General features: G+C 43.2%; 1 protein-coding gene across 2 annotated transcripts; it reads right to left on the bottom strand.

Annotated features, from left to right (window-relative positions):
* Positions 1 to 45,757: 45,757 nt before the first annotated feature.
* On the bottom strand, positions 45,758 to 61,536 carry Smim23 (small integral membrane protein 23). 2 transcript variants are annotated; one of them, XR_004516356.1, is made up of 5 exons: positions 61,383 to 61,536; positions 56,272 to 56,323; positions 56,017 to 56,084; positions 46,645 to 46,859; positions 45,758 to 45,983 (listed from the first exon to the last, which is right to left on the bottom strand). XR_004516356.1 is itself a non-coding variant. In XM_010622175.3 (4 exons), exons 1-4 carry the CDS (start codon positions 61,470 to 61,472, stop codon positions 55,566 to 55,568), a joined length of 423 nt encoding a protein of 140 aa, XP_010620477.3. In that variant the 5' UTR covers positions 61,473 to 61,536; the 3' UTR covers positions 55,459 to 55,565. The 2 variants fall into 2 exon arrangements, 1 of the variants encoding a protein (XP_010620477.3); XM_010622175.3 differs by lacking the exons at positions 45,758 to 45,983; positions 46,645 to 46,859 and adding an exon at positions 55,459 to 55,778.
* Between the last annotated feature and the right edge of the window lie 10,553 nt (positions 61,537 to 72,089).

The raw sequence follows: 72,089 nt of genomic DNA, 5'->3' as shown, positions 1-72,089 counted from the left end.
GGAAAGGCAAAGTGGGCGGGGGGAGGGATTGTCAAACCGACAGCCCAGTGTTGGTCGAGACTGTCTCCATTAAACCTGTCAAGAGGGAAGCCCAGATGGCCAGTGCACATGGAGAGAAGGGGGAAGGTCTGAGTTATCCAGTTGGCACACTAGGTAATAGCCACAGAATCTTCTGAATAGATGGAAAGGAAAGGAATTTAGTGCCCCCCGAGCACTGGGGATGAAACGCAAGGCCTTTGCACTGACCTACATCCCAGCTGTTTTTTTTTTTTTTTTGAGATAGGGTTTTGCTAAGTTGTTAATTTGCCCCATCTGGGGTTGAATATGTGATTCTTCTGCCTCAGCTTCCTGGAGTACTGGGATTACAGGTGTGAGAATTTAGGTTTTTACTGAACAGAACTTGAGTATCAATCTTGCCTATAGAAGGTAGGAAGTGTAGTGAAAAAGAGAGTTGATCAAGCAGACATAAAGTGGTCCAGCACTCTTACATCTTCTTCCTTGTCCTCTTTACACAAGTCTGTGATAAGATAGGCTTGAAAGGTAAAAAGAAGGTAAACATCAATTCCCAAGAACATGTAGCAAATACAAGTTAGTGCTCATGATGAAAGCCAAACTTATTTACAGTACTCCAAAGCATGCTGTTCTTTCCCTTGTGACCTCTCCAGTACTGAATTGTCTTCTTTTGTATGTGATTGCTGTATTTGTTAGGATTTATTTAGTTGCAAGTAATAGGATAGCCAACTAATTGTAACATAAGCAATCAAGAGGTCTTACATTAGATAGCCACAGGCAGATCATCTTAGGTTGACCTAGTAATTCAGAGTTAACGTCATGGACTCTCTATTTTGCCCTTCTTGGTTTATTTCCTTTAAAAGTCCAGACTTATCACCTCATAATCCTCAGGTGGCTGCCATAGCTCAGAGCTCCATGTCTTCACTCACCATGGTCGAGGTAGAAAGTAGAGGCCTTCCTTTTTAAGGAGTGAAATTTCCCAGGAGCCTTTGTAGAGACTTACTTGACCGCAACTGGGTTATTTGACCAGTTCTAGCTAACTAGGATGTAAGAATGGGAAAGGGAATATCCAAGAAAGGGAAATGGCCATGCCCTGTCTTTCTTAGATCAGTGATGAGTCCCCTAGGGCTGGGCACTTGTGCCAACATTTGGGGTTCTGTTAACAAGTGGGAGGCTGGCTAATGGAGGGTGTCCTATCTCCTCTCCAAATTGCTGAACTTCAGCAGAGGAGCGTAGGTTTGAGCCAGACTGAGGTCACTCTGCTGTCCGTACAGATGGGCAGATGGATGGGGTGGGCCGAGGTGTGGGAATAGCCAACTTGGAGGAAGAGGGAGCCTTGGAAACCTGTGGTAGCAGGGGCTGTGGCATGAGCCCTGGCCAGCCTGGGTCCAGCATGTGGATGCTGGGTGAACGAATGAAGCAAAGTGGAGCAATAGAAGCTGCAGCTGCAGGAAGCATCACCTGTCACTCGTGTGCTTTATTCCTGCAGTGCCCCATACATTCCTCCTACAGCCAGGTTCCAGTACAAATGTTGTCTCTGCCGAGGTTTGCACATGCTTTCTGCTGTTGGAAAATGAAAACTATGCAAGCCACGTGTTTCTCTTTCTGCCTCAGCTGCCAGGACACAGAGCCAAACGCGTCACCCAAGTGCTGGGGATTGCTGCTCCCCAATTTCTGAGGTGCTTCCTCAGCTCCTTTTGGGGGTGCTGTTCGAACCTCCAGGCACCTGCACCCCTGGCAGGAGACAAGTCAGAGAGAAACCCAAGGGCTTGACAAGCTCTTGTGGGGGAGCTAAGGTCATCCAGCCTGTCCAGGTGCTTTATAAGTCTCCACCCTCTCTGATCTTACACAAGACGAAACAGGAGAGGAGCGGGCTGGTTAAGGATGAAACCAAACACTTTGGCTATTTCGGCGACCACTGAGTCACCGAGTGCATGGTGTTTTTCCACTGTCAAGTTCTGGGCTGCCCGGAGACCCACCCTTCCTAGGTTTAATGGCCTTGCTGGCTGTGGGGCGGGCAGTAGGGAAGAGGTGTGTTGATTTTTCACAGGGAAAATAGTGGTTAGATGGTGGGGAGGGATGGACCTGATTAGTGATCGGGTGATTTATCTGATGAACATTCTTTGGGGTTTCCTGGTGGTTTGCATTTGAACTTCAGCTGTGAGGTAGGAGGAGGGAGTAGGATCAGAATGGTCTCAAGGAGAAAAGGGTGGAGTTGGTTGATGGTGCAGGGCTGCATCCAGGACAGAGGGATGTGTGTGTAGTTCGAGGAGAAATGGGTTCCAGGCTCTGTGTCTACTCCTTTGCTTCCTGGCTTGCGCCCTTGTTCATGCACTCCTGGCCGCACTGTGGCTGTGAAATTCCCACCGCCCAGCTGCAGGGAACAGAGCAAGCCTGCTGAGCACCAGAGGTCCCATGTGGTCATGTGCTGAAAGGGCCATCCCCGCTGTCGGGGACTGAGCGTCTGTGTCCCCATTCACATGCTGAAATTGTATCCCCATAGCGGTGGTCCCCTGGGAAATAACTGAGCTGTGAGAGTTGAGCCCTCATGAAGAGATTCGTGCTCTTCCGGAAGGAACTCCAGAGTGCTCTCTGCTGTCTTTCTGTCATGTGCGGGTACAAGGAGACATCAGCGGTAACCCAGGAGAGGGCCCTAGCCAGAACGCACCACGCTGGCACCCCGACCTCAGACTTTCAGCCTCCAGAACTGAGACAACCACATTTCTGTCACCTATAAACTACTCAGTTCATGGTACTTTAGCATACCAGCCCGTGCTGATGGAGAAATCCTGCTTCAGAGATCCCAGACTACCCAAAGAAACAGATGAGCCAACAGACAACTCCCAGTGGAGATTCATACAGTAGGGGGTGACAGTAGGTGACACTTATTAGGTGTTGTCCGTGTCTCAGACACTGTTCTAGGGGCTTTCCATGTGGAGCATGCTCACTTCTGCCAACAGCTTTGGGAGCTAGAGACAGAAATAGGAGGCACAGAGATGTAAAAAATATACCTGAGGTCACAAACATATTTGCATCTAGGCAGCATGTCTAATTTCTCAACACTTTGGAAATGAGATGGGGCTACCTCAAAAGGGCAGGGTTCCCTGAGAGAGGGGTGTTGAACCTGGCCTTAAGGAGGCAGTAGAGAGGTTTATTAAGCAGAGAAGCAGCAACAGGAGGCCCCAGTAATTGGGGGTGTCTATTCACGTCACTATAGTAAGTGTCCTCGCCGAAACTCACACGGAAATTTAATTGCCATTGTAGCAGCTTTAAAAGGTGGGACCTGTAAGGGGTGATTGGTCAGGGGGGGTCTGCCCTCATGAATGGATTAATGCTGTTATTGTGGGAGTGGTTATCTTGGGATTGGGTTCTTATTTTTAAAAAAAGAGTTTGGCTTGATGTCTTCTCTCTGTCTTGCTTGTGCGTGCTTGTCCTTCCACCATGTTATGACACAGCATGAAGGCCCTTGCCAGGCACCATGCCGTTGGCCTTCTCAGCATCCAGAAATATGAGCTAAATAAATAAACCTCTGTTGCTTATAATTTAGTCTGTGGGTGTCTGTTACAGCAGCAGAAACAGACTAAGATGCATGCTAAGAGCTATAAGGGGTCAGGGTGTATTGAGAGGGGAGTGGAGGAGAGGTGGCAGGGCCAGATCAGAGGACTTTACTGAGTGGGCAGAGGTGGTCTGATTGATATGGAAAGGCTCTGAGGCAGCTTAGCAGGGATGGCTTGTGAGGTGAAGTAGAGGAGAGGCAGGGAGAGGACACATTTGCTGCCTCAGCCATCTGACACTTGTTGGGCTTTTTGCCTGATCTTCCCTAGTGAGCCGTGTGGGCTGACTGGTGCTGATTTCACCCAGACTGAAGGGGTGGCACATGATCAGGTCTGGCCAATCAGGCTCTTCTATCCTCCTGGCCATAGGGATTGGTTCAGAAAGGTACCTGTGACTCAAAGTGGGCCAATGAGATTCAGTTCTGAGATTTTAGGTTGCTGAACTGGGGACATCCACCTGAATGTGCAGGAGGCCACAGTGTTACTATGGGGAACAGGCTGTCTCAGAATGAAGCTGTTTTTGCTTTCTTGATTTAAACAACAGAATTTTATTTTCCTATAGTTTTGGAGGCTGGAGTCTAAGATCAAGGTGTCAGTAAAGTTAGTTTCTTGTGAGACCTTTTTCTTTAGCTTGCAATGTCTTTATGTGGTTTTTCCCTCTGTCTGTTCTAATTTCTTCTTCCTATGGTAATACCAACCATATTGGATTTAGGTCTACTCTAATGACCTAATCTAATATTAATTATCACTTTAAAGGGCTTATCATAAAATAGAGTCACATCTGAAGTACTGGGGGGCGGGTAAGACTCCCACATTTGAATGGTCATGGAGGAGGATAAAATTCAGCTTATGATAGAAGCCAAACCAAAAATATAGAGAAATAGAGTGAGAGACAGAGTCCTGACCCTGTATGAGCTTCTGTTCCAGCTTTGCCTGAAACTGAAGTTGTGCCAGAAGCTAACTGTACTCCTATCCTGGACTCCTAAGTTTCACGAGTCAATAAATACCTAGTTCCTTCTCCAACCTCCTTTTTATCCTTAACTAATACACAGGGGAGCTAGCAGATTATTGAGATAGCCTAGCCCTAATTAAATAATGGCCACTTTCAAGGATAGTGCTTGTATTTGCATCCAGGTCTGTCCAATTCCAACAGCCAGATGTAGCAGAGTCAGGGGCAAATGAGCCCAGTTGGCTAAACCCCTTCGTATGAGAGAAGGATTCTCTCAGCTTCTAAAGCCACTCAGGTTAGGGCTGGAGAAAGCCCTTCACCATCACTATGCCTTTTGTGCGGAGTAGGCTGGGTATGAATAAGTATGTGTGGAAAAGTGTTCATTCCGGAGGGGATGGAATCACCATGAGAAGCTGCACATGGGGCTCTGACATCAGCTGAGCTCAGCGGATTGCTTCATGGGCTGGCAGGTAGCTGAGACTTCAGCCTGGGGTTTAGGCAAGGAGGGGCCTGGCTCAGCGGAGCCAATTGGCCATCTCTAAATGGAGAGAAAGAATCAGGAGTGGGGTAAGGATGAGCTTCATGTACAGTTCTCTTGGCCTTGGGCAGACGTGTGGACTTCTTCCCCCAGCCTCTCCTCCCTGGCCGCCCTCCTCAGCCGGTGACATGTGCCAGGGTAGATGATTTCCGATAGAGCAGCCAGCTTCAGCTTGGGGTCTCTTTCAATCAAGCTGGGTTTTGGAGGTTTTGCCAGGCCCTCCCCTGGTGCTCTGTTGGCTTCCTCCAGGCCTGCTCAGGAATGGCCCTTCCGGCGGAAAGGTGGGGCGCTGTGGCTTTGTGGAGTCAGAGCCATAGTGGTCACTTAGAGCTTTGGGCCTGACCAACTGGTGACCTGGGGCAAATGACTTCACCTGACAGAACCCCTTTTTTCCCCTTCACTGACAAAAGGCTACAAGGCTCATAGCCCTCAGGGGATTGGCTCTGGAGTTTTTGGGTTTGAGTCCCAGTTTACTTACTTACTAAAGGTGGTACTTTTAGGCATGGTGTTTACCTTCTCTGTCTCAGTTTCCTACCTATAAAGTGGAAGCATCAATGATAACTTGTTCCACAGGGCAAGTCTGAGGCTTGCCTGAGATAAAGCATGTAAACTTCATAGGGCAGGGTTTTATTTTTAATTTTTATTCCCACTGTAGTTCCTGGGATACAAGGTCACAAAAGACATGGGAGCAACTACTGTAGGCTGATATGGTTCTGTGTGTTATTCCCGGGTGGGGGGTGCACCTGTGAGCATGTGGATGCTTCAGACTTTGCAGGCACTGCCCTGAGCTGGGAGAAGGCTCTTGCTGTGCAGGAGAGGGCATGTGGTCGAGGAAGTGGTTGGAGGAGAGGTGGAGGGTCTGAGTCAGTGGTTGGAGGGCAGGTCCTGGGCTGGCTTTCATGGGGCCTCCAGGGTTGGGGTGCGCATTTGGCTGGTGCTGCCCTCTCCTGCTTGGGTCCCTGATGAATTCTTTAGCAAGGGGCTTGCTTGACCTACTCAGTTGAGCTGAAAGAGGAGCTGGGGCCTTTATGGCCAGGAATGGAGTGCAGACACCGCCCCGCCAGCATCAGCCTTCTGGAGCAAATAAAATGCAATTGGCATCAGGATGGCAGCACTCAGTAGGAGGCCTTTTTCCTTATGAACCTGCAAAAGGCAGAGAAGAAGGGACCTGGGGCCATCCTTAAGTCTTTTTGCCATGAGGCTGGTTCTCCAAGGTCAAGGGCAAGCAGAGTAGCCTCTTGTCCACCCAAGATGTGACTTCTCAGCATTTGTGGGCCCTTCCTGAGGGATTGGGCTCAGGTGGGTTCTGACTCCTGCTGTGATGTTGGGACTGCCTCAGGGACTAGGAAAGCAGATACCTTTGGAAAACTGCACTGACCAGTGCCTTGCAGGGTACGACTTTGTTGGAGGATGATCAGGGGGCTTTCAGAAGCAAGAGGAGGGCAGAGGATTAGATTTAATCAGGAAGGAAAAAAGCTGAGGCCCAGCAAAGCCTCTGTCCAGTGACAGTTCCTTTCACATATTCCCTTCTACCACTGTCACTCAGGGTTCATGCTCCTGTCTTGGGTACTACAGCTCTGGGTCTTACTCTGTCCTCTGGGCTCCTGACCCTACAGAAGCCATGGGGAGCCACTTCTCACTCTGTGTCTTCTGCTTTCTTTTCTTATTTTACTCTACTTTATTTTATTTTTTCCAATACTGAGAATTGAATTCAGGACCTGGCACTTGCCAGGCAGGTATGGTGCCACTGAGCTAAACCCTGGACCTCCTTCTGGTTCTTGTGGGCAGGGTTACTGGATAAAATACAAGCTACTTAGATGAGTTTGAATTTTAAATCATAGAAAAAAAATTTTAATGGGGGGAAAATTGGCTTACCTGAAATTTAAATTTAACTGAGCATCTTATATTTTCATTTGCTAACTTGGGCAACTCTATGCAGAGGACTGGGCTCTGCTTTAGTCACTGGTGGGAAGAAACCTCTGACCCTTCCAGTTCTGTGGCAATACCAACCTTGAGGGATTAGATGGATCCCATTTGTGGAGGTTGAATTGTCAAAACAGCAAATTTGGCCGTTCCTGGACTTAAGGCAGAGTAGTGTTCTAATAAAACAAACATCCTGGGTTAGCAGCACAGTATGCTGTGGAGTACCTATTGCTTCTTCTGTGATCACATGGCTGACTGGGAGTTGTGGCTCGCTGTGGCTGTCCAGTACTGGGAAAGAAACTAGAGCCTCATGTGCTAGTCAGCTTTCTGTTACTGTAACAAAATACCTGAGACAATCAATTTAAAAAGGGGGAAAAGTTTAGTTTGGTTTACAGTTTTGGAGCTTTTCAGCCCATGATCAGTTGGCCCATTGCTTTTTGGGTCCATGAAGATGGAAACAGATCATGGTGGGGAGTGCATGGCAGAGAAATCAGCTCATGTCATGACAGCCAAGAGGAAAAGTGAGGGAGGAAGGGGTACTCAGGTTTCAATGTCCCCTTTGAGAGCATGCCCTCAATGACTGAAGACCTCCTAGGTCCCACTTCTTAAAGGTTCCACCACCTCCCCATAGTAGCAAACTCAGGACTAAGCCTTTAACCTATGAGCCTTTGGAAGATATTTAAGATTCAAGCCAAGTGCCACATACTGCTACTAAGGAAACAATCTAAACTTTGTCATTTCTGCTGAATGTATGCTGTTTTTGCACCATAGTTAAGTTGAAAAATCACAAGTGAACATTCCAAATCAATTTCTTAAACCCCTCCCATCTCCTTTTAAAAAACTGACCTGGCTGTTGTTCTGTTGTTTCTCTCTCTCTCTCTCTCTCTCTCTCTCTCTCGGATAGAACCTAGGAGTGGTCTACCACTGAGACCTTTTTACTTTTAAGACAGGGTCTTACTAAATTACCCTGGCTGACTTTGGACATTCAATTCTCCTGCCTCAGCATCTGAGTTTCTGGGAGTATAGAACTGTGCCTATTCTGATTGAGTTTTTGAAGCTGCTCTCTCTGAAAGAGGGTCGGGGGGATAGGACACTGCTCTTTGTTTCCCACTTTTCATAACACAAAAATGCCTCTCCTCACCCCCTCTGCTGGCCACCTTGCGGGCAGGAAACCAGAATCTTCTTAGCAGTGAGTGATCACCCCTCACCAGCAGGTGAAGGAAGGAGTAGAGATGAAATGGAAATAAGCTATGGGGTTGACTGTCTAGACAGGGCTCTACCCACGGGATGGGGAGGAAGGCAGACAGGAGTGAGTTTTGGCCAAGGCTGAAACTCAAGACATCCCTGAGCCATCCTCAGACGAGCCTTGGCTGTTTGGGCCACAGCCAGAATCGACCTGGGGCCCTTTCCCCCTCTACTTTCCAAGGATTTGTGCTTCTATAAAGGAAAAGTTTGGATCTGCACAGTGAAAAATTTAGAAGAAGAAGCACAAGATGCTTCCTTTTCTTTCTTACCCTTTTGTCTTGGAAAGAACAGTGAGAAAAAGTTAATATTTTAGCTATAAAACTTGGTTTTGAGATCAGTTTTAGATAGACACATGCTAATTGAAAACAGCATTTTGGGACCTTTAAATCAAAGGAAACAGGTGCAGGTCTGTGGTTTTAGAGAGAGTATTTCTTTTGGATAAAAGTAGGAAAAGTGCCCCAGATAAGGTCCCTCCAAAGTCAGCAAAACTTTACTTTCTAGTCCTTAATTTCTTAGGAGGTGACTGAAAAGATTAACTGAGAAACAAAAGAAAAACCAACCCTAATACTCCAAATCAATGTCTCCAATTTCTCTCCCTTTCTCCCTCCCTTCCTCTTTCTCTCTCTCTTTCTCTCCCTAAATTGAAGGGGGAGAAAATGCTTACTGTAATTTTTATAATGTCCCCCCACAATGCCATCCATTTCTAAATAGATTCCCATGCCACATCTGCTTTTACTCTGAATCCTGGGAGGAAAAACTGGGGCCCTTGTCCTTGTTCAAAAGAGCTAGCATTTCCCCTTAGCATTTCAGTGTGTGGTTTCCCATGTTTTATCTGGTTATGAGGGGATAGATATTTATTTTTATTTTATTTTTAACGGATACATAATAATTGTGTAAATTTATGGGGTATGATGTGATATGGCAAATGGAATCTAATAGTACATCTAAAAAGATTGTTGGCCACTATCAATGGGATTCATTCCAGATGCAAAGGAGGTTCAATGTATACTATATACCAATATCAGTAGAATGGACAAAATCCACATAATCTCATGAATAGATGGAGAGAAAGCATTTGATAATATTCCATATCCAAGCCAGGCCTGGTAGAATACACCAGTAATCTCAGTTCTCTGGGGGCTAAGGCAGAAAGATGGCAAATTCAAGCCTAGCCTGGGCACTGTAGTGACTTAGTGAGACCCTGTCTCAAATAAAAAAATGAAAAAAGGGTTGGGGCTGTAGTTCAGTGCAAAGACCTTAGGTTTGATCCCCAGTACTGGAAAAAAAAAGTAATATTCCTTTATGACCAAAATTCTCAACAAAGTAGGTATAGAAGGAACATAACCCTAATATAATAAAGGTCATATGTGGTAAACCCACAGATAACATTTTACTGGACAACATTTTACCGAAAATCTGAAACTTTCTCTGAAATCTGGAACAAAACAAAGATTCTCACTTTTGCCATTGTTTTCCCCAGTGTACTTCAGGAAGTCCTAATCAGAGTAATTAGGCAAGAGAAAGAAATTAAGGACATTTAGAATGGAAAGGAGATCCCTGTTTGCAGAGGATATGATCTTATACATAGAAAGCCACAAAGGGGAGAAATTTCAAGGCCAAAATATTCTTGGAGTAATGTTTTTGTATGTGTTGTGAGCCAGGTGGTTGGATATGTCATGTATCTGTGGATCCCCACAATGAAACCATTTAGGGTCATTTGTTTTTAAACCTCTGTGAATCATTGAGAAAAAAGAGGCTCAGAGAGGAGAAGTAACAGGCCATTGGGAAACAACTAGGGAGCAACAGAAATGAGTTTGAAAGCCAAGCCCTTCTGAATACCAAGCCCTCACTCCTGTGGTCACATGACCCTGCCTCTCACTTTGTGAACATGGGGTGACAAGTCAAGCTAAGGGCCATGAGAATATCTAGAAGAATTTGCTCCCAAGAACTTACTACATCATCCTACCTTTGTAAACTACTTAATGGGTTTATTTTCAGTAACATATACCTCATTGGCATGTCTTAGGAGGAGATTTTGAGTTTCATGTTCTTGATCAAGAAATTGATCAATGGAGTTTGTTTCTGGAGAAATTGAAATCATATATTAGTCAGCTGCTGCTATATAACAAGTCATCCCAAAACTTAGTGTCTTCAGAAAATGCCATCTCACAATTTCTATGGGCATGGAATTTTCCTATGGTTTGTTAGGTCTTTCATTTCAGAGTCTCAAAGGCTGTACTTAAAGTGTCTTCCTGAGTTGTCATCATCAGAAGTCTGGATCAGGGAGGGATCTGCTTTCATGCTCATTCACATGGTTGTTAGCAGGATTCAATTCTTTATTAGCTCATGGCCAGATGTTGCCCTCAGTTGTTTGTCATGTGGACTACTTCAACATGGCTGCTTGTTTCTTCAAAGTCTACAAGGGGAAAATGCAATAGGCTTATATCAGTAAGATAGAAGCCACATCCTTATAAGCTAACTACGGGGGTGACATGCTATTATTTTCAATGTGTTGTAGCCATTGAAAGAAGCCACTAGATTCAGATTACATTCCAGGAAGGGATGACACAAAACCTTGGATAGCAGGAGTTTGGGATCATGTCAGAGGCTGCCTATCATACATCAGAAGAGTAGAGATGATGGTAGTAATAGTAACAGGAGACTGGTGAGGATAGCTGGCATTTATTGGGTGCTTCTGATGTGTCAGGCACTGGATTAAATTTCTCATTCCCTTGTGGATGATACAGAAACCTTCCCTTGTAGATAAGCCAGGGTCTTCACACTGAGCTCCATCCCTAGCCCTTTAACAACTTTAAAATTTGCCAGGCTGTAATCCCAGCACTCAGGAGGTTAAGGCAGGTGGATTTTGCAAGTTTGAGGCCAGTCTGGACTACATAATGAGTTCAAGGTCAGCCTGAACTACATAGCCAGATCTAGTCTCAAAAAACAAAACAAAAAAAAAGCAAACGAAAACTTTTAAAATTTGAGACGCTAAATTGCCCAGGCTGGGCTTGAACCTGTGAGCCTCCTGTGTTATCCTCTCAGAGTACTGAGATTACAGGCATGTTCCACCCACTTGGCTCTAGATGAGGCTTTTATGGGTTGTCTCATTTAATCCCCACATCACTTTCTTAATTTCCATGAATTACAGCAGCAAAAAGAATAAGACCCACCTCTGCTGATTCGCTCTCCAGAGGCCCTCCCTCTCCATAATGCTAATATGCTGACACTTTGCCTGAACTTACTGAGCTACTGAAGACAAAGGATGATGAGAAGGATGAGGAGAAAAAGGAGGACAAGGACTAGGCAGGGAGGAGGAAGGTGATGAGGACAAGGAGGATAAGGAGGTTGAGGAAGAAAAACTCTACTGAAAGAGGAGTTAAATAAAGTCAAATTCGTAACCATCAGAAAATTACAAGTGAACACAACCAAAAGGCATTTCTTACCTATCAGACTGGAAAAAGACTGTTGAGAGTGTGGGGAATTTTCATGCACCATGGAGAGACTATAAATTTGTACTGCCACTTTAGAAGGAAATTTGGCAGGATCTATTAAAAATTTTAAAAGGATATAAAAATAAAAATGTGTATAGCCTATGACCCAGAAATTACCCTGTTGAATATCTATCCAAGAGAAATACTTACATGTGTGCATGAAAAGCTGTATACAAGAATTTTCACTGCAGCACTGTTTCTAAAAGTAAAGAGAAAAATTGGACAAAGTCTAAATGCTCACCAATTTAAACAATAGCCATACATACTGTGGGTGATCTATAATATGGGAAACTACACAACAGGTAAAGAAAATGAGGTAGATCTATAAGTATAACATGGAAATATCTCCAAAACACATTGTTGAATTATAAGTAAGCTGCAGAATGATACCTTCTATATAATACAGTTTACATAGCCCTCCAAATATTTTGTGTGTGTGTGTGTGTGTGTGTATTTAAAATGGGGAAGGTCTGTAAGGGTGTACACCAGACTTGACTCTATTGGTCAGCTTTCTTACTACTAGGACAAAGTACCAAATGCCCACAACTTAAAGGAGGAGAGGTTTATTTCCTCATGGTTTCAGAGGGTTCAGTCCATGAACAAAAGTTTGGTTCCAAAACAGAAACATCATGGTGAAGGGCATGGTGAAATGAATCTTCTCATTTCATAGCAACTGTGAAACACAGAAGGAGATTAAAGCCAGAGAGAAAGGAACCATATATAGTACCCAAGGTCATGCCTCCATGCCCTGCCCAGACACACCTAGAAGTTTGGATTACTAATCCCCTAGGTATGTTCCAAGCCAATCGAGTTGACAAACCAGCTCAACTGTCACATTACACCCTGTCAACTGTCAAATTGACACTTAAACAGATCTCCTTAAACCATGCTTAATCCCCAAATAAAAACAAAGCCATATTTTCACCTAATATAATTATCCCACATACATTTAAAAAATGCACTAATGCCCTCTCCAAAAGTCTCAACAGTTCCAACATTGCTCAAAAGTCCAGGTTCATCTGAGTGTGGTACACATACCTGTAATCCCAGTACTCTGGGAAGCTAGGCTGGTAAATTCAAGCCCATCCCGAGTGATTTAGCAAGATCCTGTCTCAGAGTAAAAATGTAAAAGTTCTGGGGATATAGTTCAGTATAAAGGCCCATGTTAATTCCCAAGCACTGAAGAAAAAGAAATAAAGAGAGGAAGGAAGGAAGGAAGGTAGGAAGGAAGGAGGGGGAGCGTTCAAAACTAAAGTCTTCTCTGAAACTCAAGGCAAACTCTTATCTGTAAACTGCTGATAATTTTTCTTAAAAATTCCACAATCCCAATATACCATAGTATATTGTATACCATTCCAAAAGGGAGGAAGAGGTGAATAAAAAAAGAATGTAACTAAAATAAGACGGAAATCTGCAAACATAAAGTCCTGTAGTTTCATGTCTGGCATCTGGGGCATGTGGTGGTGAGATGTGCTTGGTCAGCCCTACCCCTATTACTTTGCTGGTTGTAGCCCATATGGCCTCTCTCTTGGCTTGGCTCTGCTTGCTGTCTGCAGCTTTCTTAAGCAAATGTTTGATGTTTCTAGCATCTATGACTTCCTGGGGCCTCCATTGCACCTTCAGCTTCATTCCCACAGTTTCACACACACACCCCTCTCAGGGGTACATTGCTTAGCCTTCCAGGCTTCCTTTTGAAACATGGGTTGACCAAAAAACTCTGCCAAAAGACTTTTAGACTTAATAGACAGACTCAGTAGAGTAGCTGGATACAAAATCAACACTCAAAAATCAGTAGCCTTCTTGTACACAAATAACAGACTCACTGAGAGAGAAATTAGGGAAACAATTCCTTTCACCATAACATCCCCCAAAATGAAATATCTAGGAATCAGCCTAATGAAGGAGACAAAAGACCTCTATACTGAAAATTACAGCACTCTGAAAAAAGAGATAGAAGGGGATATAAGAAGCTGGAAAGACATCCTTGGCTCCTGGGTAGGAAGAATTGACATAATGAAAATGGCCATACTTCCAAAAATACTGTACAGATTTAATACAATCCCAATTGAAATCCCAACAGTATATTTCACAGAACTTGAGAAAACAATTCAAAAATTCATTTGGAACCAGAAGAGACCTAGAATAGCAAAAACCATTCTAAGCAACAGAGACATGGCCAGGGGTATCACAATTCCCAACTTGAAATTATACTACAAAGCCACTGTGATAAAAACAGCATGGTTCTGGCAAAGAAACAGACTGAAGGATCAATAGAATAGATTAAAAGATGCAGAAACAACACCTGACATACTCAACTACCTCATCTTTGACAAAGGACCTAATCATCCTCACTGGAGGAAAGATAGCCTCTTTAATAAATAGTGTTGGAAAAACTGGCTTTCAACTTGCCAAAGATTGAAACTAGATCCCTATCTTTTACCATGCATTAAACTAAAATCCAGGTGGATTAAATATCTAAATATCAAAACAGAAACATTAAACTCTCTGCAAAGTAAATTAGGTAGAACTCTCAAAGACACTGGCATGAGAAAAGACTTTATGACAAATCCTCAGCAGCATGAGAACTTGAACAAAGAATCAACAACTGGTATCTTATAGTATTAAAAAGTTTTTTCAGTGCAAGAGAAATGACCAACAGAGCTAAGAGACAACCAACGATGTTGGAAAAATTTTTTTACCACCTGTTCCTCAGACAAAGGACTACTATCTAGAATATATATAAAGAACTCAAAAAAATCAGACCCCCCAAATAGAAAGACCCAATTCAAGAATGGGCATCTGAAATGAACAGACATTTCTCAGACAAAGAAGTAAAAGCAGCAAATAAATATATGAAAAAATGTTCAACATCACTGGTCATTCAAGAGATGCAGACGAAAACAGCAGAGATTCCATCTCACCCCAGAAAGAATAGCTGCTATCAAGAAATCAACGAATAACAAATGCTGGTGGGGCTGTAGGGAGAAAGGAACCCTTCTCCATTGCTGGTGGAAGTGCAGACTGGTGCAACCACTGTGGAAATCAATATGGAGATACCTCAAACAACTAGGATTAGAGGTTCCATTTGACCCAGCTATCCCTCTGCTGGGTATCTTTCCAAAAAAATTAAAAGAATCATACCACAGTGATATATGTGCACCCATGTTTATCATGGCACAGTTTGTAATAGCTAAAACTTGGAAACAACCCAAATGCCTGTCAACTGGAGACTGGACAGAGAAGATGTGGTTTTTATATAAAATGGAGAACTACTCAGCCATAAAGAATGAGAAACTAGAGACATTTATAGCTAAATGGATGTACATTGAGGCTATATTCTTAAGTGAAATGAATAGGACACATGAGTAAATACCGAATAGTTTCTCTGGTGTGAAAAACTAAAAGTGTAAATAAGGTTCAAATGGTATAAATGATAGTGTGAAAAAGGAAGAAAATGGCTAAAGGGGAAATGGGAAGGGGAGGGGAAAGGAAATAATGGAAAAGAAAAAAATGTGAAAAAGAGAAAAAATGGAAACAAAGTCTTTGTAAATAGGGAAGGGTGAAGGGAGGTCAGGGAAATGGGGAAAAATAAGAACCAAAACATATTATGTAAAGGCACAAGATCCCAATGATAAATGTAACTGTATTGTTTGCTTCAAATGTACCAATAAACTTAATGGGGAAAAAAAGAAATATGGGTTGAAGCTTCATGACTTCACAACTCCTGAAAACCTTTGATCCATGGCTGTAGCAGCCTGTGAGTGCCTATACTGCTGTGTGTGGCAAAATGAATGCCAGGGAGACAATTTGCTAGGTAGCCCTTCTTAATCATGGGATCCTGGGGCTCTCTTAAATGAAAGGTTTATACTTTTGCATACTTGTGCCTGCAATGGGTGGGGTCTTGCTGATTCCTGGAACATTTTTCTTCTTGTAGTTCAAAGTACTTGCTGTCTTTTTAATGTGTGAATCTCATTGGCAACCATATCTCCTTTGGCCCCAACTTTACATGTACTTATATTCTAGTCAAAATCAAGTGTTTAAAATCTTTCTTCTTTGCCTTTTGGTCCCATTTCTCATTGTAGTTCTGACTAAAATCAACCACCAGTACTCATACCACAGTCTGAATATTGGGCTGCCTTGACATTTCTTTTGCTACATCAGTCTGTCACCTTTAAATTCAGTCTCACACAAAGTCTAAGGACACAGACAAAATGTAGACTTTTTTTTTTTTTTTTGTCACAGTGGAGCACACATGGTCTCTAGTTCAATTCCAAATAGAATTCTCATTTCCAACTGAAACCTCATAAGCCTTCACTTTTCACATTCCTGTCAGCATTCTGATCCTTTTCCCTTCTTCCTCCCTAGAGAATCCAGTCTAAAAGTCATTGGATATGGCAGCTACAGAAGGTGGGGATGGGATTCCAGAGCGTTGACAGTGGTGCTGAGCATGTCTACACTGGGCAGAGTCAGTGGGGTGGGGTGGGGGGGTGGTCTTCTGACCAGAATCACTTATGAAGCTGTGCTTATAGTATTCTAGGGCTTCTCTAGCCCATATCTCCAAACCTTTCCAATCTCCTCTCATAAACCAGTTCCAAAAACTTCTGAACTATGTGTCAGGTAGAGTCACAGAAATTTGATCCCACTTCTTTGGTACCCATTTTCTGTATTGATCAGCATTTCCATTGCTAGCCCAAAATATTTGACACCCACAACTAAAAGAAGAAAAAGTTTAACTTGGTTCATGGTTTTAGGGGATTCAGTCTGTGGCTCCAATGCAAGAACGTCTTGGCAGAAAGGCATGGCAGACCAAACTCACTCCATGCTCATGTCATGGCAATAGGAAGCAGAGTAAGAGAACCACGCTAGGAGAGGAAGGGCCAGAGGCCAGATCGAGTAGCCACGGTCAAGCCTCCATCAGCCACATAGATACACCCAGAAGTGGTCTTTAGTAATCCCCTTGGTGGCTCTGAAGCCAATCAAGTTGACAATCCAGCTCAACTATTACACTGACCATGGGTGATGAGGGTAGAGTAAGAGACTACAGTTGCAAGGTAGTCAAAGGAGACTTCGCCTCTGTATTATTTTTGACATTTCTAGAATAAAAATGCTAACTTTTGCTACAGTTTGGATGTGATTTGTGTCCCACTTTCATGTGCTAGAATCACTGTGGTGGGGAGCAAGTGGTGGAGGAAAGTTGTTCACCTCATGGCAGCTGGGAAGCAAAGAGAAAGGGATCAGGATACCACTGTCCCCTTCCGGGGAATGCCTCCATTGACTCCATTCCCTTCTACTAGGCCTTGCCTCCTAAAGGTTCTAGTAGCACTGGCTGGTAACCAAGATTCAACACTTTGAGACTTTGGGAGATGCTCTACAGCCAAACCATAACACTGTCTATCTACTTGCTAGCTAATCATCCACCCAACTCCTTCTCCACCCATGAATTTTCACTGATTTCCCCAATCTGATATGTTGGACAGGATCCTTCCAGGTTTCTGCCTTTCTGTATTTATAATGCTTCTCAGACTATGAGAAACCCAGAGTATATTCACTAATTTGCTTTATGTTCTTTCAAGAAATCAGTCTCATTTCATGGCACTGCTATACCCCTTTCCATTCATAAAATTGAATGATCTCCTATTTACTGGAGTCCTGACCTGAGGTGCTGGGATACATCTCCCTTCCCCAAGATGTCCTCAGAGTGTGGCTCTGACACTTTTTAGTGGCTTGATGCTGCTGCCACTGCTCTAGAAGACACCCTTCTTACTCAGTTAGGCCCCGAATCCTCATGTCCCCTGCCACCAACACAGCCCCTGCAGGATGTCCTTGTCACTCTGCCTCTGAGACACCCTGTTCCAGGCCACCCCCTGCATGGACCTCATACTTTGGCATCCCTATTCAATACCACCCCCCCACACTGCCTCTGCCCCGTGTAGACATGCTCAGCACCACTCTCAGGCTCTGGAATCCCATTCCCACCTTCTGTAGATGCCCTTGCTCAGCCACATCCAGTGGCTTTTAGACTGGATTCTTTGGAAAGGAAGAAGGGAAAAGGACCTAAGTGATGGTTTTTAATGGCTGCAAAAGTATTGTGTCATGTGGATGTAATCTAGTTTGTTTAACCACCTTCCAGCTATATTGAGAAGTTGTTTGTATTTTATTCCTTTTCCTAGATAACATTCCAGTAAATAAACTGTGAACACAAATCTTTCATCATCTCCCTAGGCCCCTCCCACATGGTTTTATTGGGAATGATTCCTAGAAGGGGAGTGGTTTCTGGGCCAGAGGGCATGGACGTTTTTACAGCTCCTGGTCTTTGTTGCACAGTGTTGGCGTTCATCTTACAATCCATACACCCTTGAATAAATAAATAAGCCAACTCCATCCCTGCTTGGGATTTTCTACAGATGATACTTGTTTCACTGCTTAATGACATCACCTCCCTTTTAAAGCAAGATGGATGTGGGAAATTCTGTATAAATATCCTGCATCAACAAGCCCTGTCTCACTGGGCCTCTGTGAGATGGGCAACTTGCTGCAGTGTGGCTGGGCCAGCCCACACAGGATAGGTGCCCGTGATTTATAAGGTCCAAGCCTGAAGTCTTCAGAAATGCCGGTGAAGTACTTTATAGGTCACCTGTATTTTTCCTACCATAGATGTTTTGACTCACGTGTTTCCTTTATGTCACTCTGTCCATAGTCTAGGCATTATTAAAATGGAATAAAGAGGTTACTGTGGAGGGAGTTTGTGATTCTAGATGGAAGAAGAAAGAAGCAACAGGCTTGAGAATTAATCAGAGTAAATATTGGTGACTGGGCAACCAATGATTTGTGGCATGAGGGCCACTTGGCTAGCTTTGTGCTAAGGGCTCTGGGACATTCATTCATGCATCCAATCAACAAATACCAGCACTTCCTCTATGCCAGGCACTGTCTCAGGCATAGGGACCTAAGAGAAAAGAGAGCTTATCCCTACTCTTATGGAGCTTACATCCAGTAAAGGAGAAGCTAAGTTCCTTGTGTAACATCTCATGGTTCTCCTAATTTGGCTTGTGAAAGGTTCTGTGAAGGTTCTGTGACAGTTCAGGACAGTATGCTTAAGTAGGTAAAGGTGTCCATGGCTGAGTTGTGAAAGATTTTTTTTTAAAGATAAATAAAATAGGTTAAGCAAAGGCCTCAGCATCAGTTCACCAGTGAGGATCTCATGAATATGTTCCATGTGCCCAACACTCTTCCAGGGCCTGAATAGAGAAAGTGAATTTCATAGTCCAGATGTCATCTGGGAAGGTTAAGAGAGGACTATCTGCATAAAACTCTTAAATAATTTTCTTTTTTTCCCAGGATGCTTTTCAAACATCTATCCCAAGCATCTGAGGCTGAATCAGTTAGTATTTGCTGTGTGACAAATAACCACAAAATAGCAGTGGCACACCACGATAAGCATTTGTTATTCTTGCTCATGTGTGTGTGGCTTGGCTAGCATGTGGCTGATCCTGGCTGGGCTCACTGGGCTGAACTCCAGGTTGTGGGCTGAGTCCCAGGTCGGCCCTGCATGGCTCTCCACCTCCCTGGAACAGTGATTTCTTAATGCATGTTCTTCTCATGGCCAAGCAGTGTGAGAGGTGGGTCCTAACCTTGGAAGTGTGCTTTGTCCTCTGTTCTACTCATATCTTCTAGCACCAATGGGTCAACACAAGACACAAAGTCTAGGATAGGACAGTCTTCTCTGATTGTTGTTGCACAACAGGTCTTCTGCTATCTGGCCCCTGAAACCTTGCCTGCTTCATTCTTTCCTTCTGAAAACCTCTGCTGTAACCATAGGTAACTACTGGTGTCCCTTGGACGTGCCATGATCTTTCATACTCTGTGATTTCAGCATGCATCCATGGACCCAGAATGTTCTGTTTTTCAGAACAACCCCATCACATCATTCCTCTTTTTTTTTTTTTGTACCAGGGATTGAACTCGGGTCCTTGCACTTACAAGGCAGGCAGCAGAACCACACATCATTCTAACTAAGCAAAGACTAGTTTGAAAGATCAGGGACTCATTCTTACTTGTCTTTCTGTATCTACGGGTGAGTAAAGTAGATTCTAAGCCTCCTCTTGGTGCCTAGTTCTTTCTTATGTGCCCCCGCCCAACCTTCCAGCTCAATAGAGAGAGCTGGCCTTGACCTTGGCCTGAGGTATTCTGCATTTTACCAGTGCTTCCTGGGATGCTGTTTCTAAACTGGTTTCTCTGGTTTCGCTCAGCTTGGTTCTGGTTATGGAAGGCCGGACCTGGTGATACCATCGTGTAGTTCCCTGTGTACCCTGCCTCCACCTCAGGCATACAGCGGGTTGCATAGGGTAGCTGCCAACAAGTTTGGGAGAATGAATGAAGGACTATGTGAATGGATGCATACCTTTCTTCCATGCAGCTTTCTGCTCATTGTTGGGACCTCCCATGAGCCTAGCAGTTGGATATTGAAAGGTAGGAGGGATGGAGCAGCAGTAACAAGACCTGCACATCTTACTCAGCTTTTAAAGTTGCTTTCCCCAGGAGCAACAGAAAGCAGTTCTGCCAGACAGGCATGCAGTTTGTAAAGCAGCCCAGTTTGGGGTAGGAACTTAGCTCTGAGCATTCTACTTGCAGGGACTTTAGAAAGTTATGGAGCTCTGGGGAACCAGCCTGGGGCCACTCATGGCCCACTTAGTGTAAGTGTTGTGTTTAGGGGCCTCCAATTCCCTTTATATAGAGCCCCCCCTTTTCTAAATGGAGCCTGGATACTGTTCACATTAATGTTGAACAGGTCAAAGGAGTTCCAGCCATTATTGATAATAAAAAAATTCTGCAAATATAACAGTCAACTAATGGCCCAATAGGCAATAAACAGCATTTTGTTGGTCTAAACTGTGGGTTGTTCTTTCAATTTAAGTGAGGCTGAGAGAGGCAATGTGATCTCCCCAATGTCACTCAGGTAGAAAGTGGCTGGCACTGGAGAGTTCCAGGTTGGCCCAGTGGCATAGTTGACCAGCTGTGTGGCAGTGGTGATGTAGAAAGAAGGTCTGGGGTCAGTTCAGGGAATGATGGAAATAAATCTCAAGGAAGTGGCCTGTTGACTGAGATCACTCCCAAACAGAAAGTGAGCTCTTGAAGGCAGAGGCTGGGATAGGATGCAGGATGGGATGTGGTCAAAGTCCAGGGTCAAGGCTGTGAAAAATGAGTGAGTATGAGAGGCCAGTTTTAGGATGGAAACAAGGGCAGGTGTATGAACCTCAAGCTCAAGAGGGGATCCAGGGCCTGGTCTGTTTGGCTACCTCTGTCGCTAAACATCCCCTTTCTGTTGCAATTACAATATTTGAGACCATGCCTTGGAAAAAGTGCTCCTTGGAATAACGTTTCAAAACCAGTGAGTTGAAGGTGGTGGGTGGCTCTGGATCCCTTCCACCTATCCATCAAGGAGCCACTTCTACCCTAGAAAGAGACAAGCGTGTCGTATCTACTTGTTCACTTTCGTAAGAATGGAAATCAGTAGGTGCAGCCGGAGACTTTGAATTGATCTGTACTTAGGATGGACAATGTGCTGCATCTACTGAGATGCAGTGTCTGTTCCCCTGTATCTTGACATCAGCATCCCAATTTTCATTCAAGTACTGTCTGCCACATTGGCCCTATGCTTCAAGAGGAAACCGTCCCAAGTCCTGGCTCCCAGGAGGCAGAGCCTGCTTGGCCTGAGTTTGGACTTCCAGCTCCATACCCTGGCCTCAATGATTGGCAAGTGTTCTGGAGAAGAATTTTCTGGGAGTTTCTGAGAAGAAAGCATGTTGTTGTTGTTGTTGTTCTCTCACAGATGCTATCTTGGAAGAGTTCTTTCGCCCCCCCACTGGACTAGAAAACTCTCATTCCTACTGGCAGCCATTTTGTGGCCAAGAGGAAAGGCAGAAGTCAGAGTAGAGAAATGAAAAGCAAAGGTTCTTGGAGTCTCCACTGAGCCACTAAGCCCTGCTGAAGCCCACCGTGCCTCTGGACTTTTCAGTTGCAGGAACCAATATGTTCTCTGAATTCTTTAGTTATGTATTACTTGAGAATGAGCTGTTACTAAAGTGATTTAGAGAGCTACTGCCTCTGCTGTGTTCTTCTCTTTGGAAGCATTTCCAGGCCATCTTGCAGATGCAGCCTCTGAGTTATACCCCTGCACTAGACTCAGGGGACATGTGGAGGAGGTCACGGATTCCTGCGTGACTGCCAAGGGCCAGCCTCTACTCCCCCTCCAGTCCACTCCCCTGTCATGGTCCATATATCAGACCCACCCAACAGCTCAGTGGCGGCAAAATCTCAGACTGGGTGGGGGGAATACACCTTCTAATGTTTTTCTTTTTATGAAATATTGTCTTGATTTTATTTCCTGAGACCTCTCTACCCTTTTTGGATGAGGTCAGCCATAAGACAGAAGCCTCGGGGGTTTAGTTGACTAGTCAACTAAAATTTGGACAACAGACTCTGTCTAGCTCTTTCTAACTCTGACAAGCTGTGGTTCTGTGAAAGCCAATCTGATTATGGCACAGGGATTCCAAGTGGCTGGGTACCTCATAGTCTCACTGATTCACGGAGGATCAGTCAGTAGCTCCTCTTTGAAGGTGTGGTAACTGAGGTTCTGAGGGACTCTGTGGATGGCTGAAGGCCACACAGAGGCTGAATTAGGATTTGAGTTTGGCCTCTTTTGATACCAAAGCCCTGTATATCTCATGACACCACATGGGTACCTCTGCTTGGGGGTGTCTTACTTTACAAAGAGGGTGACCCTACCTTGGAAAAGATCTGAAGGCATGCCACAGTGCAGCTTAGTGGGATTTGGGGAGCTGCTGTTCCATGATTTTTTCTTTCTTTTCATGAACTTACTCAGGTCGGCCAAGGGTGCGTGGAGAGGCCAATTTTCAGCCTCTGCCCCCACTGAAGCCTGGAAGCAGGAGAACCGGCGCCAGTGAGCTTGCCGGGTAATCTTGGAAGCAGCTGAGGTCTGGCCCAGCTGGCCCAGGTCGGTTTGCTGTGTACAAGTGGTGGGATGTTTGTTGTTTCAGTGGCTGTGGAGCAGGACTCTAGGGAGGGTGAGGAGCTCTCCGAGGCCAGGCGCTCTGAGAGGAAGGGGTGTATGCACACCACACACCAGCTTCACAAATAGCCACAGGCCAGGGAAAGAAAAACCCATTCTGACTTCCTGAGCTCTCCTGATTAATACACACATCCCCTTGAGGAAACCCTCTTTGTTCAAGACAGTCTGGATTTTTATTGAGCATTCACTGTGTTCCTGGACAGACTTTCCAAGAGAGAAGACAACTCAACTTTTGTCTGGCAGGAATTGAAAGAAGAAAGGAGTGGGAGGCTTGAGCCATACATGACCACACCTGTGCAGAGGCCACCCTGAGTCTGTCTGGGCTCAGCATGCCTCATCACTTCAGACGGAACAAGATCTTGAGACAACCTGGGGCAGGAGGCAGGTTAGACCTCCCTAACCCCCAAATCTGAAATCTTCAAGCTCCAAAACCAAAATATTTTGAGCACTTGATACCAAAAGTGGAAAATGCCTCACCTGTTTCATGTGACTGGTTGTGGTCAAAATGCAGGTGCATTGAAAATATTCTGTATAAAAACCACCTTCAGGCTCTGTGTGTAATTTGTATATGCAGCACACACTAATTTCATGGTTAGACTTGGATCCCATCTTTGCGATATCTCCTTTGGTGTATGCAGATAATCCCAAAACCCAACAAGAAATTAAAAATTTGAAATAGTTCTGGTCCCAACATTTCGGAGAAGGGCCACTCAACCTGTCGTGTCTTCCTAATTGCACAGATGAGGCTATGGGTCTGTGATGTCACACAGTCAGTGGGGCCAGAGTTTGGCCCCAAGATGATTCGCTCTAAAAGCCATCTCAGTTGCTCACTTGGATTGTTTCTCCACATTGTTATCTCAGCAGAGAACGCCCTGGTAAGTGGGATGGGGTGGTGCCCTCCCTGGGTTCTCTTCCAGTGGGTGGTGTGGGCCAAGCCAGTCTGAGCAGGAGTCATGGAATTGCAGGGTTGCATCTTGTCTTTATGGGAAATTCTGATATTTTGTTCACTGAGTACGTTTTGGGATTAATTTTTATTTTTAAAAAATTGCATTAAAATACAATGTTTTCTTAATTTCTCAGTTTAGTGACTCTTTCAAGTCTGTGCCTGAGCTAAGTCCTCATTTGTCCCTTGGTTTCCTGATCAACCAGTCTTGATTTCCTTTAATTGGATAGTTTGAGAAATAGTGCTGGTGGTGGTATAGACCATTTGAGAAGATGAGAAAAATATGAATGTTGAATTTAGGCTTCTGATCGGCATTTTTCTGTCTATACCTCAACTGATTGTTCTCTCAGTGTCTTAACCATTGTGGGTTTTTTGGTTTTTTTGATACCGGGGATCAAAACTTGGGTCCTTGCCCTTGCAAGGCAGGCGGCAAAACCACTGAGCTAAATCCCCAGCCCCAATTATTGTGTTTTTACCTTCATGCTTTATGGATTTTTTGTGGGGGGGGGTACAGGGCTATGATATAGCAGAAAGAATCTTCAACTTTGGAGCTTATTGTTGTGGGTTCAGATCTTGACAATGGCCTCACCTCACTCAGTGTGATTGGACTAGCTGCCAATTTTCTCTGAGCCCAAGTTTCCCTTTCTTTCTTTCTTTTTTGGGGGGACTGGGGATTGAACTCGGGTCCTTGCGCTTGCAAGGCAGGTCACCGAACTGCTGAGCTAAATCCCCGGCCCAAGTTTCCCTTTCTTTCTTTCTTTTTTGGGGGGACTGGGGATTGAACTCGGGTCCTTGCGCTTGCAAGGCAGGTCACCGAACTGCTGAGCTAAATCCCCGGCCCAAGTTTCCCTTTCTGTAAAATGAATTTAATCACAGCTCCCTCATAGGAGGGAGTTATGAGACTTAAATGGAATCTTTCAAACATGTGAATCACCTCACACAAAGGTTGACCATGACAACCTCCATTTACTTCCTGGTTCCCTCCTACGGGCTGTCTAACAAGGTTGCTGGGCTATTCAGACTGGGTGTCCAATAACCCTTGACATACCTGGGTTTTTCACCTGGCCCAGATCTCTTTGGGGGAATGGTTGAGGGGAGCATTATTGTACACTCTCTCCATAGTGTTCCAGAGTTCCTCTTATGGGGACCTGAACTCTCTTTCAGATGAAGGTTTTCAGCAAGGAATCATGGTGTTTGTTGAGGTACCTGTGTCAACAAACTTTATTAAGGTAAAGTAGGAATCAGGAATCAACCATCCCTACTTGATTTTAATTGTATAGTTTGAGAAATGATTCCTTCATGGCTTCCTTCTGTTTTGCCCTCAGAGCATTGAGTTCTCTTCACTGTTTCTGTAGATCTTTGTGGGCCAGCCCTCTTGGTACCATTCCAACTTGCCGCTAGCTTTGCTCCTGATGGTTGAACACTACTACCTGCCTTAATTGTTTTGTGACCTGGGTGCTATCATAAAGCCTGTTCCTGTACTGGAGTCTCTTTGACCTTAGAGAACAGCCAGCCTGAACTTAAGTGATGCCTCTGTCCCTCTCCCCAGCACATATTTATTGCATCATTACCTGGAGCCCACTCCGGATTCACCTGCAGGACAGAGTAGGAGAACATAGTTGAAGGACAGTTGTGCTTTAGCACACTCATGTCTCTGAGTCCCTTTGATTCCTTCCTCAGTCATCTGTGTCAGCAAGTCTGACATTTCTCCTTCACTTAATGTCAGTCATTCTAAAAGTCATCCAGCAGGGTTCTGCGCGCTGTCTTTCAGGATCTTGTGTTAAATCCCGTATTGTGAGAGAATGTGCTTATGTTAATTCTCTCCTGCTCCCTTTATCCTGCTGGTGCATGCCAGCTAGGTCCTGCAGTTCCTTCAGGGGATGGTTTCTTTCTATTCTTAGCAGTTCGAACACCTCCCTGACCAGAGTACATTGTGTCTTATTCTCTTGCTCTGTCTGGGATCCAGAGGGTTAACAGTAGCTAGAAAGATGATTCTCAGGCAGTGTTGTCTTGCAGGGAAGAACCTCTGCATCATCTTCAAGCAAGGGAAGAATTGTAGCTTCTGACAGAGAAGGATAGGCCAGCCACTTCCACGGGCCCCGATGTTTCCTGGGGACTCTAGGAGTCAAGATTTTCAACTATGCAGATGTCTGCATCCCAAGACTCAAGGTCCTATTTTTCCCCTAATCAGTGTGTGGACCTTGGCATTGTAGCTGGCACCAAGAATTCCACCTTTCCTGGAGTTTTGCTGTCCATATGATATTCTGGGCCTAGTCCTCAACTTATTCTGACCTTGCCTACAGGAAATACGGAGTTCTCTGTTTTTTGCCAAAGGAGATCTATGATTATTTATTACTCTCAGTCTTTCATTTCATTCTCTGTGGCATCAACAGTCTCTAGCAACAGCTGTCATCCATTGTCCTTATAATTACTACCTCCCCAAAGTCTCAAAAGCCAGAGGCAGCATATCCAGCAGTGCATTGCTTGCCTAGCTATGCCATCATACATGACTAAGAAGGATTTTTAAAATTTGGACTTGGCAAGGACCTACCTGGAAGATTAGAGTTGATGCTCCATTGAGAAAAGGGCTCAGAGGACTCTAAATAAAGTTTGATTAGAGAGGGAGTTTTTGTCAAGGGCCCTTCCAGGATAGGTCTCTGCCGTGAGCTATCATCAGGTATGGAGAGTGAGTTTCCTGGACTTGCAGGTGGCTTAGACCCACCAGTGTTTGTTGTTAAGGTCCTTTTGGACTGTTGACTGGCTGTGCCTGGGTGGTTAGTTTCTGGACTTTGCATTTCCTTAATTAAAACTATCTTGGTAGAGTTAAGCAGAAGGCGATGAGGCTGAAGGAAGAAGAAATGGGGTTATTGAAATGATTGGAGCCAGACTGGAAACTTGATTACTTAAGCCAATATCCTTTTATACCATTTGAGCTGTACAAGTTAATGAATAAATTGAGTTGATTGGTGTCTGAGCCTCTCCCAACAGGAAGCAAAGATAATTGACCATCTGGAACAGGTTGTGTCAGCTGAGGAGTGTCTCTTACCCACTGAAAAGAGCCGGGTGGGGCAGGCATGTCTGGGAGAAGGCTGTGGGTCAGGTACAAGTACACATGGTTCAAAGGGGACATTAAGACACATGTCACCTAGCTCTCCCCAGAGCTCTCCAAGCATGCCAGTCAGTCAGCTGTGTTCAACTCATAAAGACCTTTTGCTGCAGTTTGTACAGTGTAGGACACTGGAGTTCCCAATGTCTCCAGTTATTTCTGGGACCCCTTAGGGGGCCTCATATGAATCAATAAACAGTTATTTTGGAAGATCCCATAATTCCCTTAATCGTGTCTGCTACCCAAAACATTATACGACTGTAGTGCATGACCAGTTTCAGGCCACTGATGACCCCCATAAGATGAAGATGTAAGGATGAGGAAGCAGTGACCCAATTGCTCCCATAGCCACAACCCCTCCAGTAGCCATTTCACCTGCATCCTTTGGACCTTACCCTGTCTCCAGACAGAAGGAGGAGTTGCCTTCTGAGAAAAAAAACAAATTTCCTACTGCTTTGAGAGGGCCCCAGGACACCAGGCCTCCTGTTTCTCATGCCAAACAGTGAGGGCACCCCCCACCCTGCCATGAATGCCAGTGATAGCCATCCTACAAAAGCAAGGAGAGCCTGCTAAAGGATGAATAGGCACAGTGGACCTCAAGTCATTGATGACATTGTTGAATCCCCAGATCAAGTCAATGTGAAGGTCTCCCCACCATTTTCCATAAGGTCTAGTCACTGAACAGGAATTTTGACTATCTTAAGCCAGCTTCAGTTGGGTTTTCTTTTATTTCCTTTCTGAAGCATTTGACCTATTTCTCTCTTCTTAATTTCTGTCTGCAGCCCCTCTTTGGAAAGGATTCAGGAGCAAATTCTCAAATCTTGGATTTTTGCTGTTTGCAAGCCTCACCTCTCTCCTCTAATCAAAACCCTGCACAAGTCTGCCTTGCACATTCAGCCTCAGCTAAATCTTAGTTCTGGAGTTCCCTCTAAATAAGCAGAGTTGGCCAGGCATGGTGGCGCACACCTGTAATCCCAGCACTCGGGAGGCTGAGGCAGGAGGATCACTGTGAATTCCAGATGAACCTGGGCTACACAGTGAGTCCCAGGGCAGTCTGAACTACATAGTGAGACCCTGTCTCAAAAAAAAAACAAAAAACAACAAAAAACAAACAAAAAAAACCCCCAAAACAAACAAAAAAACAAAGAAAGAAAGAAACAAACAAAAAAACCGCAGAGTTGAGGCCATTACCAGGAGGCAGAGAATGGTATGAATGGCTAGAGAGTCTGGAAGCTGAGAACAGCTACTCAGAAGCAAAGCAGAGCCTCTGTCCTAGAAACAAGCCTCTGTTTTCAAATCCTAACTCCTTTGATGAGATGAGGGGCAAATATCATACTTCGCCATGCCTCTATTGTAAAGGGCTTAATAATTGCATTCATCACAAAGTTCCTCTTTTGAGGATCATATGAGATCCTGCATATAGTCGTCCCTCAGTATTATGGAGAATTGGTTCAAGGACCCCCAAAGATACCAAAATCCACAGATGCTTGAGTCCATGATTTAAAATGGATTGATAATGATGTAGAATCTGAACAATTCTCCTGTGTACTTTAAATTATCGTTAAATTGTTTATAAAGCCTAATGCAGTATAAATGCTATGCAAGTAATTGTTAGATTATATTGTTTAGGGAATAATGACAAGGCAAAAGTCTGCACACATTCAGTGCAGATGTAATTCTTTTCTTGAATACTTTTGGTCCAGAGTCAGTGGAATTCAGAGATAGAGAATCTGGAGATACATAGATGGCTGTGTAAGTTGCTTAAACATGGCTGTTACACAGTATGTGCTTAATAATGTTACCCATCACTGGCTGTTCTCGTAGGAGAGCTTTGGGATCTGAGCACTGAGCCAGTACAGAAGATGTCTGTATTCTGCCTCTTGGCAGGTGAGCTGGGCGAGCTACCTGGGTTGAGCCATTATTTACAGAGCCAGAGAAGGAACGGACAATCCTTAACTGCTTGGTGAAATCTTTGCTGCTCTGTCTTACTTTCTATAGTGGATCCAGACAATTTAGTGGTGGCAGTGGGGCGGGGCAGGTGGAAGTTAGGTCACTGGTTGTTATTTTTGAGACTATGCACCTTCCTTCTGCGTGAGGAATTATTCAGGTTTAAGTGTTCTCAAGGCATCAGAAAAAAGGTGGCTCTCACCACAACTTTAAACTTCTTTTCATCTTGCTTGGCCCTGTCACATCTTTATTGGGTTTATAAACTCTTTTTTCCCTTTCTTTTAAAAAAATCACTGTTTATTTGTAGAGCCATTCGTTTGAAAACTTGTGCAATATCTTAAATGTCATTTTTGCCCTAATCTGCTCATAAGGCAGGAACCAGTACCTCTTACATAATGAAACTCTGAGGCCTTTGAAAATAATGATTCCCAGCAAGAGTTTAACGGGGCAATCATTACATAATGTGGAAAATGCATGACTCCCATCATTAATTTGATGTAGTCTTTTAACACTAAGGAGATAGGGGCCACATGTAGACCTTGCCAACTAGGCAACTGGTTACTTTGAGTAGGTTAGTCTAAGTCTACCATGAACCTCAATGTGACACTACTGAATTTATTGCCCATGGTAGTGAAATAACCAGCCAGATTTAGTTCTCAGTTGGTTCACTTCTGGCCTTATTTTTTATTTCCATTGTATTGGCCAATGGAATTGGATTAATTGGCCTGTTATTTTGGCTTTGGGTCCAACAGACACAGTTACAGTCAAATCACTGGTCAATTCAATGGGGAAAACATCTGACGAGCTTGTTGTTCCAATATCTGATCCAAAGCCTCTTGGAGATACAATGGTAAGTAAGGTCTGATGAGAAATATTGATCCAACAGACATGGTAGCTGACACTTGTTTCCTTTTTCCACAGCTGAGTCATATTTGTGATCCAGCTCTTATTCTCTATGCAGAAGACTTCAACTTTCTTGCACTTTCTGGATGTCTGACTAGATGGGATGGTTGATAGAGGGGGTTGATAAGTATTAGGAGCCCCTGAGTTAGAGAAACACTTTGCATTTTGGCTTGGCAACTTACTGCTTGTGTGACCTTTGGCAGACATTTTTCCCTTTCTGAGCCTTAGCTGTCTCATCTATGAGATGGGAGCAATTCCAATACCTGCCTCACATCACTGTTGCAAGGTGTTGGGGACCAACCAGCTTCGTTTTCTCAGGACTGAGAGAGTTCCCGAGATAGGACAATTTCAGTTGTAAAACTGAGAAATTTCCAGGAAAAGAGAAATAAGTTGGTTACCTTGTTATAGGGTGAGACAGGGCCTATAGAGAATTTAAGACATATGCAAAACATTCCACAAAGCTTGCACATATTTTTTACTATATAATTTGTGACCAAGTAGCCCAAGTACCTGGGACTAATAAAAAATGAGGTGCTCCTTTCTCCAAGATAGCCCAGGTTCCCCATAGCATGGGCCAGACCACCTGCCTCTCCCACATGTGAGGCTTCCCACCCACATTCTCCAACCACATCAGATGAGATTGACAGGCTTCTCGGGTCCCTCCGGTCTCAAGGCGAGGACGGCTGCATTCTGTATCCTGCTCTGTCACCAACAGCTTCTATGAGTGGGGCAGAACCACTTTACTTCTGTGAGAGTGTTTCCTAACAGGAGAGAATGAGATATCCGCTTAAATGGGGTCCTGTAACCTTCAAGGGAAACATTGGTGTAAAAGGGTTTCTGTGGTGCAAGGCATCATTCATCTGTGATGTATTTTAAGAAGGGGCAGATTCCTTTGCCTCAGAAAAAGAGTGGCTTTAGAGACCCAGATTTTGGATTTCAGGTCAGAAATGGACAAAATTTGTGTAGTGACGGCACAAGATGGGATGTATGAACCAGGACTACCCCTGAGGTGCTCAGGGTTTATAGATGGGATCTACGTCATGAGACACAAGGAAAGCTGAAGTGGATGCCTAAAACCCTGAGGAGAGAGTACTCTGGTGTGGCTGTCTTGTTAACCCCGAGGAGAGTGACAGAGGGCCCTGCCTGGGGTCAAAGAAGTGTTGGAGAGGAGCTTAGCTGAGGATGAAGGAGCAGGGTCCAGGCAGTAGGCACAGTGTGGGTAGATGTGGAGAGGAGCAGCCAAGTGCAGTCAGGGAACTCTCAGTGTTGCTGTGCCATGGGACAGACTTTTGAAGTATAACCATGATAAAGTGTGAGGTGGATGGGAACCAGATCATGTGAGGCCTCAGATGCACTGTTACTTTGATGTCTTAGTCCATTTTCTGTCACTATAGCAGAATATCTTGGCCCTGGAAATACAATAAGTAAGGAAATTTATCTTGGCTCATGATTCTGGGAGGTTGGGATGTCTAGGATTGGTGGCTACATCTGTTGGGGGCTTGGTAATGACTCAATTCGTGGCAGAAAGGGGAAAGACAAGCAGGTGCATGTGGAAAAGGCAAATTGTGAGGGGCAGAATTGCTTTATAACAACCAGCTCTTGGAGAATGAACCCTTCCCTTGAGAAAAGCATTAATCCCTCTTAAAGACCCAATCACCCCTCAAAGGTCCCACCACCAATACATTGGAAATTAAATTGTAGCATGAGTTTTGGCAGGGACAAACCATAGCCAAACCAAAGCATCTGGACTCTTTCAGGTGTGAGAGGCAACTAAATATCGTGGAGTTTAAGAAGGCGGGTATGTAAAAGATCCTGAAGTAGCTCTGACAGTTGAGGGCAGAGGTACAGATTTGACTACATCTTGTCCCTGTCTTGCTCTCACTCTTTCCAATCCTGTTATATTCTTCCTTGCCATAGGTGACCAACCCGGCAAGGGTCATGGTTGTCAGAGGCTAACATATCTTTCCTAGTTTATCCTCCAAATTCAAGAATCTTTCCTCCTTGTTCTCAGAGAAATCCCAAGAGGTCTCAGACTGACTGTGCACGGGGCACCCTAGTCTCTGTATGTCACTACAGTGAGGGGAGAGGGCATCGAGGGCGTGTGCAGATTGCTAGGTACATTGCTGCATGCATTGGTGCGGCCAGGAGGACAGGATCAGTTCTGCAGCTCACGCACCCACTTTGTGTTCATTTTGCTCCCAGATGGAAACAGGAGGATGAGGCTCTGGATAGGCAATGGTAATACATACAGCCAGCCCTCTGTCTATGGCTTCCACATCTGCAGGTGCGACCCTTTGTGGGTTGAAAATGGAGTTAGGTCTCTCATGGGTGCGTCTGTCCTGAATGGGTACAGACTTCTTTCTTATCATCATTCCCTAAAAACTCCAGGATAGCAATTATTTATTTAGCATTTGAATTACATTAAGTAGTATAATCCATTTAGAGATGGTGTAAAGTAGATAGGAGGATTTCATAGATTAAATGCATAGATTATGCATTCTGAATAGAGATTTGAGTATCCTTGGCTTTTGGCATCTTCAGTGGGCCCTGAAATTAGTCCCCTGTCCCAATCAAGGGAAAGCTATACAGTTGATCCTCACTTGCTGATTCCTCATTCATGGTTGAATTCACTCATCCGCTTGTGTTTATTTGCTGACATTAGCACAGTGCTTTTGTGTTCATTCGCTGAAGGCGGAGAGCAGTGACAAATTCAAGTTGCCTGACCCTTGGAGTAGTACATGTTCTTTGCTGAGGTCCAACGAGGAGATGCTAGGCATTTCTATGTCAGTTCTTACACCAGAACCAAGTGACCTTCACAAGGTTTATCTAGAGTCATGTTATTCGCTTTTTGTTGACGATTTTTCTGTTTAAAATGCCCCCCCAAGCATAGTACTGCAGAGCTGTCCAGTGATCCTAAGGGTAAGAAGGATATGCGGAACCCTACAGAGAAAATATGTGCACTGGAAAAGCTTTGTTCAGGCATGTGTTGAAGTCTTCTTAGCCACGACGTTCAGTGTTAATGAGTCAGCAGCATATATATGTACAACAAAGCTATGTATAAATCTATTGTAAATATGTTATGATCTCATCACGGTTCATAGTAGCCAAGAAATGGAAACAACCTATGTGCCCATTGACTAATGAATGGGTGAAGACAATATGGATATATAATGGAGTACTGTATGGTCATAAAAAGAATGAGATCCTGCCATTTGTGGCAACATGGATGGAACTGGAGATCATTATGTCAAGTGAAATAATCCAGACATGGAAAGACAACTACCACATATGTAACATCGCTCATATGTAACATCAAAAGAAGTCAATCTCACTGAAGTTGAGAATAAAATGATGGTTACCAGAAACTGGGGGGAATAAGGAGGAGGGGAGATAGGGGAGAAGTTGATCAATGGGTACTAAAATTATAGTTAGATGTAAGAAATTCTGGTGTCCTGCTATTGCAAAGTAGGTGATTATAGATAATAATGTCCTGTGAATTTCAAAAATCTAGGAGGATTTAAAAAGTTTTCACCATGAAGTGATAGCTAAGCACATAGATATGTTTAATCTGATTTAAACTTTACATAATTTACACATGTATCAAAACATTACATGGCTCCCTGTTAATATGTACAACTTTTGTTTCCATGTGTCATTTGAAAATAAATTTTAAAAAGAGAAAATGTGGCCCAAGGCTTGCAGGAACCTCCCTAGGGGCAATGGCTTAGTATTTCTCTAATCAGCATAATGATTTTATGGAATATGACTGTGGTGAACAACCAGAATAGGTGATACCACGAGAGAGGAGTTTAAAGTATATCCTGGAAGCAATAGGGACCCGTTGAAGGGTTTTACACAGGAGTGAGATGGCCCTGACTCTTTTTCAGAAAAGTCCCGCTGGCTACTAGGTAGGGTCTGTATAGGAGGAGCCCAGACTGAAGGCAGGAGAACAGTTAAAAGGTGGTTCTAGAATCTAAGTGGGAGGTGATGAGACCCAACCCAGGCAGTGGCACTGGGGAGGAGGAAAGGGGATGAATTTGAAACAGATAAGTAGAGTCGGTTGTCTGTATCTGAGGGCAATTGGTTCCAGGCTTCCTCTGGATACCAAAATCTATGGACGCTGAAGTCCCTTATATAAAATCTTATATCTGTGCACAACCTGTGCACATTATCCTGTATACTTTATTTCCAGGTGTCTTACAATAAATACCTAATACAACAGACACGCTTGTGCACATAATTGTTATAGTATATTGTTCAGGAAATAATGACCAGGAAAAACATCTGTGTGTGCTCAGCGCACATGCAGTTTATTTTCTGAGTATTTTTGGTTTGCGATTGGTTGAGTGTGGGGACAAGGAACCCTCAGGTATGGGTCGTGTCAGCTGAAGTTGGGAAGCATGAGGGCTGGATGACGGCCCGGAAGGGTTACCCCAACATCTCAGGGCTTTGACAAGTCTACATTTGAGTTTTTTCTCATGAAGAAATATCTCACTGGTCTGCATCACGTGTTTCCCCCTGTGAGAGATGGTGGGGACCCTCGGTCCCTGGAGGGGAGCTGAGCAGCTGTAAAGGGCTGGTGGTGGGGGACAGGCACACATTCTCCCAGCGCCTCTCTGTAAACGGTTCACAGAACCAGCTGTGTTTTCTCTGCCTCCTTACATCATCACGAGTCATAAAAACCCCACCGGGGGGAATTGTGCTGACGATCTGGGCTGTGATGTATGAGACAAAGGCACCCAGGAGGCCGCTCACCGTCTGCACAGTTACGATGGCTGCCAGTGGGGCAGGGAGGCAGGCTGGACCGGGCACGCAAGCATTTCACGATTGCCTTCGGTTGCTTTCCAGGGTCAATCATTTCCTGGCTTGAAGCAGATCTGGCTGTTTGGTTCAACCCTGGCCTTTGAATACAGCTGGCATGCCCTGGCAAGGTGCTGCAGCTGGGCTGGAACATTAACTGATGCTTCCCTCCCTCTTGCCTGCAAACCTTGAGGCCTCCAGATGCTTTCTTTTCCTTGGCTTGGAAGCTCTGGTTCTGCCCCCTGCCCTTTGGCTTTGAGGTCTCTCTTGGGCTCTGGGGAGCCCACTGGAATGCCTCACGTGAGGATGACTGGGGTCTTGTGTCTACATATCTTGGCTTGCCCTATAAAACAGCACTCTGATTGGTGCCTGGAAACTTAGCCCTGCTCTCTTTACACACAGGCCTTTAGTGTGTGGCATTCCTTTGCCAGTGGACAAAATCTGCAACCTTATTTTAGGGAGAAGTGTTCATCTGCAAAATCCATTGAACTGGACTCTATGAGGTATGTGCTTGTTTAGAACATATAAAGTGACAACCCTTGTTAAGTGTCATATATTAATAATAACTCACATTTCAGCATTCCCACCATGTGCCAGGCTCTGTGTAAGTGCTTTTACTTGATTTCACTATTTTATTTATTTACTGTCTGTTGTAGCCTTTCTTTAATGTTTATTTTTTATTACTATATGCTTGCAGTAACAATGATTACATTCTTCATAGGGGGTTGGTACATGTACATAATACATCTTAATTATTTTTTCATCCCCTTCCCCTAATCTTCTCCTTTCATCTCTTGGTTCCTCTCCCATTTGCAAAAGATAAACCCCATGACCAGCTCATTAGGTAGCTCATATTGTAAATATAGAAAGATCAGTGAAAGTGTCTTGTGTCTTATTGCTTATAGTGGCTATGCCAGGATCTGAATCCAGGCTGGTAGATTCCAGAGCTTGTACTCCCCACTCTTTCATGCGCTGTGTCAATGTCATTGCTGATGAACCTGTCTCCATGACATGTGCTATTTTTTTTTAGGCAGAGTCTTGCTATATGGTTCAGCTTGGTCTTGAACACACTATGTAGCCTAGGCTGGCCTTGAACTCATGGCGATCCTCCTACCTCAGTCTCCTGAATGTATGTTTTCCACTATACGTTGCTGACCAGTAGTTGGAACAATCAAGGTGCCAGAAAATCTAGTGATTCAGAAATTCCAGGGTCACACACTTGGAGTTGGGCATTCTGTACTTTGCAGAATATAGGGATTTAACTAGAATGCACCATCTTCCAACACACAGCTCATATTCTGTTATTATGGGTAAGTGATTCTCTACACAAATTATATGTGACTCCATTGACACTATAAACATTTTAAACATATTCCAAGTAAGAACAGAAAAGTCTTTCCTCGCTCCTCTTGTTCCTCCTTCCTCCCCAGAGGTGGGCTCTTGACAGTTTGCCATCCGTTCTCCCAGCCCATTTTCTGACATGTGTATGCATATATATGTACACACCTTTGCTCTCCCTTCCCTTCTTTTGATAAGCAAGATCACCTCATCTGTACTGTTTTGCAATTTGATTTTTTTCACTCAGTGAGTTTTAGAAGTCTTTCTGCACGAGACTGGTGTTCTCTCTCACTAACTACAATGGATCCACCATGCTTTATTTCAATCCATTTGACTGGGTACTTTCTCAGCAACACAGATCATTTAAAAAAGTAAATTACCCATGGTTAATAAGTGATCATAAAATAAATAATAAAGTCTAAATCAGGAAAGGTTGTCAAGGGCAGGATGTTAATTAGACTATAGGAAAAGAGAAGGGGTTCAGAGCATCTCTCTTGGCTTTAATCTACAGAGCCACCTGCCCCCAGATGTCTGCTGGGTGTGAGCTGTTGGTTTCTTGCCCTCACCTGGCTATTAACTCTGTTCTCTTCCATAATCTTAGCGTTTCCATCCAGGCCTTCCAGGACCTCAGGCCACACTGTCCTTGTTTCTCTCCCTGCCATGTGAGGGAGGTACAGCTGTAGGTTGCTTGAGTTCCAGGACCCTCTTGGCACCATGACAAGAGTTGGCTAAACCTGGTCAACTGAGAGGTGCCAGAAAGTCAGTCTGTAGCAACTCACATTCCACAAAGGCATCTCACTCAGTTTTCCTCCGTAAAACCCAAACACCCATTTTTGTTGAGACTTTGACGAGCCCTGGAAACCACCGAGGGCTCGCTTGCCTCGGTGTAAGTCTGAAATATGTCAAGCAGGTGTTTCCAAAGACCTTATGCTACAGGAAAATATATCCTGATGTAATCTGACTAATTTGGCTTTGCCTGACTTTCAAGAGAACTGGCTATTTGTAATGGAAACAGTTCTCGGGCCACTTCAGATGGAGCTTTGTAATGTGAGCTGGTAAAACCCTGCAGGTGTTATGGGGAGCTGTGGGGGGAGCTGTTTTCATTTTACATCTCACTTTTGTTTACTTTAATGTCTTTTTTTTAAAAAAGTGATCAAGAAGGGATTTAACAAGTCATTTTTCATTTCAGAAAAAGAGATGGGTTTGCATTAAGAAAATTAGCCTTGAGTGCGCCACAAGAGGCCTGCCGGAGACAGGAAACACTCATGGCCTAGGAGGATATGTTTCCTGAGACTAATTCCCTAAAGACGCATGTTCAGGATCCCACATACCTGGAGCCCTTGGCAGAGGCATCAATTAGAGAGTGGGAAGCAGGGTTTTCCTTGCTAATTCTTGGCTACCGAATTGGGGTTACCGAAAGCTCCCTTTTCCCCCCTTGGAATTAGGCAGTTTTGAAAAACTGTAAAATTATGAATTCAACTTTGTTTCCAATCAAGAAAGGAGGAAATGGCTTCCAGGGTGCAAAGCCCAGATGATGGGTGGGAAGGGTCCAGTTTCATTCTCTGATACATTTTCAGAGCACCCACTGCTGGCCCTCTGATGCTGGGCCTGTGGGGTTGAGGGTGTCTTTTAACAGGAGGTACATGGGATAAGGGAAGGGTCTTGGGAGAGGGGCAGGTGGCTGGAGGATCGGGATTTTCTAGCACCCTCATTGTTCATGTTGAGGCAGTGGGTAGACATCATAGTACAGAAAATATGTATTTGGCATCTAGGCTTTCCTGTGCCCTGGATTTTGGGTTCAATTAAGCCCAAGGCCTAGTTCTCTGGCCTCTATAAGCAAGGCTAATGATCGTTCCATCCCCTGCGGGGTCCTGCACACCTCCCTCTCCCTCCTCATCCTTGTGTTCCCATGAGCTGCCTCAGGATGGGCTCACATCTGTCTGTGCTGGAAGCTAGGCCTCTTTACCAGTTCTCACGAAAAAAATCTGCCCCGAAGCACGTCATGAATTTAGAGACATTACTGATGATTGGCAAGGGCGTAAGAAGCAGTTGCATTCCAGACCTCTCAGCCTTCTGACACCTTGTAGATCTACTTGGTCCTCTCTTTCTTTTGGCCTTCCTTTTCTTTCTTTGGAGCAATGAGGAAAATTGTTCTTTTTTTCCTGTAAGAGTCCTGTCCTTGTACATTCAGGTGCCCATCGGGGCTCACTTCCCCCAACAAATACACTTGCCTTACCAAGGAGCATTTAGGTGAATAAAACAGTCAACTCACATGTAAATGTACCCATATATGCCCCACAGTGTTATAAACAGGTTATATAGACCCACTGAATCACGTGTGATCAAGCCAACTCACGCTGAAAAAGACCTTTGAGACCCATTAATCTAGCCTTTCACTTTATAGGTAAGTGAACAGGTGCCCAGAGAGGGGAAGGGATTTGCCTAAGGTCACTCACTATAAGGCAGTGAGCTCTGAGGTAGAGCTGGGCTAGGATGAAGACCCCTGACTTGTTCCAGCACATTCACTCTGGGCTCCATGTCATTAGGTCCTTGGTGTGACAGTTGTCCTTAATTGTATCAACTTGATTGTTGTCAGAAATACCCAAGACACTAGTAAAACACATATCTGAGTGTGTCTGGGGGGATCAGGGAAGTGTGACTTTGGGTAATATGTATGACCCCTGACCCTTTTCTCTTTGGTGCTGTTCCCTTGTCCTGCTTCCCTAATGCAATGAAGTGATCAGCGTTGTTTCACCTCACTCTCTGCCATGATGTTTCTCAGTTGGAATCAGCCTCTTCTTCATGGACTGAACTCTCTGAAACCATGAGCCTAATAAACCTCTCTTCCTTGAAGTTGTGGGTATCAGGTTATTGTGTTGGTGTTATTAGTTACTGAGAGATGTGTTTCAAAACATTCCATTGTCGAGCCGGTCGTGGTGGCGCATGCCTGTAATCCTAGCACTCAGGAGGCTGAGGCAGGAGGATTGCTGTGAGTTCGAAACCAGCCTGGGCTACATAGTGAGTTCCAGGTCAGTCGCAACTACATAGTGAGACCCTATCTCAAAAAAAAATCCCCAAAACAAAAAACAAAAACAAACATTCCATTGTGATTATGAACTGGTTATTTCTCCTTTTGGTTTTTACAATGCTGGAGTCCACATAATCAAGCTCCTTTTATTTTAGGATCCCATGTATTTCTAATGAATTGACCCCTATGTGATTATGAATTATTGTTTTTTTACGTCCATTAATACTTCTGTTTTAATGCCTATTTGATCTGATACTTGTAGAGGTATTCATGCTTTTCAGAATCATCTATCATCTATTTCTATTTATTTTTTTAGTGTTCTTATAGATATATTTTCTCATCCTTTTACTTTCTGCCATTCTGGAGTTTTTTACTTGGATCTCTATAAGTAACATATTTTAGAAATTTCAGATTAAGAATTTGTATGTTTTAATTAGTCTATTTCCAGGTTTTGGCTCTTATGAATAAAGTATCTAAGTATATTTTTATATATGATTTCTTGGGCATACATATTTTTTGGTTAGATATCTAGAAGCAAAATATTTGGGTGATAGAATTGGTGTATAATAATAATAATAATAATAATAATAATAATAAAGAAATACTCAATTATTACTATTATTATTGGTACCACGGATTGAACTTGGGACCTTCTGCTTGTGAGGCAGGTGGCAGAACCACTGAGCTAAATTCCTGGAAATTTTGTTATTTTTAATCATTATTATTGAGATATAATCTGTATGCAATAAAATAGATTGGAAATGTGCAGTTTAATGAATTCCATGTATGCACCCATATAATCATCAAGCCTAGTCAAGATATAGAATGTTTCCATTACACAAAAAGTGTCCTCTACATACTTCCTAGAGAAAATGACTTGATTTTTATCATTGTAGTTTAGTTTTGATTGAAATCAGACAACAGATAATCTTGTGTTTTGCTTATTTTATGCAATACAATGCTGTTTAGAGCCATCCAAGCTGTTGTACCTGTCAGTATTTTCTTCTTTAAAAATTTTTGTGGTTATTCTTTACCATAAACAATTTATTTATCATTTAAGTTATTTTTATTGTCTTTCACGAATGATGAATACAATGTTTTGAATACCTCTTTTTTTCTTGTGGCCATTGGTTTTTATTTCTGTCAGATAAACACTTAGAAGTGGAATCACTAAGACATAATGTAGATGTGTATTTGTAATAAAGTTTCAATCTGATTTCTGGATTGGCTTGTACAATTTTATATGTTGGCCAGCAATCTATGACCTTTCCAGTGCCCCACTTTCCTTGCTAATGTGTGGCAATGTGTCTCATGACCTCACGGTGATTTCAATTTGCCTGTCTCTGATGAGCAGTGTTGGTAAGCACATTCCTCCTGTTTATCATTCATTTGCATATCTTCTTGGCAAAGTGTCTTTTTCACACTTTGAGTATATTTTCATTTATTTATTTTTATTGGTGCATTTTAGGTTTACAATACAGTTACATTCATCATTGGGATCCTATACCTTTACATGATGTATGTTGGTTTTTATGTTTTTCCCATTCCCCTGGCCTCCCTTCACCCCCTCCACCCTTCCCCAACAAAGTCTTTGTTTCCATTTATTTCCTTTTCCCTATTTTTTCTTTTCCCTTCTTACTTTTCCCCTACCCCTCCCACTTCCCTTACACCTTTAGACCTTTTTTTTATTATGTAATATTAATTATACATTTTGATACTTATTTACACTTTATCACACCAAAGAAACTATACAGCATTTACATGTGTGTCCTATTAATTTCACTGAGTATATTAAAAATGATAGTGGTCTTTATTTTTCTAACTGATTTGTAGGAATTCTTTATATATTCTATATATGTCTTTAGTTAGATTTATTTATTATGAATAATATCTCCCAGTCTGTGACTTGCCTTTCATTTTTAAATGCATTGTTGGTATTAGTGAATAGTTCTTTGAAGAAAATTGCCCTTGAAATAGTCAACAGTGTGTAGGAGAAAGCTTATGACATAATGTTGGATTCAAAAAAGAGGATATAAAATTGTATTTGCAGTTATGAGTGTAACTATTTTAAAATATGCAGTGAAAAAAAACCTGGAAAGAAATTTATAAAACTCTGTTTTGATTAATTTTGAGCAGTGAGGTCATGCTCTTCTGCAATTTTTTTATTGTGGCAAAATATAGATAATTTGAAATCTACTGTTTTTCTTTCAATAATAAACTATTTAGCAACATTAAGTAAGCATTAAATTTGTGTAAACATCACCATTATCTAATTGTAGAATTTCCTCATTCCCCCAAATGGAAACCCTGTGCCCATTATGCAATCTCTCCATTCCCTCTCCTCACGAGCCCCTGACAACCACAGCCATGCTTTTTGACTGTGTTCTCTTGCTATTTACTAAATAGAAACTTTTTTCTAGATTTTGCTAACAATTATATGTTTTGATGAGCAAAATAAAGCAAACATCAAGAGCAGCAAAGAATGTCTTCTGAAGAGAGAACAAAGAAGGGATGTGTGACACTGAGTGCCAGGCGCACGTCAGAGGCAGTGAGGAGCCAGGAGAATTCACGTTGTGATGCTAAGCTAACGTGGCTCCCTTGAATGGACCTCACAACCACACTAGCAGGAAGGTTCAGGATCATGTCCAATGGGACAAACGATGTTGAGTCTCTTCCCTACATCGCAGTAAAGCTGTTTCTGTCTTCTCCACTACACTGGGACAACTCCATGAGGGCAGAGATCATGTTGATGTTGGTCTCCAAAATATTTCTGCCCTCCACCATGGCTCTAACTCATCCATGTGGTCCTTGAGAGCCATACAGTGAACGAATGCATATGTGTGAGAAAAACTCCCTCTGCCACAATTCCTAGCTGATACCTCGTCGTTGCTTCCTACTCACTGCATTGTGGAACTACCCTGTTGAGTGCACCTGGCCACACCCAAGAAGGGACAGTGCTAGCACACTAGAGCAAAAAAGGATCAGATAATCAGACGGGTCTCTCAGTGTAGCCTGGAAGCCAAAGACCGGCTCGGCGGAAGTGTGAGCCCAACAACCCAATCTAGAGCTGTGAGAAAATATCTGAATGGTAGATTCATTAAATCTCCCATAGCTTTAATGACCAGGGTGGGAAAAGAAAAGTAATAACAAGTGACATTTATACAGTGTGTTATAGTTTACATAGCTCTTGCATGCACATTACCTCATTTAATCCGGAAGAAGCATAGGGTGGGGCTGAAGCCTGTGGCCCCAGAGTTTGCCTGAGTTTGCATCCTGACTGCACTACTCACTATGTGACCCTGGAATATTTACGCATCCGTGTTCCAATTTCCTGATGTGTACAATGAAGGTACTGATAGTAACGGCTGCAGAGACTTGTTGTGATGATGAAATAAGGTAATGCCTGTAAAGCTCTTAGAATAGTGCCTGGAGCGTAGTAAACACTAAATAAAAGTTGACTCTTATTACTTAATCCTCTCAATAGGCCCAGGAGACATGTAGGCATACCCTAGTTTATGAGCAAGCAGAGTGGGGCTCAGAAATATGGTGTGACCTGTTTGAGGTCACATGGTAGGGAAGTAGGAATGAAGGGACAGGGCTAGGATGAAGTCTGTTTGACCCCAAAGCCCTATCCTTTTGGAGTTCTGCATGCCAGCTCCTCCAACGGGCACTTGGCCTAGGCTCAAAGGCAGGAGAGGTTTGATTCTAGGGTAGGAGGCCTATACACCATGGCATTAAAAAAAAAAAAAAAAAGACCACTTGTCTAGATAAGTTCAGATCCAGATGAGGTAACAGCTGAGAAAGCACTTTACATTCCACTGGAATATGATGGAAGAGTAAGGAATGGCTGCATTGCTTAATGACAGACTTTTTGAGAAATGCATTGTTAGTTGATTTCATCCTGGTGTGAACACAGTGTGCACTTACACATGCTTTAGATCTGGGTCAGCCACTCCACATGGCCTCTTAATGAGATGGATAACGCAATCTATTCACTCATTCACTTTAGCGTTTTGCAGTAAATTATTTTTGTTACAAGCAGAAAGCATACATTCTAAAATGACAATGACAAATATAATATCACAAAGACATGAGCCACTGACATAGTCATTTGTTGTCATTATTAATCATGTCCTGTACATTGTAGTATGTGCTATACTTTTATGCAATGGCAGTGAAATAGGTTTGTTTCAATTAGCATGACCACAAACAGGTGAGTAGCTCATGGCATTAAGAACCTACAATATCACTAAGGATAGGAATTTAGCTCTATTATAATCTTGTGCAACCACTATGGGTACATATATATGATCCATCATTAACCTAAACATTGTAATACAGCACATGACTGTGTTTAAAATTGTTTTCCTAGCGCTCATTCCCCAATCTAGTAAATCTACTCTGAGTCCCTTAGAAGAACTACCGTGATTAGGCAGAGCTGCTTTTGGCCTTGGCCAGAGAATGCTGTGGGGTACAGGTATAGCCAGTCAGAGTGTCAGGTGCCCTCACCCTGAGGATTAGCCCAGGGAGGGGCATGAGATGCAGTGGGAGAGGGTTGTAGGTCATGGTGACTAGGGGAGAGACAGTCCCCTTCTTCTGGGAAGGCTCAGAGACTATAGGACAGCCTAGAAGTGCTCCTGAAGTCCTCTTGCCACCATGAAAAAAAGATCTCAAGCAGTGGAGACAACTTGCCTGAAGAGGTAGCCAACCTAGAGGCAAGCTGAGATAGGTGAAAGACAAAGCCCAGTGTCCTTTGAATATAACTGTGCCTGGAACTCAGACTACCTAGACTTTTCTATTATGCTCCCTTTTACTAAGCACATGCTAGGTTTCTGTCCCTGAGCATTATAAATATTATGTCCTTTAAATTTCTAACAGCTGCTCAAAGGAGGTAGCAGTAGCCCCATATGACAGAGGGGGAAACTGAGGTTCTAAGGTCTCAAGGGACTTGGCCAAGTCCCTTAGACGGGTGAGTCTAGATCCTTTTTGCTGAGGCACAAGCATTCTGATGAGAAGGCCAGCCTTAGTGTGTGAATGAAGCTCTTGTCTTCTGTCTTTTCCTGCCTTCAGGCGGGGGATGCATTTCCTCATGTAAATGTCACAACAGAAGGGATTCCGTGCCCCGGGAAGGCGACTTCCTTGGCTCCATCCCTCATCACACCCAATTGTCTTTCTGACAGCCAGATTGGAACCAAATTGGATTAGTACATTTCACAATTTTGTTGAACAAATTTGTGGATTAAGGGAACAAATTAAATCCACATTTTTTATTTGGCACCATCAAAATATGACATGCAGACTGGAAATGGACATTCCTGGTCTTGAATAGATTCAGTGGATCTCATATCCTTATTTCCCAGAATTATTTTTTTTTCCAGGAGGATTCTCACAAAGACCCCTGGGAATCCTGACTCCAAATCTTATCTGAAATTTAGAGTCTGGTCCTTAGGTCAAGTCTGAGAGCTGCGGCATCCATACCTGAGATCTAAAATGGCCCTAAAGCCACGTGTATTTGGAAGGTGATTAAATTATAGGGGCACTACAGCTGACGTGCTGTTAGAAAGTGGGGTCTGGTTAGAGGTGAGTCACTGGGGTGTGATGTGGAAGAGTGTATCTCCCTCCCTGGCTCTTCTCTTCTCTCTCTGCTTTCTGGCCACCATGACGTGTGCCCTTTCACTCTGCAGCAGGCCCTTCTACCATGCTGTTTTCTGTGTGAGCCTCCCAAACATGGACTGAAACTTCTAAAAACTGTGAACCTAAATAAACCTGAGGTTGCAGGCCTCAGGCATTTTCTCACTACAGAAATTACTACGACACGTGCCCCCATCCTGTCATTCTTATCTCTGGTTTTCTTACAAATTTCCATTGGCTAAACCGGGCTTATGTTTCAGTATGGTGCATCTATAGCTGGGCTAACAGGTTTGGCAAGCTAATGCCAACTCCAACATCCCACTCTCTCGTTGAGCTGTTAGGCCAATAAATATTTATGTAGCTCATTGGTAATTAATTAGACACCTTTGGCATGCTGTCCAGTAACTTGTATATCAATGTAATCCCCTATCTTTGTGTTTGGCTTCCCTTTAGGAAGATGCGTTCTTAGTGGACAGAGAACCTGATTTCTCCTTCTCTATATATGTACCATGCATGTAGTAACACACAATGGATATGTATATCCTTGTAAATTTAATTGGCATGTGGTTACTTAAAAATAAAAAGAGAGCATTTTAAGAGAGAAAAGAAATCATCTTGGCTGGGCTTAATGGAAAGGAGGCAGAGAAGAGCACTGATTTAGTGTGAAGGCTGTGATGCCAGACAAGTTTGAATCCCGACTTTCTTAACTGTCTAGAAGATGTTAATAATGATGTCATCTCTCTGTGCCTCAGTTTCTACTTCATCAGCTGGAAACAGCAGCAGCAATTGGCCACATCCCTACAATAGCAGTGGAATACAGGTAGCATCCTCTAGATGTCAGCTACCACAATTTATTTGTTTCTTCCCAATGAAACGTAAATTCTTGAAAAGTGCATGTGCTGATGCATAAATGAACTTTATCTTACTCAATTTTTGCCTAGTGTAGTATAAGGCTCTCATTTTTAAAACATAAATTATCTGAATATGTTTTTCCTTATATCATACAAGTTAAAGGAATAAAAAAGAAGCTGACCAAAACTAAGCAAGCAAGCAAACAAACAAACCTGGAATAAACAAGTGCTAGCCAAATAGAAGAGCCTGACTATAAGGAAGGTTGACTAATGTATCTATTAAGTAAGAGAGAGGGAAGAATATCATCAATTAAAATTAATTAAAAAGTTTAATTATATATGATGCTGACCTCATGCTTCAGGAGCCTGAAACAAAGAAATACGGGTAGTCATGATATTTCCCCCATTTATCACTTTCACCTTAACAAGAACAAGCTTGTCCCTTCCATTGTTGTGGGTACCCGGTCATGACCTGAGATGATGGGTTAGCTCCTTCTCTGCTGAAAAGGAGAAGTCCCAAGGCCTGGCAAACAGCTTTCCATACCCATCTCCATCAGAGATTGTGTATTAGCATGTCTTGTTGATGATCCCTTTTCTTCAGCCTCAGCTACTGCCCGGTCTCAGTTTCCCATCTGGAAATGCAATTCAAGTAGCCCAATCAATTCTCCTTGCCCCTTTGGACTATAGAAATTCTGCCATTGTAGAGAATGAATCTGTCCAAGAAAAGGACGAAATCCTTCTTCACAAAACTTTTAAGTTGGACAGCATGAGTCTAATACATCTTGTTCTACTCATCCCCACTACAACAGGATGACCACTGTTCCACTCAAAGGTGCAGTGTCATGGGTTGACTGTTGTATCTCCCATATCAGTCAGACCCATATACATTCTGTGCAATTTTCAGACTACCCTCATGTGCTGGTAAATTACACTGGATTCTTTCCAGTTACTTCTCTTGAAATTAATCTTCATTTCAGACAGCCTGGCCTGTGGAGGGTTGCTGCATGTACTGATAAAACAACACAATCCAGCTATAGCCTTAAAGGCCTGAGTCATGTGGGAGCTGCCAGTCATTGGGGACGTACTTGTGTGCAGGCACCTTATGTTTTCCTGAGTGGGTCCACTAATATTACCAACAACACTAATGATACTTTTAATGTACTTGTACCAACTGCAATCTTACTTACTAACTGTGCTACTCATCTCAATATGCTGCCCATTATTGTGTTGCATCATCCCTCTTTTGTCAAGGAATAAGGCACCAGGATCTGACGGGCCTCCCTTATCCTTTACCATTTGTTGAGCATCTTCTGTTAATTTCTTGATTGACCCCACATGGGATAGGTTGCTGCTCATGTTTGGTGTGATGGAGGAGCTTGACATGGCGTCTTCATTTGGGGTGACAACATCGACCTTTTGAATGGTGGACTCAGCTGTTTCTCCGGGGTTGACGCCATCACACAGCCACACCAGTTGGCTTGGCGTTCACACAGGGTGATCAACAGCAGCTGAAAAGACACTAATGACAAATTCTCTTCCCCACAGGATGACAGGGCTTGGTCCATACCACTGACCAGAGGCTGGGTCCTTCCAGTGAGCAGATTTATGCTTTGATTGGTGACTAGAAACAAAGTAATGCTCTATGGACATAAGGTTGTTCATTGATATTTTAAAAATTTAAGACATATAATGTCAGATTGATTATAGTAGAGGGTACAGGCTTATAAGAAGTAGGGAGTACTCCCTGCTTTTGTTTGTGTAACATAGTTTTAAGGGTGAAATTGGCACATTCAATGATTGCTTGACCTGGAAGGTTATAAGGAATACTGTAGAGAGAGAAATGCAAACGTTTGTACAAAAGAGTCTAAAAGGAGCACTAGTGGAAGCAGGATCATTGCCAGTTTTTTTTCAGCTTTAATTGAGTTTATTGGTACATTTTAGGGATACAGTACAGTTACATTCATTGTTGGGATCTTGTACCTCTACATGACAAGTCTTGATTCTTATTTTTTCCCCTTACCCCTGCCCTCCCTTCACCCCCTCCTCCCCTCCCCATCTACAAACACTTTATTTCCATCTTTTCATTATCTCACATTTTTTTCTTTCCCCTTATTACCCTTCCCCTACCCATCTCACCTTCCCTACACCTTTAGCTCCTTTCTTCCCATTTCTAAATGTCAGTAATCTTATTAGAATCTTACATATTATTGCAGATTATTCACACCAGAGAAACTATTTGGTATTTACACATGTGTGACTTATTTATCTCACTTAGGAGTATATCTTCAATATGTATCCATTTTCCTATGAATGAATCTATTTTCTCGTTCTTTATGGCTGAGTAATATTCCATTTTCTAGAAAAACCACATCTTCTTTATCTAGTTTCCAACAGATGGGCAAATGGGCTGTTTCCAAGTTTTAGCTATTACAAACTGTGCCGCCATAAACATAGGTGTGCATATATCACTGTGATATGATTCTTTTAATTCTTTTGGAAATCTTTTGGAAGGATACCCAGCAGAAGGATGGCTGGGTCAAATGGAGCCTCTAGTCCAAGCTCTTTGAGGTATCTCCGTATTGATTTCCATAGTGGTTGCACCAGTCTGCACTCCCACCAACAGTGGAGAAGGGTTCCTTTCTCCCCACAACCCCGCCAACATTTGTTATTGTGTGATTTCTTGATAGCAGCCATTCTTTGTGGGGTGAGGTGGAATCTCAGTGTTGTTTTCATCTGCATCTCTCAAATGATCAGTGATGGGGAACATTTTTTCATATATTTACTTGCTGCTTTTACTTCTTTGTCTGAGAAATGTCTGTTCACTTTGGATGCCCATTTTTGAATCAGGTCTTTATATTTGGGGGGGCTGATTGTTTTGAGTTCTTTATATATTCTTGATAATAGTCCTTTGTCTGAGAAACAGCTGGTAAAAATTTTTTCCCACATTGTAGATTGTCTCAGTTCTGCTGATGGTTTCTTTTGAAGTACAGAAGCTTTTTAGTAAGATGAGATCCAGTTGTTGATTCTATCTGCTAGTTCCTGTGCTACTGAGGATTTGTTCATAAAGTCTTTTCCTATGCCAATGTCTTCCAGAGTTCTGCCTAACTTACCTTCCAGCAAGTTTAATGTTTCTGTTTTAATATTTAGAGCTTTAATCCATTTGGATTTTAATTTAGTGCATGGTGAAAGATAAGGGTCTGATTTTAATCTGTGGCAGGTTGACATCCAGTTTTTCCAACACCATTTATTAAAGAGGCTATCTTTCCTCCACTGAGGATGGTCAGCTCCTTTGTCAAAGATGAGGTAGCTGAGTACATCTGAGTTTGTTTTTGTGTCTTCCAGTCTGTTCCACTGATCCTCAGGCCTATTTCTTTGCCAGTGCCATGCTGTTTTTATCACAGTGGCTTTGTAGTATAGTTTCAAATTGGGAATTGTTATACCTGGTACCATGTGGGGACCATTGGCAATTTTGATAGCCCTTGGACAACCAAACACCTGAAAGGCACAAAGACAGTGATCAATAACATGTCAGGCAGCCTCGCCTGGTTGAGTGGAAGCGAAGATCATGGAGGTTAGGTGTCAACAGAAACATGAACATCTGAGGTGACCAAACACAGGCACATGAGTTATGCCCATCTGCCAGAGGTCACGAGGACACAGGCCTCTAGGATTGGAACCCTGGATGGGTGATGGAAGATGAAACACGTAGGTGGAACAGGCACAAACAGTGTTGCACGCCTGTCCTCAAGAAATATGAAACTTTGCGTAGGGCGGAAGTGTTTTGGTGAAAAACACAATGTGAGGTGGTAGCCTGTTGAAGGGCAAGTGGAAGAGGCCCAGGAAGCAAAAGAGCGAGCAATAAGATTATCAACAGTGTCGTTTCCCTGGCATAATGGCCCAGGGAGGGAGGAATGTGCACAAATGTGTGAGATCAAACAAGGGTAAAAGTGGCATCTTACACTGTCCCTCAGATGATGAAAAAGCTGAAAGAGAACTTCACTGTTAGTAGAGGAAGGGGTAGCAGTTTCTGTTTTTTGGACTACGCCCACTACATAGGCACTGTCCAAGTACAAATTAAAGGCGACAGAAGCAAAATCCTCAAGCACCCAGGTTGCGGCCTGCAATTTGGCACACTGAGTAGATGTAAAGCCAGTATCCTGAGATCAATTCCCACTCGTGGAATGATATCCCTCAAATCCATTAGAGGGGCCGTCTGTGGAAATAGTAACGGCTCCTTCCAAAGGCAAATGAAAGGAGTAAGGTTTTCAAGTTGTAAAATCTTGTACAAAGGTAGATGATTGTCAATCTGCCTGGGGAAGGAGGCTAAGGCAGTCTTGCCAATCTTCAGAAAACTGCCAAAGCCATTGCTGTTGTTGTAGGGAATAAGGTATAACAAGTACATGAGGATAGCATGACAGCAACTGAAGACAGCACCATCGTCCACGGCCTATCATGGCAACCACTAAAGAGGGATACGGGGTTAGAGAGCCAGGTGGCAAGTTAGGAAGATGGATCCACTCAAGAACCCCCTAAAGCTGTCACAGTGCTCTCGTTGGTGTATGTGGAGTGGACAAGGTCACCGACCATAGAGGCTGTTCAGGGACAACATGAGTCAGGACTGCCTAATGAGTACCCTTCTCCACCTTATGAGCTGAAAGTACTAGGAGGAGAGGTGAGGCAGGTGAAGGGTCACCTTCGAGGATTTTAAATAATGGTTGTAAGTCTGCAGTCGTTAAAGATAACGACAGTCGAAGCCAGTTGATGTCTCCCAGGAGCTTTGGAAAGTCATTAAGAGTAGAAAAATGATCAGTATGAATCTGAGCAAGTTGAGGTCTTACCTGAGTACTTTCTAAAATACATCCCAAATAAGAAAAAGGCTGTGTTTTTTGGATTTTATCTGGGACTATAACCAACTCCAAGGCGGAAAGACCCACCTGCAAGGCAGAATAAAGTTCCCGGAGCAAGCACAGCTAGAGAGGCATGGACTAGGTTAGAAGAATCTCATCTATATAATAAATAATATAAGCTGCAGGAAATTGTGTCCTCGGAGGTTGTGGCCCAGTCCACATGTTCCTGACAAAGAGTGGGACTATTGGTCATGCCTTGAGCTAGGCACTTCCACGGAAATCTTTTAGTGGGGCCTTGATTATTGGGTGAAGGAAGACTAAAGGCAAACATTTATAGTTGGAAGGAAAAAGAGGTTAAAAAAACCCAAAACAGCCCTTTAATCTATAACCAATTAACGAAAGGACAAAGGAATCATGGAAGGATTTGGAAGTCCGGGCTGCAGTGCCCCATAGGCTCCGTGGTCTTATTGATTGTGTGGAGATACTGTAGGATGCACCATTTTCCTGAATTTTTATCCCAAAAATTGGAGTATTCTAAGGACTAGTGGAGGGTTCTAGATGACCTGCTCCTAACTGTTCCTCTTTAAACTGGTATGCAGCTAGCAGTTTCTCCTGTGGTAAAGGCCACTGGTCAACCCAGACCAGACCATCTGACAGCCGTGTGATGGGTTTGGCCACTGGTTGGGGTGGAGAACTGACCACTGGCTCTAGGAAAAATGTGAGTAGCCCAAACTGTGATGGTTCTGTTTGTGTCAGGGTATGACAGGTTCTTTTCTTCGCTGACCATGATGTCCCAAACCCCTGTGAGGATTAAATCCCTGATTCAACATTTGTGAAGACGCAAGAGATTTGGGACATATCAGCAGGGACACTGTAGCACTTAAGACATCCCAGCCCCACACATTTACTGGTATGTTGGGTAATATGAAAGGCTGGAAAGTGCCTCGATGGCCCAGTCCACTAACAATTTTGAACTCTTGGCTGGGTGTTGTATCCATCCAACCCCTGGTAACTGGGTACGAACTTGGTCCAGTGGCCAGCTATGTGGCCAATGTCAGAAACTAATCACTGACACATCCACCCCAGTGTCCAGTAATTCTCTAAAAGCCTTTCCGTCAATAGCGAGATTGTATTCTGGCCTTTCACCTTTTATTTTAGTGACCCAATAAGCATCAGAAGAACTAAATCCTCTTGGTCCTGTGTGATCAGTTATAATGGCCTTGTAAGCTGGGTGGCCTTCGCCACAGGCAAAAGTAACAACTGGACAATCCTAGTGCCCCTAAGGGTATGAAAAAACTGTTGGGGAGAGAAAGCCACAATTTTTATTTCTCCTGCATACTCAGCATCTATGATTCCTGGAATGACTTACTGCTACATCCCAGCAATTAATCAACAGTGCCTCCCAGCAGGGGGCCACACACTCCCATAGAGAGTGCTTGAGGACCCATGTCCAGAGTCAGTATGACCCCAGCAGTGGAACTGAGGTCCAGTCCCATGCTCCCTGGGATTGCTGTGAGATGTGTTGGAGGCTGGCCGGAATGGCTGAGGTAGAATAGGTGAGTGTGCCCCCACTGTTGGACGGGGGCGGGGATGGCCCAGCTGGGCGTTTCCCAGAACCTGATGGCCGTCAGCATCTGTTTTAGACTTGCATTTGTCTAGCATCTGTCTTAGAGAAGCATTTTGGGCACAAGGAGGTAGGCTTTATGCCTCTCAAGGGAAATCCACCATTGTTTCTCACCAGTTCCGTCAAGGTACGTGGTGACTGGCCCTTTTTTCTACAGTGTCTAGCCGTGTGGCCCTTCTTTCCACAAATAAAACAAGCCCCATCCTTTTTTGTCTGAGGCTATAAAAAGGCTGCCAAGGTGGCCCCCTGCACATAGCAGCGACCTATATCAGCCCACAGTCTAATCATATTCTCTAGTGGGGCTTGTTTTTTGTGAGGGCATATAGCCTCCTTAACCCATTTATTTGCATTTTCAAAAGCCAATTGTTTACTACTTGTCCTGCTTCCTGATGATATATAATGCCAGAGAGGCTACCTGTAAAAGTTGACTCACAAAATTTTGGAAAGGCTCATCAGGCCCCTGTCTGATAGCAGTTATATCCATGGTTTTCTCCCTTTTGATGGGATTGCTCTCCAAGTTCGCAGGGCCATGAGCTGAATCTGATCATAAGCTGGATGGACATAAGTCAGACCCCCTGATTGCCCTCTCCAGTGAGCCTGTCCATAGTAATGGGAATGGTGTGCTGCCTGCCAGTTGCATGTGGCTTGTTCTGTGCACTGCTCAACGCAGGCTTCCACAACAAATAATCACCTGAGACAAGCAAGCCTTGGCCAGGGCTTTCTAATTATCTGAGGGCATAGCTACAGAGGCTACCTTCTCAGCCATCCCATAGTAAAAGGAGCCGTGGGCTCATAGGCAACAGTAGCCATTTCTGGCTCCTTTAAAGTTTTAAAAGGAATGGGCTCATGCCTAAGCATCTGTCCTGGATTATTTGGGTCAGGGAACCTCTATAATGGGGTATATTCCAGGCCTCAAACTTTCCAAGGCTTCCCCATGAGTATGAGCTTGTTCAAGTGTCATCTGTAGGGGGAAGAGTTGATACACAGCCAATGCAGAAGTGGACATCTGTGGCACAGCCAAATTCCCTTTAATGAAGTACAGCTGGCTGCTTTCTATTTTGCCCAAGATAGTGTGACTGCTCTAGATTTCACTTGCTGTGGTGCAGAAATGGAAAGAGCAGTCAGAGCTGCAAGCCTGGACATGATCGCTACATCTGAATCTGCCTGTCTCTGGGGCCCTCTGAGAAGCAATCTGAAAACTCAGAGGAGGGCACCTCGGTTGGAGCCAAGGGCTTCACTGGGGCTGAGAGTTCCATCCCCACCCCACCCACTCAGGAGCCTCGAGCTGCTCAGAGGCCACCTTTCATTTTCTCATAATCCTGGACCATCGTTTAAGGTGTGTCACTGTGTTTTGTGATGAATCATCAATGGCACATTAGATCGATGGATGGGCATCCAAACACTCATTAACCAAAGACCACAAAGAAAAGGAACCTTAACTGGATCTTTGGCAGTATAATGATCTCTCAATTGTTTCCCTGCTTTGTGCCTAGTGGCAAGCTTCACCTTGCCCTGCTCTGGAAACCGAGGACAGGTATTTTGAACAAAAGAAAGAAAAGAGCAAAGCTGGTCTAGTTTGACTTTAGTCCCCTTAGCCTTTAGCAATTTGTGAAGCACATGAATATAGATAGCGCTGTTGCTCATTTGAGCCTGACAGTCCCATGGGTGGTCACACCCAGTAAACCGCTCACCTCCCCCTTTGTATACGCTAATGGAGGTATCTCCTCACCTGAGTTTTGAAGTCTCATACAGGCCATTTTGGGTGCCAGATGCCATGACCCGCACAGCGTAGGGTCTGAAGCCAGGGAAAGCGGTGGGAGATGATGAAAAAACGAAGAAACAAAGACTATTCTTGAAAATTGGGACCAGGAGCTAATGGCCACCTGGAGTCCCAAGCTCTCTTTATTTATAGTGGAAGGCAAACAGCAAGAGGAGGTGGGACAAAAAGTGTTATGGCCTATGTGGCCAGGGCGGAATGTAGTGTGATTTTTTTCGTGATGGGGTGGGGGTTGGATAGCAGGAGAGGAACAGGGAAGGATACATAAAGTAACTGTCTCCTGGGCTGTGCCATCCAGGATCTATAGTATTAGCCAAACAGACACGGTTTGTTTGACTGTCTAATCTATGGAGGAGAAAGGAAGCAGAGAGGAGGTGAAGAACCGTCTTCAGACTTGACCCGTGGCAGTTGAGGCCACTTTTCTATGGTGATGCTTGTGGGCAAAGCACCTCCTACCAGCACTTGTTTACAGCTCTCTCTTTCCACTGGCTCAGGTCGGAATCTACCTGTATTCCACCTGAGCTTCTAAATGTTTTGTCTCATCGAGTCTGCCACCCTGATATTGACTCTTGGGGCCCACATATATGGTTTGCTGTTACTCTGCCACAATCCCAATCACTGGGTAATGTGAGTCGCAGTGTCATGGCACAGTCCAAGAGCCTTTGGAAGGGAAATGGCCCCATGTTATTGTCTAAATCAACTCTTTTCAAGAGTACTGTATAGCCATCCCTCAGTCTCCACAGTGGATCGGTGCCAGGAACCCCATGGATGCCCAAAGTTCCTTGTATAAAATGGGACAATATTTGCATGTAACTTGTGTGCATCCTACTGTATGCTTTAAATCATCTCTGGACTATTTATAATAACTCTTACAGGTACAGTGTAAATGTGAGTAAGTAGCTCTTATACTATATTGTTTAGGTTAGAATGAGAAGGGGAAAAGTCTGTACACATTCAGTACAGACACCATTTATTTTCTGTAATATTTTTGACCCATGGACCACAGGTTCTGTGGATATGGAGGACAAACTATACTCGGCCCTCCCCTCTCTCTACTGCCACAGCACACTGGACTAAGGGTGGGGTTGCTTCTGTTTATTCATGGTATTGTAAACAAAGATAGGGTGAAAAAAATATATATGTAAGTTCACACATGTGCATATATATCTGTGGGATAGATCCTCTAAAGCAGATTGCTGGGCCAGAGAGGACATGAATTTGTAGATTTGATAGCTACTGCCCCAGTTCCCCTGCACTGGGGTTCTAGCAATTTATCCTAAAGGGGTGAGTACCACATAACAGCTGCAGACTCAAAACCAGTATCTTCCTGCTCCATCCAGGGAGGAAGGGAAAGCAGCATGAGAAAGAAAGAAGGATGCAGTAGGTCCCTTCTGCAGTTCACAAACACTTTTGTTTGCAAACAATGTGGTTTACAAACACAAGTGTTTGGCTTTTTTTTTTTTTTCAAACTCTGCATCTGGTGACAAACACGACTGCAGCCATCTTTCCCACACAAACACAAATGTGACCAACTTTCCAAAGTCATAGAACAAATTAAGTTCATGAACCAAGGTACTACTGTATCTGCCAGATCTCTTTTTACACTCCGGGTACTCTCTGCTACAGTTTGAGGCAAAATGTGTTTCTTCAACTTTACAAATGAGGAGGCCGAATCTCAGAAGGTTAAGGAAGTTTACACAGTGTCTCAAGTCAGTGGAGCAGGAGTCTGGTGCCGTGGTTGGCTTTGAGACCCATGTTGGTTTCAGGGGGCCAGTCAGGGGTCCAGGGAGGGTATCTCAGCAAGGCTCCTGTGTCTTCTTGAGGCTGTTTCTATCAACAATCATGAACAGTGGACTCCATTTCCCAAACACTTTATTCTCTTGCTTGCCTTGAACTTCAGGTATCCGAGCTCAGCTTATCTTTCCCACCTCTCAGTTTCCTGCTCCCAGATCTCAATGACTGACCCTCACAAGGGAGTTCTGTGGCTGGAACAGGGTTCTTCCAGGTATGGCTCTCCAAGAAGAGCATCTAGCCACAACTCCAGGTCCCGAACTAGCTGCTCCAGCTCCTGCACTTCCTCCTCTAACTTCTCCAAGAAAACATGCAAGCTCTTCTTCAGCCAGTTCCTGAGGAGCTTTATTGGTTCTTCAGAGGGTTCACTGGTCTGATATTCAAACCCCTGAAAGGTAGACATCAAAGTTTTTTCTTGACATTTTCTACTTGGCTTCTTGGTTTTAGGAAGCTCCCTGGGTCTTTGCACATGTTATTCATTCTGCCTGCAGTACACATCCCAACCTCCTCCACCTGGCCAGCTCCTTTTTGTCTTCCCTGACCAAGCTTGCCAATGATGCTCACCTGGAAAACCTTCTTGGTTCCCATACCTTGTAGCCCCCTCATTACATTCTTAAATATGTTACCTGGGAAGCCACGGGATTCTGGGAGTAGTTACATTCCTTGACTCTTTTGTACATCTCCCAACTTCTTCCTGCAAGAGGCACAAACAGCACCTCTTAATAGGTGGCAATTGAAATAAACACCATTGTTCTTCCCATTGGGAAGAGCAAGTAGGAGAGGGCAGATTGTGGGGGGCCCCTTGGTAGACATCCATCTCCAGAGTCCCCACCTGATCGTGTGCACTTGGCTTATCCCTTCTCAGCTTCCAGAATGCTTACCTGATATCCCTGTGCCCAAGTACAGCACCAAGACCAGCAGTGTGAACAGCATCTGGGGGCAAGAAGAAGAGAAGGGAAGGGCACAGGAGGGTGAGTTCCAGAGCTCTTTTGTCTCCCCTGCTTCCCCAACTGGGCCAGGCACAGGGGAGCTACAAGATGGCTTTAGAGCTTGACTTTATTTCTAGTGATCTAAGATCCATACGCTCACTGAAGAAAATCCCAAACATTGCGGAAATATATGACATGATGATTCACTGGCATTTGTTTTCCCTCTTTTCTCTCTTCTGAAAGAGAAAGCCCAGATCTGCTCTTCTTCCTTGAATAACTATTACATTTCTCACTTTAATCAATCCTTAAAAGGAATTAATTTTATTGCGGCATAATTTCCATACAAAGACATGCACACAAGTTTTATGTACAGTTGGATGAGTTTTGACAAATGTCTATTCTTGCGGAGTAGCACCTCAAGGAAGATCTGGAACTTCGTCACCTTAGAAAGCTTCCTTGTGCCCCTTGTAGTCCATTTTCTTACCTCATCCCACTGGAAGAGCCATTACTGCACTTCCTGTCACTACAGTCACTTTATCCGGTCCACAACTTCATATAAATGAAGTCACATGGTTATATCTGCTTTTGTGTTTGGTTCCTTCTGCTTGACCTGCTGTTTCTGAGATTCCTCCATGTTTTTGTGCTTTCATTTTCTTGATGAGTATTTATACTGTGTGAATATAGTATGGTCTCTTCACCTGTCGATGCACTGTTGGGTTGTTTCTGCTTTTATGCTATGAAAACACATGCGCAAATCTTTGCGTGTACATATGTTCTCATTGCTTTTGGGTTAATATCCAGATAGGAAATCTGGGTCATATGGTGTTTGCTTAATCTTATAAGACTCTGCCAAACTGTTTTCAAGGTATATTTATATTCCTGCTAGCAATTTGTAAGAGTTCTAGGTGCTCTACATCCTTGTCAACACTTCATATTGTCAATCTTAATTTTAGGCATTCCATTGCTTGTGTAAAGACATCTCAATCTATTCTTATATCCATTTACCTAGTGGCTAATGATGTTGAGCATTTTGTCATGCATCTATTGATTCATAATTTACATACTTTTTTGTTATGTGTGTATTAAAATCTCATTTTTATTGCTATTTGTCTTGTTTAGATGTTAATAGTTTTTTATGTATTCAGCGTATAAGTTATTTGATAGATATTTGTATTGTGAATATTTTCTCCATCTCTGTGGCTTGTCTTTTCATTTTCTTGTTAGTGTCTTGAAGATCAAAAGATTTCAGTTTTGGGTTTTTTGTTTTTTGTTTTTGTTTTTTTTTGCACTGGGTATTCAAACTCAGGACCTTGTGCTTGTGAGGCAGGCAGCAGAACCACTGAGCTAAAATCCCTGGCCCCCAAAAGATTTCAGTTTCTGTTTGTTGTTTTTTGTTTGTTTGTTTGTTTTTGGTGCTGGGGATCGAACTCGGGTCCTTGCGCTTGTGAGGCAGGCCACCGAACTGCTCAGCTAAATCCCCAGCCCAAGATTTCAGTTTTGATGAAGTTCACTTAACAAAATTTTTCCTTTCATCATGCTTTTTGTGTGAAGTTAAAAATTTTGTGTATTTCAGTCATGATTCTTCCTGTTTTTTTTAGACATTTTTTGTTTTAGATTTTACATTGAGATGTACAATTCATTTAATTTTTAATATGTAATATGAAGAAGGGCTTGAGATATTTTTTCATACAAATATCTAGTTGTTTTAGTTTTATTTCTATAAAAATTCTAATTTTTCCTCACTGAATTACATTGTGGTGTCTTTGTAAAAATATGTCTATTATGTGTTCTATTTCTGGATTTTATTGTGTTTTACTGCTTTACATTGTAGCTATGAGGTATGATCAAAATTATGGTGAGGGCTGGGGATTCAGCTCAGTGATTCTGCGCCTGCCTCACAAGTGTGAGGACCTGAGTTCAATCCCTGGTACCAAAAAAAAAAAAAAAATGGTGAATGTTAAAATTTTAAAAATTACAGTAAAAGGACACATTGCCATGAATCCTCTCCAAAGTATACTTCTTAGTTTGAACATGTATCCCATTGTTCTCACTGCTTTCTGAAGCAATTCTGGAAGTCCTCTTTTGTGGGTATTTTTTCATGGGTGCCTTTATGAACTTAATTCCAAATGTTTATAGCAGTTTCTGTCAAACAAAAAATTATGGTGTGTCCTCATCCATCTTATTCACCAGACCTGTCACTGTGGGATTTCTTCCTATGTCAAAATGATAACAAAAGGAAAAGTTTTGAGTCAATTCAGGATATCGAGGCAGTTATGACAGTACAACTAAAGACACTCATGAAACAAGACTCCCAGAAATGTTTCAGAAAGTGGCAAGAATGACATAATAATTATGTTCTAACCAAGGGGAAGTATTTTGAGGAAGATGAATGACTGTCTTTTAGTATAATAAATTTTTAAAAATTAAGTATTCACTGTAGTTTTTGATCACAGGGTGTATGCTCGCATCAATACTAAATTTGTATTAAACTGTATATGCTAGCACTCACCATTCATTGGATGCCTTGAAGAATAGAAATGTGCTTTCTCTCAGTTCTGGAGGCTGGAAGTTGATATCAAGATGCTGGTGGGCTGGTGAGGCCTGTTTTACTGCGTTACCACATTGAGTTTTCCTCTGGTTTGCACATCTCTGCTCTCTCTTCTTAAAAGCATATCAGTATTATGGGGCTATTGCACATCCTCCTTTTACTTCCTTAATGGCTTTATCCATAAATATAGTTTCTTTGGGGCTAGGGCTTCAACATATGAAGTTTAGGGGACACAATTCTGGCCATAACGATTATATGATAACTGTTTTATTGCATTGATTGTATATTTATGTATCTATTTTATATAATACACAGTGTCTAGATTACTATTGTTTCATAGCAATGCTTGAAATAAGTCTGTAATTTTTTGAACTTTGTTATTTTTCAAATTTAAGTTTTGCATGCTTTGCATTTTCATATGTGTGTGTGTGTGTGTGTGTATATATATATATATACATATATATGTATGTATGTATTTCACAGTCTTCTTTTAAAATTTCTATTAGAAAAAAACTGCTGAGATTTTGATTGGTACTACCTTAACTATATAGATTAATTTAATAAGCAGAAACTATTGTATAGAGGCCTTACACATCTTTCCAAAGTATTGCATGTTTTTGATGGTATTATAAATGCAAATTTCAAATTTCACTTTCCAATTGTTTTTCGTCTACAGAAATCAAATTGAATTAGTGTCTTATGATTTAACTCAAAGGTTAAGGGTTGCAATAAATTGCCAAAGGTTGCAATTTATTGAATTTTTGCATTAAATTCATACATGTTACCTAGAAAAATTCAAGGAACAAGAATTTGAAGAGAACAATTTTTATTATTTTCCATTGTTATATGCTGCCCCAAAAATAGACCAGTAGGCATAAAATAATTAATTCAAATAGTATTTTTGTAGAGTTTAGGATTTTGTATGTAGAAAATTTGGGTGTCTATGAGGAAAGTTTTGTTTAATTCTTTTCAGGTTTCCTTCAAGCAAACCAGCCTTTCCCCCCTTGATTTGTATATTGATTAGAACCATCAATAAATTATAAATAAGTGATAAAACCGAATAACTTCCTCTTTTTCAATTTGAAAAAATAAGTGAAAGAGGAAAATAGTTAAATTTCACCATAAAATGTTGGCTTAGTTATAGATGTTTCATTGTCTTCTTTAATAAGGTAAAAATAGTTTCCTTTTATTCCTAGTTCTCTGGGAAGTTTAACATGAATGAATGAATGATGAATTAGGGAAATGCTTTTTCTGTATCCACCAAGATATTATGTAAGTGGCCCCTTATTGTGGTAAATTGCCTTAGTTGACTTTTGAATAATGAACCAACCTTGCATTCCTTCAATAGACTCTCTTTGTTCGCAATGTGTGAGTCCTTTCATATACAATTGTTCCTCAGTATCCACAGGGGATTGGCTCCAAGATGGCCTGTGGACACCAAAGCCCATAGGCGCTCAAGTCCTTTATATAGAATCCTATGGCATTTAGTATATGTGCTACCAAAGTGAGTACATATAGCATTTATATTTAACCTACATACCTCCTCCTCCTGTATATTTAAATCATCTCTCAATTACTTATCATGCTTAATACAATGAAAATACTGTGTAATTATTGTTTTATTATACTGTTTAGGAAATAAGGACAAGAAAAAAAATCCATGTGTTCAGTACAGATGCAACAGTTATAGGCCTAACTACACATTACATGTCAACAAAAACATAACTTTTGTGGGGAATTATTTGACCTACTAGTTAAATCCCCAGATGTAGAACCTACAGATATGGAAGGTAGACTACACTGCTGGATTCTATTTGCTACTATTGTGTTAAGATTTGTTTTTTTGTTTTTGTTTGTTTGTTTGTATCTGCATTTAAAGATTGGGCTTTTTTTCCTATAAGGTTGACAAGTTTGATAATCAAAGTTATGTTGTCCCTTAAAATGAGTTGGTAAGAATTTCTTCATTCTCCATATTTTATGGCAGAATTTGTATAAGATTGGTATTGCTTTTTGCCCAAATGAATAGTTATTAACCCTTTTTAAAAATTTTTTGAGACAGGGTGTCACTATGTACTTGAGACTTACTTGGAACTCACTATGTAGCCCAGCCTGGCCTCAAACTCACAGCAATTCTCCTGCCTCAGCCTCCTGAGTGCTGGGATTACAGCTGTGTGCCACCACGCCTGGCAACACTTTCTACTTCCTTTTGAGTCCATTTATATATATTCATTCAATACCTGTTTTGCACTAAATACCATTTCAGACATGGGGGATTTAGCAGGAAACAAAAAGCCCCAGCCTTCCTGGAAATACAGACCTTCTGCTCTTATTGCTGAGAATTAAATGAGAGAGTATTGGTAATGGCTTGGGGAAGAAGCCCCCAAACCTACATGCTGTGCTTCACCAGGTTGGGATCAGGGAAAGTCAGTGGAAGGCCTGTTCCTACAGTCTTACAGTCTGCTCGAGTGGTCAAGAGGATTTAGGAGGAAAACAGCATCACTGGACCTGGCCTTACCTGCTTCTTGTCCTCATAGTGGCTGCCCCTTCTCTGTTCACACAGCTCAGCTGCCACCCTTGCCCTGCCATCCATCTGTTGGAATTCCATGTCCTCAGGTCAGGCTGCCTGAGTGCAGCAAGGTGTTCGCAGTGGACAGGTAAATGGGCCTTCTCACCTCTGGTCACCTCTCAACCATGAATTCTGATGTCACAGAAGGTAGGGGACAGCAAAGCTCCAACTGCCCATTATCCTGAATTTCAACACCTTCTTTCACTTTTCCATGTTTATGTAGAAAATAATGATTGCCAAAAGATTTTACTTTAGGATTTTATTTTTACGATCTCTTTCCTTCTATATTTACAAGTTTTTAGTAACATGTGAGCTAAAAATAAGAAGTAAAAAAGTTACTTTTAATGAAAAATTTCCTGGAGATTCATAAGCTGTTATAAGAAATAGTACAGAGATTTTGTGTATCATTTTTCCAACTTTTCTCAATAGTAACATCTTTTGTCACTGTAGGATGACATGAAAACCAGGATATTGATAGACTCTTACCAAAACTTACACTGTTTAATTTGTACTCACTTGTGTGTGCATTTTAGACACACATTTTAGACACATTTTTGTCACCGCGGTAGTTTTATAAAACCTATCGTAACAGTCAAGATATCGAATCCCCGAAGTACAGGAGTTTCTGTTACCCCCTTGATGCCTGTTGCCCCCCCTGACCCAACCCACTGTCCCTAACTCCTAAAAACCACACACCTGTTCTCCATTTCCAAAATGGTGTCATTTCACATTGTTGTATAAATGCAACCAAACACTATGTAACATTTGGGGACCAGTCTTACAAAAACAAACACACAGTTGTTCCTTGTCATTCACAAAGAGATTGGTCCCAGGACCCCTGAAGATACCAAAGTTCAAGAATGCTCAAATCCTTAGCATAAAATGGTGCAGTATGTGCGCATAACCCACATCCATCCTCCTGTACATTTTCAATGATCTCTAGATTACTGATAATACCTAGTAAATGCTATGTAACTAGCTGTTGGATTGTTTTTTAGGGGGACAATGACATGAAAAAAGTTGGTACATGATCAGTGTGACAAAATTTTTTCAAATAATTTTGATTTATGACTGGAGCTGATTGATACACAGAACCCGTTGATGTAGAAAACTGACTTAGTGTAATTCTCAGTGGATTCATCCAGGTTGTTTCATGCATTAGTCATTTGCTCATTTTTACCACTGGATACCATTGCATGACATACATGCATTACATTTTGCTTAACCAGTCACCCTCAAAGTATATCTTCAAAACATGTTAAAAATCTTGTCTTTTTATTCTCTTCACATGGGCCATTGCAGAGATAATTTTAATTATTTTGTTTTATGAGTCGAGCTTTTCCATATCCAGTTGAAGAACTCTTTACCTAGACCTTGTTCTTAAAGATTTATCTTTTGAAAAAAAGTTTTATAGTTTTATGCCTTACATTCTCATTCATAATTCATTTGGAATTAATTTTCATGTAAAGTTAATTTCTTTTGGCCTGTGGATATCCAATTGCTCCAGCACCACCTGTTGAAAAGCCTATGGGTAGAGACCTCACAACCTGAACCTTAAAGTGGATCTGGTGCCCAGCCTTTGGGTTATGGAAGAAAAACCCATATTTGTAGCAAGGATGGCACACTCAGATGCACTGATGTTTTGAAAAACTAATAAAATGAGAGGAGTAGACTGGGTGGAAGATAACAGCACAGTAAGGACCAAGGCAAGATTATAGCATATATTTAGAATACCCAGCCAACTGTTGGCATGGAAATGTAGGGTTCATGCCATCTTTTATGCGAATTCTCCTGACTCATACTGCTGGCATCAAATCGAACTTCAGAAAAAAAAAATACACCGTGTGGGTTGAATACAGATAGTCTGTGAACTCTGATTTACTGTGTGTCTGCTGTGTGACAGGCACCTTGCTGGTCCCAAACATAGCTTGACCGTAATCCTAAGAATGGGCCCCACATGCGGGAGCCATAGATCTCATATGGCTTTCTAAAATAAGAAAAGGCAAATTCTGGGGGAATGGAAAAAAGGAACTTCTGGAGCTAATGGGGAGGCTGACAATTTAGCGAGGTAACTGTGACTGGAACCCTAGGTGAAGGTACTCCACAGGCACGGTCTGAACTCAGAACTGCATACTAGGGGCAAATGTGCCAGGAAAGAACTCTAAGCTATCAAGGTCTCTGTAACATTTCCACAAATGGGATGGTTTAAAATGAAGAGATATTAACTTTCTTACGCTTCTGGAGACAAATCCAAGGTCAGCGGCACTGGGCTAAGCTATTGTGGAATCAGCCTGGAGGTACTAGGAGGGAATTCTTTTCTTGCTCCTTCCAGCTTCTGGTGGCTGCCGGCATTCCTTGGCTTTTGGCAACATCACTCTAACCTCTGCTTCTTTGGTCACATTGTGTCTCCTCTTGTGTGTGTGAGCTCACCCTGTGGTTCTCTTATAAAGATACCTGGGATTGTGTTAAGGCCCACTGGATAATCCAAGATCCTCTTCTCAACTCAAAATTCTTAATTTAATGACACCCATACAGTTCTCTTTTACGATATCAGGTAATATTCTCAGGTCCCAGGGATTAGGATGTGGATACCTTCTGGGGAACTCTTGTAGCTTACCATGATATCTTGGGGCAAGTCCCTGAAGATTCAGAGCTCTTGGCAGGTATGGCTCTTAGGCTAAGCCTTGTCCCAGGCCTGCTTCTGAGCTGTCGAAGAGGAGAGGAAGATGCGGGCTTCCTCCAGTGGGAGGCAGGCAGCACCACCCACCATCACCAGGGATCATGAGAAGAGCAGTTATCTCCAGGGACAGAGGCACTGGGTTGTGAGTGAACTATGGCTTACTTTTCCTCCCAGCCCCACTGACATAGAGCTAGCTCTGAGAGGCTGGAAGATGTGTAAACTATGAGGGCCAAGAGGCCAGGGACCATCTCCCTTGTGTCCTCTGTAAATTTAGCATGATTACTGACACTTAGTAGGTACTCAGTATTTATTAGCAGGTTGTTGCCTCCCAGCTAGTCTATTTTCTCTCTCCTGTTAATGCAGCCAGTGCCCCAGGGATGTCAGACCAGCTGAGGGGACAGATGTATACATTTACACACAGCCTTGCCATCTGCCTGCCTGCTGGGGACACGGGCCACACCAAAAATACCCTTCTTTATGCTCCATTAATCAGAAAGCTAAAAGAACTGTGAACAGTGGACCAAAAAGGGAAAAAAAAAGTGGGATTAATTTATGAGGCGTTTTGCTGCCTGGATGGCTCATTGCATCCCTGTCCTGGCAACGCTGCTCTGTAATGTGCTTCTAGACTTACTGTACTTCAACATCCAGGGGCTCTTTTGTAACATGCCAAATATTCTGCCGTTATTGTTCTAGGCACCTCCTGTTGGTCATTGGGCTAATTTATTTCAGTCGGAATTTCAGGACCAGACACAACTCTTATTACTCACTGCTTCGGAGAGGGAATAAAAGAGCAATTGATATTTGGAAAAATGAAAAATATGTCCAGAACATTTTGGGCCCCAAAGCCAAGAAGGGAAAAAAAAGGCTGTGTAGAGGGGAGCTAGAGGGAAAAGTCAGCAGCCTCACCTAGCCATGTACTCTGTCATGGGCCGTCTCGGAGACACAGAGTCTAGAAGGTCTACAGACAGATGAATCAATGACAGGGCACTGAGAAGTCTTCAGACACCTGGGTCCTTCTGTACATGACTTCAGCTGCCACCTGCAGGAGCAGGAGTGGAAAAGATTGCAGTGTGGAGTACTCCTCTCAATGACCTGAGTGTGTGAAAGCTGGTCTCAGGTTGGAGGGTGAGGGAGAGATCCCAGTGTGCTTGTTTCATTCCTATGGCCACTTGCTCCTGAATCCAAGACTCTTCAGGGAAAATTAACTTAGGCATAGGATTCTGGGATGTGACGGTCCAGAGGCACTTGCTTTCAGGAACTCTATGATGCTAAGGAGCAACAGGAGTCTGCTAGAGGGTCAGTGGGGTTATTATGAGGCAGACAGCTTCTTTGCCATGTAAAATTCTTTGCCTGGTGTGTGCATGTGAAATCTATGACTTTGGTGTTCCTGGAAGTTCTGGGACTTTGGCAGACAGTGGCTTCTGCAGATGCACAACAGGGAGGGATGATTTGGCTCTGTGCTGGCCAACAGAAGCCCGGGGTGATGTGTGCAGAAAGGGCTGTCTACATGTATGCCAGGCTTTCTGTGGTAGAGTCATTGCTTAGCCAGGCAGTCTACCCATGAGACCCTGACCACACACTGCACCTTACAGTCTCCTTATGTGTGAGGCAGGCATTAAAGTATCTGACTTCCAGGGTTGTTGTAAGGAAAAGAAAAATCATACATAAAGTTTTGGACCATAGTGATGATCGTATCTATCTGTCTTTATTGTACATTTAATTTCAAGCATCCGTGTGTTCCTTCTCACATGAAATCATGGTGACAACTCAATGAAGGAAAAACCCATGCTCCTTCTACTTCACAGGCAGAAAACTGAGGTAAGAGAGATTCAGAGTCTCCTCTGAATCCAGACTCCAGAGTCTGAATTCTTAACATCTTTTGCCTTCCATGAAGATTCCGGTTTTATGGAGAAGCACTTGGAGCAAGGGCACTTGGTCAAGGACTGTCTTCTGAGAAGTCCAACTGCTCCTCTTCCCAGCACCACAGGGGGACTGCCATCTCTGATTGAGACAAACTGAAGATGTACAAGAACACAGTGAGCCACAAAGATTCTGTAAACAGCAGGATTCCCCTCAGAGTGGCAAGAAGCCTATTGCAGGAGAGGAGCGTGACAGCCAAGCTTAGGCGAGAGGCACTCAGCAAGAGCAGTGCTGTTGCTGCATGCTCGCAATGTTTCTGCCCTTCTCTTGCTGTGTACATTTGGATTGGAGTAAAGAAGATGGAAGGGCTCATTGGGTGGGCAGACCCCATGGAGGTGCCTCCAGAGCTTGGCATTCCCGGCACACAGAGAGCCTTTGGTGTCTATTTGTCAGGAGAATGTGGCCAAAGTTGAGTGTCTGGGCTTGGCAATCTGCCTTCTGAGGTTGAAATGGCTTCAAAATGAGATCAAAACATCCGTGTCTGGGACGTTTCTGGGCTCAGAACACTGCCCCAGTTCCTATTTCTGCTCCCTGACTGCCCCCCCCCACTGTCCACTTCCCCATGGAATAACGAGGGCAGTCAGGGGTCTCCCAAGGAGGCCTTGGTCTGCACTCTGGACACCTGCTCCAGATGGCGGGTCAGAAGATTTAGGCCAAGTTTATAAAAACAGTGAGTGTGTAGACACGGCCTGAAACCAGGTTCCTGAGGACCATAAGCCAGTTTCTTTTTGTTTTAAGCTGTTTGGGGTTCTGGCAACCAGGGAGAGAGGGATCATTGACACAATAGCTGCATGTCAGATTGTGCTTTTATAAGGAACACCATGAAACTCTCTTCTGTGTCCAAGACATGTCCTGCGATTTGTGGATGAACCTTGTGACCAAGTTCAAAGGCAGCTCTGATGGAGTTGCAGGGTGGGGCAGGGCAGTGTAAGGATGTTGTACTGCTGACCTAAGGGAGATGAACCCATGAGAAGCTTCAAGGGGCATGAGGTTCCTGGTACCTGGGTTGCCCTCGGCCATCCACCAGAGGTTGGAAGGTGAGGTGTGTGGCCACAGAGACCCGAGTTCCAGTCTTTCTTCCATAGCTTCTCTGTGTAACCCTTCTCAGTTCTTTCACGTCTCTATATTGCCTCAGTTTCTCCATCTGTAAAATAGGGATAATAATGTTACTTTCTATGCCGAGGGTCCCCTTATCAGGGCAGGTTAGAGTGGAGTGTAACAGAGCTGTGTATGTCACTGGTTCCTGCTCTCAATACTGACAGCAGAGACAGCACCCAAGACATTGAGGATAACAGCAGCTAATATGACTGAGCTCTTGACTGTCCTGAGCTGAACAAGCTTGTTCTCACTGAACCCTCACAGCTGCTCTCTGGATAGACGCCATTTTCTTTCTATTTAAGGGATAAAGAATCAGATACCAAGTCCATTGTTGTAAATCCGTGCTACTCCTTAAGAAGCACATACACGGTAACACTCACCAAGGCACATCTAAATGCTACCTGCTGTTTGAGTTCTGGCAGGAACCTCATTTCCTTGGTCTAATCTTCTGACCACAGCAATTTCTCGCTACCCACCTGGTCTGCAGAGATGTATACATTTTAATAAAAGTTGTCAGCATTTAAAAATGAGAGCTTGCCCTCTCACATCCAACTTCCTGGATTTTTTTGAAAGATGCACAATCTGGCTGCATAGACTCAGTTCCTGTACAACACTTGTCAGGTCCTAGGTGACGCCAACCTCCCTTAGGGTGTCCTGATGCTCCTGTTGGTGACTAACAGTGTCACGCTCTCTGCCTGGCCTTGAAGTCCTCTGACCTGTGGTCCCTACCCTTGGATCTTAATGTCCATTGAGTTATCTAATCACAGTGCTTTTGTGAATTAGTAGACATTGCCTATGCATTTTTTATTCTGTCCACATAGGGCACCAGCTCCTATGTGGGAGAAATAAATACCTTCTAGATCCTAGAATCCCTTCTGTCTGGGCTATGTGGACTCAAGAGGCCAGGCCTGTTATCACCTATTGATTAGATTACTGAAAGCAGATAGCCCCAGAGATCTTAAAAAGGAGTCAGTGACATCAGAAGAAGGCTGCATGGTGGTACGGGCTTGTAATCCCAGCAACAGGGAGGCTGAGGCAAGAAGATCACAAGTTCAAAACCATCCTGGGTACCTGTTCCAGAAACAAAACAAAAACCAACCAACTAACCAACTAAAGAAAATGATATCAGAGAAAGGGAGTGAGTGACCTCAGAGAGATAACGTAGCTCCATCATTTTACTATGATGGGTAGCGGTGGATATGAAGTTAGTGTTCTAGTGGGCATGGTGAAAGGAACCATGCAAAGATTATCTCACTGAGCCAGCACTTCAGTCTGGCTAATGTCCCGATTTTGCAGATGAGGAAAATCACATTTAGAAGAAGTGAAGAGGCCCACACAAGGTCACAACTAGCTTGCTGGTCAGAGAGCCAGAATTCGAACCCAGGCCTGTTGATTCCCACGTCTGACTCTTTCCATACAAACTCTGGGCCAACTCTCCACACCAGGCCCTGCTCTGCCAAAGAGAAGACCTTTGCAATGTTTTGTGTCCTTGAAGGCAAACCAAAAGAATTCCCTACTCGCTGCTGGCATTTCAAGTATTGGTTTATGGGTTTTTTGGTGAGAATGCATCCAGGGGCCTATCACCCTTAGTGAAATAGATACATTTCCAATCAAAGAGTCAAACCAGAACTTGGCTTCTTAGAAAACCACTTGTCTGGAATGCTTGCCAGCGACCAGCCAGTCCCGCAGTTCAAATTTTTAAAGCTGTCTCAAACATATGGAGAGACCTGTAGGGTGGAGGGTGGGAAAGGCACACACTTTGCTATGGAAATATATAGACATTCAAGTTGTTGGGATCCCTTGGCTGGGCCGAGTCAAGCCAACCTTTTCGTGGCATTCTCAGAAGTCTCAGTGCCTCACTGAACCCCAAATGTGCTTTTATTTTATGAGACTTTTCTTTCATGAAACAAAAACAGTAATTAAAGAGAAAAACCTTCTATAAACAAGTGTCTATAGTTCTCGTTTGCTTAACTTTTTCCAACCTTATGAAAAATTGGAACTGAAATGGCCTTCTGAAAGAAGGTTCAGGAAGTATTTTCTTTCAGGTTCATTCAAAATAGTCACACCTCCTTCTCCACCCCTTCCCGAATTCTGATGTTTCCAATGGTCTCCACCATATCCTGGAGAGGCATAATGTGGTGTGTTTTCATTATCTCTAGCCACAATTATGGGGACATGTAAATGACTTTGATTGTCACTTATGATCTTAACCCTCACCCCAAATCTAGATGGAATCCGAGACTCTAAATGCTCTGATCATTTGCACTGAGGAGGTTGGTTAATCCCATCCAAGAACCAGTTATGGGCTGGTTAGGGACTTGCTAACTCATTCCAAATGGTCAACCAAGGCTGATGAGCAGACATAACCTGTGGTTCAGAAAGGTTTCCCTTAACCCTTCCTGAATTTTGATCTGAGGTTTATACAAACAGCAATTATGTGTGGGGTGGAGCCCAGCCAAGGAGTCTCTGAGAAAACTCCATCTTACACATTTGCTTTGAGGCAGCCAGACATAAATCTTTGAGGATATCCGTCTTCTTAACAGAGTGGCTGCATTTTATGGTTACTACACCCTGGTTAGATTTTAATGGATAAAATATTTTTTTGAGTCCAAGGAAAAGGCTAGTATTCCCTAAATAGCTAATACAGTCTTTCAAGCAGAAAGGACCGCCTACTTTTTTTTAAAGTTAGAGAATATACACTACCAAGGGGAGAAGTGTGCGTGTGTGCGCGTGTGTGTGTGTGTGTGTGTGTGAATGAATGAAAGAATAGCACTTTAAAATATATTTGCACTTTTTTCAGGATAAGCAAGTTCAGTTTTTCTGCCTCTGAAATAATAGATTAAGCTAGGATATGTTGGCTGTCTCCAAGGTAAAGTAACCAAATCCAAACTACCCTGCCCTGTACCCTTTGAAAAAAACGTCAATACTACTAAAAGATCAGATTCTTTATCCATGCTCCTCCTTCCTTCCTTCCTTCCTTCTTGTCTTTCCTACACACATTTTTATGAGTGCCCACTTTATGCCAGGCACTCCAAGTTTTTTATAAAGCTCCATACATGTAGCCCGGGGGAATGTGATGTGCATATCAAGCTGGGTTTATTAAATTTGCCGAGCAAGTGAGATCATTACCCTGAGAGAGTCTCATGGTAATCTCAAAGAAAGAATTTAGAAGACAGAATTAGAAGGGTACTTATGGAGCTTGGGGAGTAGTGATTCAAGGACACTTTCTTGGGCACCAGAGACACAGAGACAAATGACTCAGTTGGACTTCAAGCTGCTCACAGTCTGCAGAGGGAGTGAGTCCTGCTGACAGACTGTCACTCTGTCTTGTAAGTATTATGGTACAACATCTGGGAACACGGAGGAGAGCCTCAGCTTGGGCCTATGGAGAGGGACTGCAGTGAAGGCATCTAGAAGAGTTAAATCTCAAAGGGACTCTCGTTGGCAGAGAAAGGAGTGGGTGTGGCCTTCCAGGCAGGGGCGGTGCCTATTCGATGACAGGGGACCTCTTGGGAGAGAGCATGGAGCATCTGAGGACCTGCAAACAGTTCGGGCTGCAAGAGGGCAGTGGCGGATGGTGAGGTCACAAAGGGCAGGAGGAGTTGGACTATGCTAGACCTTAGATGTCCAGCTTGGTAGTGCGGATTCTATGCAGGAAGACTTCAGGCTGAGCAAAGAGGGCAGAGAGCTCCTGGTGCACTGGGTAAATCATGGAGTAGCCCTAGAGAAGTGAAGGGGATGGACTCGGAGAGAAGGAAGACAGCTTGTGTCATGAGTGTCCTTAAGACATGGAAGACAGAAAGCACGGGGATTCCGAATAGGAGATGCTGTGGGAAGAAACAAGCTGCTCACCTATGCTGGTGAAAAATACATTGCCTCAGCTCACCTGTGCTGAGCACCTACTGTGTACTGTGCTCTGCTCATGCTGGAGATGCAGGAGTGCACAGACAGCTGCGGCTCTGCTCTCGGGAAACACATTTTATACCAGTCTTTCGATCTGTCTGTCAATCATCTGCTCAGCCAGTGGGGATCAGCATCTCAATGCTACTCTGCCCCAGATATTTGCTTTTCCTAATGTTTAAATTGCAAACTAAGAGTCACATGAAGAAAAAGAAATCACACAAAACAAACATGTATCCTAGAATAGTTACTGAATGAACACCATCCAGTGCAAGACAGCGAACCTTCCCGGTTTCCCAGCTGCCCTTCCATGTGCTTTGTCCTGAAGTCAAATTTCTTTCTCCTCCCAAAGTGAACCAGTCTCTTGACTCTTACAACGATCTTTTCCTCATTTTTCCTTATGATTTTATCACCTAACTGTGCAACCCTAATTCCATGGCTTGGATTTATCCCCAAAGAGTTCATGTATTGGAAACTTAACCCCCAAGTTCCTATGTCAGCGGTGGCCAGGAGCGGTGCCTTTGGGAGTTGATTAGGATTGGATAAGGTCACGAGGTGGCACTAATGGCTTTATAAGAAGAGGAGAGGCCCCAGATAGCATGCCTGCTTTTCCTGTGATATGACACCCTCTGCCATGTTGTGATGCAGAGAGTTCCTCACCAGATGTTAAGCAGATGTTGGCACTGTGCTCCTGGACTTCCCAGCCTCCAGGGCTGTGAGCTAAACCAACTTCCATTCTTTATAAAGTACCTGGTTCTAGGTATTTTGCTATAGCAACAAAAGAGGCACTAAGATGCTTAGCCGTGATAGTTTAGTTTTACTTTAGTTTATTAAAAATTTACTATCTCTTTTGTCTTTTAATTTGTAGGTTTTTCATTATACCTTTTTCTTTTTCCTATAATTTATGAACCTGAATCAATTGGCCTAAATGTTCTCCCACACAAGCAATTTGGATTTTGCATTCTCTTTGTACAGTGTGACATGATCCTCTGTTCCTTATATTTCCTGCACTTGTCAGCTGGCAGAGGCTTCATCAGATTCAGCTTTAATCCTGCTGG

The sequence above is a fragment of the Fukomys damarensis genome, unplaced genomic scaffold, assembly GCF_012274545.1.
Source record: "Fukomys damarensis isolate Sample0158 unplaced genomic scaffold, DMR_v1.0_HiC HiC_scaffold_9, whole genome shotgun sequence".
NCBI classification, from domain to species: Eukaryota; Metazoa; Chordata; class Mammalia; order Rodentia; family Bathyergidae; genus Fukomys; species Fukomys damarensis.
This window is presented reverse-complemented; position numbering and strand designations above follow the sequence as displayed.

Bases quoted from the DNA above. Each gene is read 5' to 3' on its own strand.
- Smim23 (XM_010622175.3), bottom strand. From the start codon at position 61,472: ATGGAATTCCAACAGATGGATGGCAGGGCAAGGGTGGCAGCTGAGCTG. The intron at 56,324-61,382 runs GTAAGGCCAGGT...TCTTGCCCCCAG, and splicing joins ACTATGAGGACAAGAAGCAG to ATGCTGTTCACACTGCTGGT. The intron at 56,085-56,271 runs GTAAGCATTCTG...TGCCTCTTGCAG, and splicing joins CTTGGGCACAGGGATATCAG to GAAGAAGTTGGGAGATGTAC.